The 72,089-nt window shown below is 40.5% G+C and overlaps 1 protein-coding gene and 5 long non-coding RNA genes across 7 annotated transcripts; all 6 read right to left on the bottom strand.

Moving 5' to 3' along the window:
- Window positions 1-15,318: 15,318 nt before the first annotated feature.
- Window positions 15,319-15,671, bottom strand: LOC310738333. The gene is made up of 2 exons (XR_014537050.1): window positions 15,541-15,671; window positions 15,319-15,364 (listed from the first exon to the last, which is right to left on the bottom strand). It is a non-coding gene; the product is annotated as an uncharacterized lncRNA (long non-coding RNA).
- Window positions 15,672-19,440: 3,769 nt separating this feature from the next.
- LOC310738199 (uncharacterized protein) lies at window positions 19,441-20,691 on the bottom strand. Of its 2 annotated transcripts, XM_083563202.1 has the most exons (4): window positions 20,465-20,691; window positions 20,150-20,243; window positions 19,741-19,978; window positions 19,441-19,609 (listed from the first exon to the last, which is right to left on the bottom strand). In XM_083563202.1, the coding sequence occupies exons 2-4, from the start codon at window positions 20,201-20,203 to the stop codon at window positions 19,512-19,514; spliced, it is 390 nt and encodes a 129-aa protein (XP_083419328.1). In that variant the 5' UTR covers window positions 20,204-20,243; window positions 20,465-20,691; the 3' UTR covers window positions 19,441-19,511. The 2 variants fall into 2 exon arrangements, 1 of the variants encoding a protein (XP_083419328.1); XR_014536987.1 differs by lacking the exon at window positions 20,150-20,243 and having other exon boundaries at window positions 19,442-19,609.
- Window positions 20,692-24,740: 4,049 nt separating this feature from the next.
- LOC310738308 lies at window positions 24,741-25,557 on the bottom strand. Its single transcript, XR_014537026.1, has 3 exons — window positions 25,252-25,557; window positions 24,950-25,103; window positions 24,741-24,826 (listed from the first exon to the last, which is right to left on the bottom strand). It is a non-coding gene; the product is annotated as an uncharacterized lncRNA (long non-coding RNA).
- A 3,221-nt stretch (window positions 25,558-28,778) lies between these two features.
- LOC310738285 lies at window positions 28,779-29,488 on the bottom strand. The gene is made up of 3 exons (XR_014537002.1): window positions 29,414-29,488; window positions 29,221-29,319; window positions 28,779-29,109 (listed from the first exon to the last, which is right to left on the bottom strand). It is a non-coding gene; the product is annotated as an uncharacterized lncRNA (long non-coding RNA).
- A 237-nt stretch (window positions 29,489-29,725) lies between these two features.
- LOC310738326 lies at window positions 29,726-30,827 on the bottom strand. Its single transcript, XR_014537043.1, has 3 exons — window positions 30,687-30,827; window positions 30,245-30,435; window positions 29,726-29,901 (listed from the first exon to the last, which is right to left on the bottom strand). It is a non-coding gene; the product is annotated as an uncharacterized lncRNA (long non-coding RNA).
- Window positions 30,828-33,695: 2,868 nt separating this feature from the next.
- On the bottom strand, window positions 33,696-35,906 carry LOC310738329. Its single transcript, XR_014537046.1, has 4 exons — window positions 35,669-35,906; window positions 34,314-34,435; window positions 33,870-33,907; window positions 33,696-33,736 (listed from the first exon to the last, which is right to left on the bottom strand). It is a non-coding gene; the product is annotated as an uncharacterized lncRNA (long non-coding RNA).
- Between the last annotated feature and the right edge of the window lie 36,183 nt (window positions 35,907-72,089).

The following is a 72,089-nucleotide window of genomic DNA, read 5'->3' as shown; positions in this document are numbered from 1 at the left end:
GATGGTGAAAACTGAAAGAGAAAGAGTGTAGTGTGAGACAAGGTAAGGGGGAGGCAAGATTAAGATGGTTTGGACATGTACAGAGGAGGGACATGGGGTATATCAGTAGGAGAATGCTGAGGATGGAGACACCAGCAAGGAGGAAAAGAGGAAGGCCAAGGAGGAGGTTTATGGATGTTGTGAAGGAAAACATGCAGGTAGTTGGTATGAAAGAGGCAGATGTAGAGGACAGGGGGGATGGAGACGGATGATCCTCTGTGGCGCCCCCTAATGGGAGCAGCCGAAGGAAGAAGAAGAAAAAATAAATAACAAATATCAATACCAAACAAATAAGTACAAAACTAGAACACTGTGATCAAATTTTTATTTCATGTTGTGCATGTCTTGTTGAGCAAAAAATCCTCGTTATCCACAGTATATACCGACAGTGTCAGTAAACATCTACTCAGAATCACATCGGTTTTGAAAGGCTCTGTTTTCAGAATCAACTTTTCTCTTCGCCACTGTGAGGCGCTGTTTCACAATAACTGTACAATAGAGTTAAATACATCAACAGAAGCTCCACTTGATTGACGCTGGAATGTTCCCAGGTGGTCTAGCGTTCGGTAAGACAGCTGAAGCGCTGCATTATGGGATCTGTAGTTTGTGTTATCAGAGCTACATATCGCCAGGCCATTCATAATAATAATAATAGATCTTTATAAAATCATCTCGCGGGCCGTATATAATTGTACGTCGGCTTGGATTTGTCCCGCGGGCCTGAGTTTAACACCCCTGATCTATGTGAAGACACTGATAATCTAAATGATTTCTCACAATAATTATCAACAATGATTTAACAAAGTAGGAAACAGCTATTTTTAGAAAAGGCTCGCGGGCGGCTCATGTGGTACTTGCGGGTGACCTGGTGGCCGTGGGCACCATGTTGGTGACCCCTGCTTTATGGTGTTAATTTTGACCAACCTATAGCTCTGACAATAGTCATCTTTGTTTTCAATAACCCAAAAGATATTCCTATGATCCTCCCATGCAAATATCATTGGTTCAAACATACTTTAACTGTGACGTTATTTGACGTATCACTGAAACTTGAATTGTGAATACATAGGGTTGTTTTTACTCTGGACAGGCAACACAGAAGATGATGCGGGTTAACAGAATAATTCACAAGTCACTGTTATATGAACAATAAAACATTTAATTTAAATTACCGGAAAATCTACAAAAATGTCAAATAATAAAATATAATAGATGCAAACACACAAAAGGTACAAATAATATTTTAAAATGATGTATATATTAGTGAAAGAGGCACAGGGTTTATTTGTATTTTTGTTATTAATTTTAAATGATTGAACATTTAAGGAGATTATTTTCTTTATGTGGTTTGATCTGTAGGTGGTGGTGAGGGTTTCTGTGTGTGTGTGTGTGTGTGTGTGTGTGTGTGTGTGTGTGTGTGTGTGTGTGTGTGTGTGTGTGTGTGTGTGTGCGTGTGTGTCTGAGTTTTAGCCTGTGCATCTTCCGCGATCTGAAGTTCCAGGTGCCACCCAGTAAACTCCATGCAGTGGGTCCAGTAAAATGGGGAGTAATACAAACAGAGACACAGGGTTTATTTTATGTTTGTTGTTGTTATTGTTTTAAAATCTGATAAAAAAATGTGAGAGATTATTTTGTGTCATTTCATCTTTAGGCGATGGTGAAGGTTTGGAGGTGGTTGAACCATACACCTCATATAAATCTAAAAAACAACAAGAAATACGTCACACATTTTAACAGCAGGAACAAGAAGCACCAAGTGTTGTATATTTGTCGTCTTGGTGAGGTGCAGTTGTCGGCTGGAAGGACTCTCCTTTAGACACAGTATTTCGTGTAAATAATGATTTTTATTCAACACAGAAATATAGCATCTTTACAGGCCTTTTAGTCAAGCCTGGAGTCAGCACGCTCTGATTCAAAGTCTGACTCCAGATCCATGCTTACACACACATTAACTTACACACACATTAAATGTGCGCCCGTTTCCTGGGTCCACCTCTTAATGTAAATGAGATGCATATGAGCTTACTGTGCAATAATGTTGAACATAAAGAGAAGCCTGCTTTTGCCCTGACTGAAGTGTTCCAGATGTTTCCAGGGCTCACATTCCCAGATCATAAAACATAAAGCGCATCCTGTTCTCCTGTACCTCCTAGTATATGGCGAACGGGTCAGAGGTCGCCTCCCAAGAAGATATACATCCTAGACCAATCTTCCACCAGTCTTGAGATAACATTAAAGTCTACTCCTACACTTTTGCTTAAAAAGAACCATCTGTCCAGGCGGTTCAGTAATTAACTTTGGCCTCTCCAGGAATGTCACCATTGCAGAATAATATAAATTTAGGCCTTTTGATATTACACATTTAAGATACTATACATTTAAGATACTACACAAGTGTTCAGAATGCAGCCACATCATTATTCACATATCAGCTCACTGTATTTTTATGTGAAACAAACATGTAACATCTGTAACTTAGACAAAAGCAGCATTTCACACGAAAGAATCAAACGTACAAATTTACACGTGATGAAATGATACACGATTACATGTTCATTAGCTGAATGAGATCAAACACACTCGTTTACACACTGGTTCACAGTGAGGTTCTGTAACAGCATGTGCTTTTGAGGAGATACTTACAGTACATGTGTCTGGACTCTAAAGTCTGTTCCCTATGATCCTGACAGGAACAACAAAGTAAGATAAGGCACATACTGCGTGATCTCTAACACGTTCGTTCACACACTTGTTCACATACTCATTCACACACTTGTTTACACACTCATCACAAACTCGCTCACACACTCGCTCACACACTCGTTCACAGTGGTTCTGTAACAGCATCTGCTTTGAAGAGAAACTTACTTCGGTTTGGATTCTGCGGAGGTCCAATAATATTATTGTGACGGATGGCATCAACATCAATTCTGTTTATTCTGGAAGCATCTCCTATTTCATTTGTCCTTCTGGGTATCCTGTGAGAGAGAGAGAGAGAGAGAGAGAGAGAGAGAGAGAGAGAGAGAGAGAGAGAGAGAGAGAGAGATGGTAAGGAACTTAGATTTGCTAGATACACATGTATCCAACACACACTTACAAAGCTTTCGCTCAGCAGCTCTCAGTGTCTCTCTGTTTTCAGTGTCATCAATATGTCTGGTAATTGTGTAATCTGAGAGGAACTTTAGCTATTTCTTTAACTGCGTCAGGGTCGAGCATCTTGTTGATAGCGGCTTTGCAGGCGGGGGGCATTAATGTCTCTGCCACAGTGTGGGGCTTTTTTAAATTTTTTGAGCACTACGAGTTGCGCTACTGGGTAGGTCACTTTGAGATCTCTCTCAATCACCTTTGGGTTTTTAAGATATTGGTGTGTGTGTGTGTGTGTGGGGGGGGGTGTGTTGGAGAAGGCTATGGAGGAAAAAAGAAAGGCTAAGGAGAAGGTTTATGGATGTGGTGAGAGAAGACATGCAAGTGGTTGGTTTGAAAGATGATCCACTGTGGTGACCACTAATAGGAGCAGCTGAAAGTAGAAGAAGAGGAAGAAGAAGACAGACAGTCTTGCATATTGTTCTTTGTTAAAGAATGGCTTCCTTCTTGCCCCCTACCCCACAGCCCAGACTTGTACAGAATACAGTATACAGTAGTCACATGTAAGGTGTGAGCAGCACCTGCCAGAAATTCCTGTAGTTCCTTCAGTGTTGCTGTTGGCCTGTTGGTAGCTTCATAATTAGTTTCTCCTCATCCTCTTATCATATATATATATATATATATATATATATATATATATATATATATATATATATATATATATATATATATTAGTGGCGTGAAAAAGTGTTTGCATGATTTCTTATTTTTTTGCATGTTTGTCACACTTTAAAGTTTCAGATCATCAAACTAATTGAAATATTAGTAAACGATACACAAATAAACACAACATGCAGTTTTTAAATATTTTTACTTTTTATTTTTTTTATTATTGAGGGAAAACAAAACCCAAAACAACATGGCCCTGTGTGAAATACTTTAATTTCTCTCACCACACCCAGGCCTGATTACTGCCACACCTGTTAGCAATCAAGAAATCTCTTAAATAGGACCTGCCTGACAAAGTGAAGTCGACCAAAAGCTCCTCAAAAGCGAGACATCATGCCAAGATCCAAATAAATTCAGGAACAAATAAGAAAGTAATTAAGATTTATCAGTCTGGAAAAGGTTATAAAGTCATTTCTAAAGCTTTGGGACTCCAGCAAACCACAGTGAGAGAAATTATTCACACATGGCAAAAACATGGAACAGTGGAGAACCTTCCCAAGAGTGGCTAGCTGACCAAAATTACCCCAAGAGCACAGAGCCCACTCATCCAAGAGGTCACAAAAGACCCCACAACAACATCCAAAGAACTGCAGGCCTTACATGCCTCAGTTAAGGTCAGTGTTCATGATTCCACCATGAGAAAGAGACCTGGCAAAAATGTTTTTTTCCAAGACGAAACTGCTAAGCAAAATGACCGTAAAGGCTCGTCTCACTTTTTGCCAGAAAACATCTTGATGATCCCCAAGACTTTTGGGAAAAGGAAAGCTGAGTAGTTGAGCGCGAGCCGTTTGCATGTTGTTAGCGCGATGCTCGATGTTCACAATGCAAGTTATTGCTGGTAATGCATTCAATAAAAAAAAGTTTTTGCTCCTCCTGTAAAGTATTTATAAATCATGTTACTCACAATACAAGCTTCCCCTGTACGTAAAGTATCATGACACCGATCGGAACTTTTGCTGTTTCCTCACGGATGGTTTTAATTGGGGGATTCTGGTCCTTGATTTAAGACTTAACAAATCAATAAAACAAATGTTTAGTGATTTTTTATTTTTTTTTCATATCTGTTAGTATTAAGATGAGCCTCACACTGGTTCTCTAAACACATTCTTATGTTGTCTGTTCAGTGTCTATAGGATGTTTACGATGTGAGTATGTAAGGCACATGGAATGTCTTTGTGTGGGTTCACATATCTCTGGTTACTATGTCTTCTTACCCAATCAGGAACAGTTTTAGGTCAGGTTTTTTCCAGTGTGTGTATATATACTTGTCTGATATCTGCATTAAACTGAATAAGAACATATGCATCATTCTGTGTGCTGTGTGATTCTTCCCTGATCAGAAAAGACCCCACGGGAATCGTAGTTCGTATGGAAAACCTCTCCAAGATTTAAGTGTTTGTTGGGGCATGATAAAAATATAACTAATTTTAGTTATATACTATATATAATATAATACTATTTTAATAAAAATGAAGAAATGTGTGCTGCATTAATTGTGCATTAATAATATTAGTGCTGTTAAAATGAATTTGGGTTAACGTGTTTATTAACACGCTCATTTTGAAGGTTTTTTCAGTATAAAGGACATTATATAAAGGTCAACCCAAACAGATCACAACAGTTAAGTTTTTTCTTGAGCCATTTACACTTTTGCATTTTCTTTGTAGAATCTGTACAAAAACACACAATTTGACTTCATTTCAAAACAGCAGGAAAACTGTAATGCAGGGAAAATGCACAAGAATCTGTATGTGCTCTGTTATACTGCATGTATTATATGCTGTATAATAATGATGGTGTCTACAGCTGTGGCATCATATTGATGTTCTTAAGAGGATGATTGGGACTGAAGGCAGATGATTGGGTGTGAAACGCACGACCCGAAACTGTAAAGAGACAATCAATAACACTGTGCAGATCTATTATGTGTTTTATTTATTTATGTACAAAAAGAAAAAAAATTTAAAATCTATTAAACATTATTTAATGTAATAATTTTTCTTGACTTTAGGTGAGAACAGAGGAAGCTGATCTGCTTCAGGCACTTGGGGACGGCTGGAGGAACGGCTTTGTAAGGTCTTTCTTCCACGATTCTAAAGCGTTCAGAGGGACTTTGGGGCTGCTGGGTGCCAGATCATGAGTGGCATAAACCACTGCGAGCTGCACCTCCCACGGCAAATCTGCACACAAAATCCATCATAAAATTAGGACTTGCTGAAGCACTTTCCTGTTGATAGAGAACTAAAAATCAGAGAATAAAGATAAAGGTTGATTAAGGACTTGTTTAATTGATCCTTTAGTGATACCTTTTTGTCCCCTGAACTCAGTTATGCTTTTCATCAGATCCTCCACTGATGCTGCCACGTTCTCCTTAAGACCATTTTGGCCAAGTCGCCCTGATTGAGATAAAGAACATGAGTGAAAAACAGAAGAATCCAGAAATAATGTGAGATGATGCTTTAAAACAGGATTCACAGGAAACTTACCAAGTAGCCTTAAAATTGCTGCTACAGAGACGTTTCTGAACTTTGTTTCCTCTGTTTGTGTTTGTTTCAGCAAAGTATTCAAGATGAGCCACACACTTTTTCTGATGAATAAAAAATTGGACATATTAAGTGTTTTTGTGACAGTAATAGAATACCATCAATTGTAAGTTTATGCAACAAAAATGGAAAATTTGCAGTATTTGGGACACACACACTGGGACACACACACACACACTGTCTCATATGAGTCTCACATTTGCCGGTTTGCAATTTATCTAATGTTTAAAAATCTAGAAAGATGAGAATGAAACATGTTGAAGCAGTTTCACATTCAGTACCGTATAACATGGGAGACGCTCCAAATCCAGCCCAGTTGTGCACAGAGAAGGTCCAGGCTGAATACGTAGTCCCAGGCAGCAGGACGGAGATCATCACCATACCAACTGCTCTTCTGGAAAGTCAGACTTTTTTCTTTCAGAAGAGCCTTCAGTGTGCTGGTGATGGCTCTGTAGGGGTCTCCAGGAGGCTCCTAGCAAAAAATACATCATTTATTTAAAACCCAGATCAATGAAACAATGTTTATAATAATATGATCATAACTGTAAGGTCACAAGCAATCACAAGTGCAGATGATTGAAATACTGAGGCAGAGCTCTAACTGTGCATTCTGCTCTTTTTATAACCTCCATTTATTACTCTTATGTAAGGAGGAGTCCTAGAAAATGACCTCCAAATGACCCCAAGATTTTAAATACACATGCAAAATAGCACACAGCGTTACTGAAGGGTTTATGTATCAGACAGTAACAGGGGTAAATAATGATCTAGAATACTACATGAGTGTGTTATTTGAGGCACAAAGTTAGTTTGTTTATTCAGTAGTGAGCACAGTGTCACATGGTTCTATATCACTTCCTTTATTAGTATATTATGAAACAGATTTATTTGCTTGCATCTTTATTGCACTGATCTGATTATTTTTTATGTTTAATGACTGTTCTGATTCATTATCAGTTTTGGGGCTTCAGAAGAGTCTGCAAAGGAAACAAAACGATACCACAGATTTAAAATACACTGTATAGGAAGAAATACAAAACCAAAAACAGAACACAATTGCCTTCTTTATATCACTGTCCAGATCATTTTTAGTAAATATATAATGACATGTCAATATAATCTCACCTTCTTTAAGAAGTCTGTAGGCGAGGGCATGTGCTTTATGAGAGTCTCCTCTTTTTTAACACAATCCCACATAAACCCTACAGAGAGACTGCAGGAGTTCATGTCCCATAGACTCTTTCTCCACCTTGATCTTCTCCAAAACCACTTTCAGAAACGTCTCTGCTAACGACTAAATGAGACGGAAGAAAAAGATCAACCAACATCCAACTAAATCAAACATGTATTCAAGTCATGCATGAAAAATAAATATTAGGGAGTTAAGACTTGACTGTAGATTGGGTTTAGAAAAACTACTAGAATTTGCATAAACCAAAACCTGGAGTAAAGTTTTTACATGACAAATCAAATCTACTGTTCAATTTCAGAACATCAGGAACAGTGAATTATGGATTGACTACTGAAAAAGAGAAAACTCAAATCCACAGATAAAGAATTGCATGTACACTAAATAAAATGCATGCGTGTGAATTGAATGCACACTAAATAAAACAGAAGATAATCACTGACCTCGTTTACACTAAACTTGGAAATGAGAGATTTTTCTTGATCTGTCAGAGAAGGAAGTTCACATTTCCCTTTAAGTAGTGCATCAATCCAATTTGGAGATAAAACATCATCACAGGAATGCTGCAGTGTTTTTAATGCACTAGTGATGAGGGATTGTTTTGTGTGTTTGTGAGCTGCAGCATCAAGTCGAGGCTTTTTAGCAGCACTGGGTGGGGGCATGTTCTGATGCAGATCTCTTTGCTCTCAGGATGGTCTGGGTTTGATTTCCTGGGAGAGGAGATTTGACAACTGACACACAAGCACACAGTTTTTCCAGACTCAAACTCCTGACTGTTATCACACATGTACCTACCTGACACATGTAGGTTGATTAGAATGTTTACATTGGTGATTTATGCTGAGATCAAATTGATTTGACAGAATTGTATCATGCAGTAATAATGTGCTTTTACTCTCTTACACACTGAAGGCAGAAGCTGGTTTTTAATACATAAAGCATTTAAAGCATTTCTGTGGAAAAGAAAGGAAAAGATTGAGATAGAACACTAGATTTTCCTGTGCAGTTTATCACATGTTGATTTTGTTTACAGAGATTTACATGGATCAAATGTGATCAAATCACATGACAGACAATTCTACAGTATAGATAATACATTGGGAATGTTATATTACAGGGAAATAATCAGCATAAATAAAGTAAAATCAGAAATAGAAACGTACTTGTTTTTTGTATATAAAGTGTGTTTTTATTAAATATTTCGAAAAAGATCCACAAGCAGTCTTGATGTCGGTCACCAGAAAAAGAGATTTTGCTGCACCAATCAGGGATGCGGACGCAACCAGAGAGGCGGAGCTTCTAGTATCAACACGCCTTTGCTGTAAAAGTGATGGGAAGATCGGATCATTTTAGTGACTCGGTTCTTTGAATCTCATTAATGAAAATGAAATTAGAAAATAAAGAATCACTCTTAGAGACGAATCGTTCTTCTGAGTCACATTAAAGACTCGTTCAGAATCAAGGAATCGTTCATAACCGACTCATCACTACTCTGAATCATCAGTAATGAGCTCCGGGAGAAACTCCGTGTTCCAGGTGGAGGATGAAGACCCTCTGCCGGGATGGAGCGACTGTAAGACCCCTGTAACGGTGACTTTCTAGTCTTTATGGGGTTTATTCTCTTTGCAACACCGAGTCTCACACTTTGAGATCCATGAGCTAGGCTAACTAGCCGGCTAACTAATCTTAGCTTCAATAGGTTTCATCCGCAGGTTAAATATTCTACATTTAGTGAGTTATAAATAAATATAAATATATTCTGTAGAGTAATGAAATTATCTTTGCATAAATTAAAAATACAAACATTGAAAACAAGCATTTGAAGGTAGTAAAGTGGCAGTAAATCACGTTTGAAAACAGATGAGAGAATGAAATAGAGAAACACAGCAAAATAACAGACTTAATGAAAAAGAAAGGAAAAATATGCGTTGGTGTATAAATGCTGTTATTTGCTGCTTTTAGATTTAGTGTTTGTTCTCAGCGTTTTAATTAAATCATCACGATGTCCAGTGCGACTCCCGAAGTTACAAACAAACAGTTTACACAATAACACTTCATTAAACTGCACCATTTTCACATGATGAATAACAGCATTCACTAACAACCAATTTCATTATCCATTATTATCCATTCCATTAGTTATTGCAGAATAAAAACCCATAAAGTTTGGAAACTCACTGTTCCAGCAGTCGTACAGTCGCTCTATTAAACATTTTTCTACTATTGAACATCAGGTAGCTGCTGAGTGTGTAAGTAGTAGTAGAATATAGTAGACCCTTCAGACCAGGGGGGTCCAAACGTTTATTTACTAAAGTCCTGTATTAGATCTGTTACATATGAATTGTGTGTGGACACGACGTCTCTCCTGAAGGTTGTCGGTTACAAGACGGAGACAAAAAGTTATGGACGGCAAACTTTTTTTAATGACCATAAAGTGTAATCTATTAATATAAAGTGTGGGTTTGGTCATATGAGGGGATTTCAGTCAGCATCAGGGGGTAATTTTGCTGGTGTCGGCATAAAGACTAACAGCAGTGTGTAAGAGCAGTGTCTCTGTTGTGTTACAGCTCCATCAACACTTTAATCTCGTAAGAACTGCGAGACTGAGAGGAACCACCACATCCAGAGTCCACCCACATCCAGCTCAAGTTCCAGCTGTGGAGGAGAAACCAGCTGCAGCTCAAGTTCCAGCTGTGGAGGAGAAACCAGCACAAGTTTAATATTCAGTCAAAGCTTCTTCAGCATCTGTGAGTGACGTCCAGATCTACACACACACACACACACACACACACACACACACACACACACACACACACACACACACAACAATACCTATATTTAGTACTGTATTTTTCGGACGCACAGAGAGCGGACGGCCGAGGTGTTTTAACTGTGCAGATCCGACTGAAAATGAAAATTATCGCCACCGCAATGAAGCTTGAGGATTTTGGAGGTGGACCATCGTGGAGTTTATTAATGAGACGTAAAGACCTGTCCATAAGGTCACGGACGACTCTGTGTCAGCAGCTCCCTCCCGACTACGAGGAAAAAGTTTCAAACTTCCGCAAATTCACTCGTGCAAAGATAGCGGAGCGTTCCATCGTCCCGCACGGCATCATTCATATGGATGAGGTTCCGCTGACATTTGATCTGCCGCTTAACTCAGACTGTGAACAGAAAAGGTGAATCATTCATCGTGCTAAAATCAACTGGCCACGAAAAAACACACTTTACCTGCGTACTGAGCTGTACGGCGTCGGGAGAAAAACTTTCACCGATGGTCCTCTTTAAACGGATTACGATGCTAAAAGAAAAACTCCTGGAAGAAATTGCTGTCAAAGTAAACAAGAAAGGATGGATAACGAAAAGACTAATGAAAGAACAGCTGACGCAGTGATACGGCAAGAGGAGGATTTTTTCACACGAACAAGGCATCGCTCGTTCTGGACAGCATGAGGGCTCACGTAACAGATTCTGTGAAAGAAGCCATCAAGAGGACAAACTCCATTCCAGCTGTGATTCCCGGGGGCATAACAAAGTATTCAGTGGGAGGTTTGGATGACAAGGGGGGAGAAATCCTTCACTAAAACGGGCCGAATGAGAAGAGCAACTTATGGACGAGTCTGCAAGTGGATCCTGACAGCGTGGAGCACGGTCAAAAAATCCACTATAATCAACGGGTTTCTAAAGTCTGCACTACTGTGTGTTGAAGAGGGCAGCACGAGCTCAGCGGGGAATTTGCCTTCAGATGAACATGAACAGAGCGACAATGAAAACGATTCTGAGGGAACATCAGATGAAGCAATTCTGAGGCTGTTCAACTCCGACCCTGAAGGAGATGACTTTACTGGTTTCAGTTCACAGGAGGACCATTGACTTTACTGGTAGGCTCCTGTTTTGTTACAAGCCGTGTTACAGGCACTGTCTTTCGTTAAAGCCTGTGTTAAGTTGTTTAGTTTCAGTGTAGGCTTATAGACAGGTGCGGCTTATTTATGTTAAAAATATATATTTTTTTTAAAATTCAGTGGGTGTGGCTTATACATGGGTGCGCTTTATAGTCCAGAAATTACGGTAGTTGATGCTTTTGTTACTTCTAGATTAGATTACTGTAACGCTTTACTGTCTGGGTGTGTGTGTAAGTGCAGAAATAAGCTTCAGTTAGTTCAGAATCCAGCAGCAAGAGTCCTCACTAGATCTAGGAAATATGACCACATCACTCGTGTTTTTATCATCTACACTGCTCTCAATTACATCTCACACTGATTATAAAATATTACTACTGACGTATAAAGCACTTAACGGTATCATTCTCCACGCCTACTTAGATCAAAAGGTGCTGGTTATCTGTTGGTTCCTCAAATAATGAAGACTACAGCAGGGGGCAGATCTTTTTCTTATAAAGCCCCACAGTTATGGAACAACCTTCCAATCAGTGTTCAGGACTCAGACACAGTCTCAGTGTTCAAGTCGAGGTTGAAAACACATTTATTCAGTCGAGTCTTTAATCAGTAGATTTTTCTTAGGTAAAGGCTCAGATCTGGAGGGAACATGCATATAGAGTGTTTGGTGAACTGGGATATTTGTATGCTGTCGTCCCCTCACATTCACACGTTCACTCGGGTTTGTTGACGGTGGTGTGGTGGGCCGTCTCTTATCCCAGAGATCCCTCATGTCTGTGTTTCCTTCTGCTTCTCCCTTGTAGTTATGCTGCCATAGCGAGTCTTGCCGGAGTCCAAACTGCACAGTGACAAAAACTTTCATACAACAAAATAAAGACACTTAATAATCCATATCCTTCTCTTCCCGTCACCCTCTCTCTCTCTCTCTCTCTCTCTCTCTCTCTCTCTCTCTCTCTCTCTCTCTCTCTCTCTCTCTCACTTTCTCTCACTTCTCTCTCTCTCTCTCTCTCTCTCTCTCTCTCTCTCTCTCTCTCTCTCTCTCTCTCTCTCACTTTCTCTCTCTCTCTCTCTCTCTCTCTCTCTCTCTCTCTCTTTCTCTCTCTCTCTCTCTTTAATAACAGAAACAAAACACACACTATATTTAAACATGTAATTTGTATTAACTATTACAATAAAGATAGATCTATTTTTGTACTTTATTATATGTATAACATGTGCTCACATGCTGAATCTAAACCTGCCCAGAGCTTTGCAGATATTTTGCTCTCCACTGCTGCTATTTCCTGTTCTTAATGAATTATTGAGGAAGTTGTGTATTAAGTGATTGATCTGTCGTTTGGCCTTTAGTTTTTCCTTCCATTTATTTCTCTCAGATTCCAAAGTTTCCTCCAGCAGAGCAACACGTTCCTCCAGTCGCTCTCTGTCTCTCATCAAATGATCTCTCTCATCCTTTGCAGTCTTCTTCTCTTCTTCACAGTAAATCAGGGAATCCTGGAGATCCCTGGTGGTTTGGAGCTGTGAGGTGATCATCTCCTCAATGTCTAGTTTGGTCTTCTTTTTTTCTTGCCTGAATTTATATTGCTCAAATTTTAAAGTTTCCTCCAGCTGAGCAACATGTTCCTCCAGTCGCTCTCGGTCTCCCATTAAATTATTTCTCTCATGCTTTGCAATCTTCTTCTCTTCTTCACAGTAAATCAGGGAGTTCTGGAGATCTCTGGTGGTTTGGAGTTGTGAGGTGATCATCTCCTCCATGTCTAGTTTGGCCTTCTCTTTTTCTTTCTCAAATTTATTTTGTACAAATTCCAAAGTCTCCTCCAGCTGGGCAACACGTTCCTCCAGTCGCTCTCGGTCTCTCATAAAATTTTCTCTTTCATGCTTTGCAATCTTCTTCTCTTCTTCACAGTGGTTCAGGGAATCCTGCAGCTCTCTGGTGGTTTGGCGCTGTAAGGTGATCATCTCCTCCATGTTTAGTTTGGCCTTCTCTTTTTCTTTCTCAAATTTATTTTGGACAAATTCCAAAGTCTCCTCCAGCTGAGCAACATGTTTCTCCAGTCGCTCTCGGCCTCTCATTAAATTAATTTTCTCTTCCTCACAATGATTTAGGGAATCCTGCAGATCCCTGGTGGTTTGGACCTGTCTAATGATCATCTCCTCCATGTCTAGTTTGGCCTTCTCTTTTTCTTTCTCAAATTTATTTTGTACAAATTCCAAAGTGGCCTCCAGCTGAGCAACACATTCCTCCAGTCGCTCTCGGTCTCTCATTAAATCTTTTTTCTCTTCCTCACAATGATTCAGGGAATCCTGCAGCTCTCTGATGGTTTGAAAGTGTATGGTGGTCATCTCCTCCATGTCTAGTTTGATCATCTCTTTTTCCTTTTCAAATGTATTTTGTTCAAAATTCAAAGTGGCCTCCAGCTGAGCAACACGTTGCTCCAGTCGCTCTCTGTCTCTCCTCAAATGATCTCTCTCATGATCTGCACACTTCTTTTCCTCAGAGTGATTCAGGGAATCCTGGAGCGCCCTGGTGGTCTTGAGCTGTAAGTTATTACTCGTCTTCATGACTCGCTTTTCCTTTTTTCTTTTCTTCTCCCAATAATTTCTCTCATATTTAAGAACGGCCTCCAGCTGAGCGACTTGTTCAGCCAGTTGTCTTCGTTCTCTAATCAAAATCTCTCTCTCATTCTTTGCAGTTTTCCGCTCTTCTTTACAGTAATTCAGGGAATCCTGAAGCTCCGTGATGGTCTGGAGCTGTAACTTGTTCCTCTCCTCCATGTCAAGTTTTGCCTTCTTTCCTTTCTCTCTTTTTAATGTGGCCTCCAACTGAGCAACACGTTCCTGCAGTTGTTTTTGTTCTCTTGCCCAGCTTTCTCTCTCACTTTCTACAATTTTCTCTTGTTCCTCATGGAGTTTCAGTGACGACGTCACATCTGTGCTCTCCTGCGCATGTGCTGAATGTTGCAGAATCATAAATGACCAGTAGGTGGCAGTGAGTTGTGTATTAGAGCTCACTGTCACAGCAGGTCATTAGAAGTAGTGGCGCTCTAATGACGTCATTAATAGCGAGGACAAGACACACAGCAGTTTGGGATTCTTTTATTGACTTTATTGATTAATTGATTTGGAGTATGATTGTGTTTCTGATCAAAGTAAGTTCATGTGTATGGAGTAAAAACAACCTGTACATTTCTCACTTCCAGACAGTATTATGAGATGTTCATCTGCTGGAAGTTCATGTTTAATGCTGCATGTTTTATAGGATTTATGAGCTGGAAGAAATGTCCAAACATCTCAATTCAACACTGAGTGATTTTTTTGGTAGATATTAGATCTTCTTAGATATTATTCTTTTTTTTAAATATCTGTGATTCAAATACACATTTATAAATATAAAGGCTTTTAGTGTATATTAGAGATTAGAACATAAACCGACACTAAAATTAAATACAATAAAAAAGTTATTAACTGAAATTAATCTGAAATTAAACATAAAAAAAAAATCTATCAGTACATTTAAAATTATAACAATATATAATAATAATAATAATAATAATAATAATAATAATAATAATAATAATAATAATGATATTATATGTTAAATACAGTGCAGTATTACAGCCTAAATATTTGAATTGATTTCAGATCAATTTTATTCATCCATTAAATAAATGGTGTCAGCGTCAGAGTCGTGTATTCACATGATCTGTTTCCAGGGTTTTCACAAACACAATTCTGTTATTAATGTTCTCTTTTCACAGCGCCGTCTCTTTTAGTTCTAATGAAAGTTCTCATGTATTAAGAGGGAATTTTATGAATGATCAATAATGAAACACCTTCATTACTGTTAGTTATTTACATATTTATTTACAGTAATAAAACTATTTCTGTAAAAAAGAGAAAGAAATAACAATAATTAAAAGCAAAATAAATAAAATGACAGCACGATGACCTGAAAGAGAAAAAAAGAGATGTGTTACTTTACATAATGTGTGTGTTTGACCGGTACACAGTGTGTGTTTAGTAAAGTTTTGTAGGACATTATGAGGACAGTATGACTTACGCTGTAGATGGAACCACTGCATGTTCCTGGATGGATGGAGGTAGGGCTTGGTGGGGCGGCTGCTCCCTGTCCACTGCTCAGCCATAGTGATACACAGTGACCTCCTGCTCACCAGCTTTCCATTCAACTCTCTGATGGCATTAGTGTCTTCATCCAGAGAGGAATATCAGACAAATCCAAAGCCTTTGCACCGTCCATTGTGCAGTACCACCTGTAGGAGTGAGTGAGGAGATACAGCAAGCAAAAACATGAGCATTACATCACTCTCATGTAGAAAACCATGAGAAATAACAAGCACTGTCTGTATCCCATTATATAAACAGAACAGCTGTGTTCTTTTATTATTAATGTTCTGGTCTCACTGGTGAATGAACAATGAAGCACTTTTATTTGAAAGGTAATTTTCTGAGAGCAGAAACTTGCTGCAAGTGTACACTGGTTCTGGTATAATAAAGGATCTGATCCTGAGTAAATACTTTATTGGGAAAGGAATAAAATATAGGGATTAGTGATTGTAAGTGACAGTTGCACTGGTGATGTTTCCATGAGGCAAGAACAAATCACGCAGGAGATTTTGATCCACACCGTAGTCGAGGTTCTTCACAAACAGTTCCACTTCCTACAGAAAACAGAACAAATTCAGCAACCAATGTTTGAGTGCATGTGTGTGTTTGTATTGCTGACTTCAATAATACACACTGATCAATCACTCAGTCTTCTTCTTCTTCTTCTTTCGGCTGCTCCCATTAGGGGTCGCCACAGCGGATCATCCGTCTCCATACCACCCTGTCCTCTATATCTGCCTCTTTTACACCAACTACCTGCATGTCTTCCCTCACCACATCCATGAACCTCCTCCTTGGCCTTCCTCTTTTCCTCCTACCTGGTGGCTCCATCTTCAGCATTTTTCTACCAATATAATTCATGTCCCTCCTCTGCACATGTCCAAACCATCTCAATCTCGCCTCCCTCACCTTGTCACCAAAACATCCTACATGTGCTGTCCCTTTAATAAACTCATTTCTAATCTTGTCCATCCTCATCACTCCCAACGAAAACCTCAACATCTTCAGCTCTGCTACCTCCAGCTCCACCTCCTGTTTTTTACTCAATGCCACTGTCTCTAATCCATACAACATCGCAGGTCTCACCACAGTCCTATAAACTTTCCCTTTCATTCTTGCAGATACTCTTCTATCACAAATCACTCCTGTCACTCTTCTCCACCCACTCCACCCTGCCTGCACTCTTTTCTTTACTTCCCTAACACACTCTCCATTACTTTGCACTGTTGACCCCAGGTACCTGAACTCCTCCACCTTCTCCACCTCTTCTCCCTGCAACCGCATCACTCCACTGCCCTCCCTCTCATTCACACACATGTACTCTGTCTTACTCCTACTGACTTTCATTCCCCTTCTCTCCAGCGCATATCTCCACCTCTCCAGGCTCTTCTCAACCTGCTCTCTACTCTCACCACAAATCACAATATCATCTGCAAACATCATAGTCCAGGGAGACTCCTGTCTGACCTCGTCCGTCAACCTGTCCATCACCACTGCAAACAGGAAAGGGCTCAGGGCCGATCCTTGATGCAGTCCAACCTTCACCCTGAACCAGTCTGTCGTACCTACTGCACACTTTACTGCCGTCACACTGTCCTCATACATGTCCTGCACCACCCTCACATACTTCTCTGACACACCTGACTTCCTCATACAATACCACAACTCCTCTCTCGGCACCCTGTCGTACGCTTTCTCTAAATCCACAAATACACAATGCAGCTCCTTCTGTCCTTCTCTATACTTCTCCATCAACATCCTCAAAGCAAATAAGGCATCTGTGGTGCTCTTCCTCGGCATGAAACCATACTGTTGCTCACAGATGGTCACCTCTTCTCTCAGCCTGGCTTCCACTACTCTTTCCCATAACTTCATGGTGTGACTGATCAACTTAATTCCCCTGTAGTTACTGCAGGTCTGCACATCTCCCTTATGCTTAAAGATCGGTACCAGCACACTCCTTCTCCATTCCTCAGGCATCCTCTCCCCTTCCAGAATCCTGTTAAACAATCTGGTTAAAAACTCCACTGCCATCTCTCCTAAACATCTCCACGCTTCTACCGGTATGTCATCTGGTCCAACCGACTTTCCATTCTTCATCCTCTTAATCGCTGCTCTCACTTCCTCCTTACTAATCCTATCTACATCCTGCTTCACCAACTCCACATCCTCCAACCTTCTCTCTCTCTGATTTTCCTCATTCATCAGCTGCTCAAAATACTCCCTCCATCTTCTCAACACACTCTCTTCACTAGTCAACACATTTCCCTCTCCATCCTTTATTGCTCTAACTTGCAGTACATCCTTCCCAGCTCGGTCCCTCTGCCTGACCAATCGGTATAAATCCTTTTCTCCTTCCTTAGTGTCCAACCTCTTATACAGCTCCTCATATGCCTTTTCCTTGGCTTTCGCCACATCCCTTTTAACCTGCTGCCGCATCTCCTTGTACTCCTGCCTACTCTTCTCATCACTCTGTCGATCCCACTTCTGTTTTGCCAATCTCTTTCCCCTAATGCTCTCCTGCACTTCCTCATTCCACCACCACGTCTCCTTGTCTTGCTTTCTATTTCCAGATGTCACACCAAGTACTTTTCTAGCTGCCTCCCTCATCACTCCTGCAGTAGTTGCCCAATCATCCGGCACCTCTTCACCACCACCAAGCCCCTGTCTGACCTCTTCCCTGAACCTCACACTACACTCTTCCTCCTTCAGTTTCCACCATCTTATTCTTCTTTCAAACCTTACTTTCCTCCTCTTCTTCTTCGCCTCCAAAACCATCCTACAGACCACCATCCGATGCTGTCTAGCTACACTGTCCCCCGCCAACACCTTACAGTCTCCAATCTCCTTCAGGTTGCATCTCCTACACAGAACATAATCCACCTGTGTGCACCTTCCTCCACTCTTATACGTCACCCTATGATCCTCCTTCTTCTTAAAATACGTGTTCACCACTGCCATTTCCATCCTTTTAGCAAAATCTACCACCATCTGCCCTTCCACATTCCTCTCCTTAAAACCATACCTACCCATCACCTCCTCATCACCTCTGTTCCCTTCACCTACTTGCCCATTAAAGTCTGCCCCAATCACCAATCGTTCTTTCCTAGGTACACCATCTACCACTTCATCTAATTCACTCCAGAATCTTTCTTTCTCCTCCATCTCACAGCCAACTTGTGGAGCATAGGCACTGATGACATTTATCATCATCCCTTCAACTTCCACCTTCACGATCATCACCCTATCAGAAACTCTCTTCACCTCAACTACACTCTTACTGTATGCTTCTTTCAGAATCACCCCTACACCATTTCTCTTCCCATCCACACCATGGTAAAACAGTTTAAACCCACCTCCAATGTTCCTGGCCTTACTCCCTTTCCACTTGGTCTCCTGAACACACAACACATCTACCTTTCTCCTCTCCATCATATCAGCTATCTCTCTCCCTTTACCCGTCATAGTACCAACATTTAAAGTACCAACCCGAACCTCTACTCTCCTACACTGCTCCTTTTCCTGCCGTCTCTGTAGACGCCTTCCTCCTCTCCTTCTCCTCCTTCGGCCAACAGTAGCCCAATTTCCACCGGTACCCTGTCGGCTAACGATACCTGTGGCGGTCGTTGTTAACCCGGGCCTCGACCGATCCGGTATGAAATTCTCATTTGTGATCCGCATATTTGATTTGGCACATGTTTTACGCTGGATGCCCTTCCTAACGCAACCCTCCCCATTTACCCGGGCTTGGGACCGGCACTAAGAGTACACTGGCTTGTGCCCCCCTAATGGCTGGGTTTGATCAATCACTCAGTATTAACCAATTATTACATGTGACCAAACACAGCTGTGACCAAAACCTGCTCCAGATCATGAAAGTCTCTATAAAACACACTGGAAATAGAATCAGAACAGTACCTGTGTGTCCAGTCTGAGAGGCTGCGGTGTGAATCGCCTGTTCCACTGCTGCTGGTTTTCTTTTCCAGGATCTGCAACTGGAACATCTGTAGATGCAGACAATCATCTCATGTAAGCATCCATTCAGAAGGTAAATTTTGCTAACATTAATAGTTCTCTTCTGTTTTAAATCTTTAACTGCACTTAACACAAAACTAATCGGACGGCTTTGACTCACTCTGTGGATGGATGTTCTTGTTGGCGTTGGGTCTTGGGTCTGGGCAGGGTTTTGAAGGTGAGATGGTTTCTACCTTCATGCCGTGACTTCGTCCCTGGGTGGTCTGAGAGGGACTTAAGTACACAGTCCTGCTGCCCAGCACCCTGCCGTTTATCTCCATGATGTCTGCTCGAGCCTCATCAGGAGATGAAAACGTCACATACCCGATGCCTTTTGAGCGTCCGTTCTCCATCATGACCTGTACGGGACAGCGAGCAGAAACACAAAGCAAAGAACGCACATCAAACGTGTTAAAGGTTCACAATATCAGAGCTCTCCACATTCAGAAAATACTCCAGCTGAGTACGGGGAGGAAACCCCAAGTTACTGGGAAAGAAGGAAAATGTAAGGATCAGTAGTTATAAATGACGTGTGCAGTGAGGACAGTCCCAAATCTCAGGAACGCTTCATACACGTCCGTCATCCACAGTACAGTCCAGATTTCTCAGCAGCAGTGTGACTGTCTACAGAACAACAACATGCAGTGTGTTCATCACTTCATTTACATTTCTTTAGGTAAAAAAAAGAAAAAACAGGAAACATTTAGCATTGGACTTTTGAGTAAGTTGTGCTGTGTGATTCATGATAATCAGATTTATGGTGAGACATAAACACCTTCAACAAAGTCAGACTCATAAATAATAATTTACCTGATTATCTACACACAGTTTCTACATTTTCTCACATTCTCTAAAGTCTCCAAAAGTCCGAAGGACTTCAGTCTGTTCTTTTTTGATTCTCCATCATCTGCTTCTCCACCTTCTGCTTCTCCACCTTCTGCCTCTCCACCTCTAAAGAAGTGTCAGATAGAGATGGGTTATATATAACATTCAACATGCGCCCAATATTACAAGAAGAGTATCTGTTCTTGATGAAGCCTGTCTGGTCAGGTGAAATAACACAAGGCAGAACTTTCTCCAGATTTACCAGATGGCAGACTTGCTATGGCTGTTTCTGTATCAGATATAAACTCACTTATAGTAGGAATACATACATTTTTGAAAAAGGTCAAGTCAAGTTTATTTGTATAGCGCTTTTCACAACAGACATTGTCTCAAAGCAGCTTTACAGAAAACAACAGTGAAGGTGAATGGTGTGCGTTTGTCCCTGATGAGCAGCCGTGGCGACAGTGGCAAGGAAAAACTCCCTTAGATGATATGAGGAAGAAACCTTAAGAGGAACCAGACTCAAAGGGGAACCCATCCTCATATGGGTGACATCAAAAGTTTGGTCATAAATCTTTCAACAATACAGAACAATTTGTGATCATCATAGATCCAGCATCAGCTTCTCCATGCCAGGGCCTTTAAACACTCGGCATCTACTTCTCCATGATCATCCATAGGTCCATAATCTTCACGAGGTGGGACGTGACTGGAGCTGGCCAAACCTCAGGATGCCTCGGGATGGGGAGAGAAAGAGAAGCAGTGGAGAGGAATTAGCGTAGCTGCTGTTCATGATATTAACAGCACAAGTTGATAATGTGCATGTGATCAGATGTTCTGGAGCACAAGGTTATGATGTGATGTGTGTGATGTGTGTTATGTGTAGGCTTTGCTAAAAAGATATGTTTTTAATCTACACTTAAACTGGGAGAGTGTATCTGAGCCCCGAACACTGTCAGGAAGACTATTCCAGAGTTTAGGAGCTAAATGTGAAAATGCTCTACCGCCTTTAGTGGACTTTGCTATTCTAGGAACTACTAGAAGCCCAGAGTTTTGAGATCTCAGGGAGCGTGACGGATTGTAGCGTGTTAAGAGACTGGATAGATACATGGGAGCCAAACCATTTAGTGCTTTATAAGTGAGTAGCAGTAGTTTGTAGTCTATTCGAAACTTAATAGGAAGCCAATGTAGGGACGATAAGATTGGGGTTATATGATCGTATTTTCTTGACCTAGTAAGAACTCTTGCTGCGGCATTCTGAACTAACTGAAGCTTGTTTATTAATGATGCAGGACATCCACCTAGTAATGCATTACAGTAGTCTATTCTAGAGGTCATAAACGCATGGACGAGCTTCTCTGCATCAGATATAGATAACATATTTCTTAGCTTAGAAATATTTCTAAGGTGAAAGAAGGCTGTTTTTGTAACTTGATTGATGTGATTTTTAAAAGATAAGTTGCTGTCTAAAATAACTCCCAGGTCTTTTACCGTTGAACTAGTAGTTACAGAACAACCGTCTAAATGCAGGCTGAGATGCTGGAGCTTCTGTGTACTATTTTTTGGGCCGATGAGCAAAATCTCCGTTTTATCAGAATTTAATAGCAGAAAGTTATGGGTCATCCAATCTCTTATTTCTTCAACACACTCAGTTATGCGAGCTAATTGAGCTGTATCGCCTGGTTTGGATGAAATATATAGCTGGGTATCATCAGCATAACAATGGAAGCTAATTCCATGCCTTCTAATAATATTTGCTAATGGAAGCATGTATATTGTAAAAAGCAGGGGTCCCAGAACTGACCCTTGTGGCACGCCATAATTTAGAAAGGCCTCTAATGTTGAAGTGTCAGCAGATAAAGGAGCAGTATATAGTGATTTATAACACTGGAAGAAACAGCCATTGATTGTTTAATTATCAGTACACTTTGTATCATGATCATTTAAATTTCTGGTATACAGAATCTATCCTACTGCAAGTGTGTGCTACTTACACTTTTATGAGGACGTTTTTGGAGCTCATTTTCATATACTGTATTCTGTACGTCTACACTAACGTACTTTACAAAGGCTTTAACGAAAGACACATTACACACGGTGTAACGGGTGAAATATGTTGCGCTTCCTTTAGGAGCAGAGCGGTATTTTGGAAAAAAAGACCGGCACTGCACACTTCTGGTATTACTGCATGTGTGGAGACTGAGGATGATGTCCTTTTTTTTTTCTGATGCTCATTTCTAAGTTTCTTTGACTAACCCGTAACGCTGTTGCAAACAAAAATAAAAAGCATGAGTTTTGGAAACCTGTCTGTGCTTATATGATCTCTGTTGTAACTGGAGTTAGCGAGCTCTCCCTTCACCCAGACTCAACGTGTTACAACGGCTTGTATCTAAACAGTAGCCGACCAAGAAAGTCATTGTTCACTGTCTTCCTCCTTTCTTTCACAACTACAGTGGTACCTTGACCTACGAGTGCATTAATGTACGAGTTTTCCGAGGTACGAGCGGTCACTCGGTCGATTTTTTTGCTTTGTTACGCCAGCAAAAAATTGAGGTAGGAGCTCGAGACGCCGCTGCTAGATGACGAAGCGAAGCCAGAAAGCGAAGATTGTGACGAAAATTAAGATAAGCAAAGAAGAAAAAGTACAAATTTTAAAGTTTAGGGATACGTAGTGTACAGGAGTGATAGTAAAAAAACGAGTTTTCCCTCCGCCTCTGCTTATCGCCTTTACCCCCCTCCACACACACACACACACACACACACACACACACACACACACACACACACAGGAGATGTGGCGTTTTCTGTGGCGTGCCATTTTAAGTATTTTTAATATGGAAAACTGATTTGATGTGCGAGCAAATTGAGATACGAGCTTGTCCACGGAATGAATTAAACTCGTAGGTCAAGGTACCACTGTATTTCTCTGGGTTGTTTATCTTTTGGCATCGTCGTGCGATGTTTTTCTCCCGATGCTGTGCAGCTCAGAACACAGGTGAGGTGCGTTTTTTTCGTTTGCGTTTGGAAATTTCATTGGTCTAATGTTATGGGGTTCAGTTTTTTGGCTTAAAGTTTGTAAAAAGAAAAGTAGCGGCTTATAGTCCGAAAAATACGGTATAAGCAAGTGCTCTCTTAACATGTGCTCAGTTAAAGATTACAGGCTTTAACTTGAAACTTTTCCAAAGCCGAGTATTACATAAGCAGCAGCAAAAGCTTACTAAACCACACACACAAACTTTAATATCACTACTGCAAAATCCCAGTGAATACGCTGCCAATGACACAGCACAACACTGCTCTATTAAAAAAATGTAATAAAAAAATCTAAATAATTTTGGTATCCTATGTTTTTTAGCGTAATTTAAAATTGCACACAGTCCAGAAACACAGCAGATTCGTTATTGATACTGGAAATGCAAAACATGGGAATATGTGATCATTTTTTCCCATGTATACAATCTAAAATTCTTTTCAAGCTGGCATTGGAAATGTACAATGATCAGAAAGATGAATGATTAATTGATTTACTGCGAGGCCTAAATCAAAAGGTAGAGACTTAATGCATATTCAATATGCTACATTAAAGGTATAATAGTGTACAACTTTGCAGGATGGTAATTAGAACAATCCCGAACAATGAAAATGCTCTACAATGGCGTCTTTGGTTGTTTACCTTGGCCTTCTTAAAGTCCATCTCTTTGCCGGCGGTCGTGAGGAGAATAGAGAGGCACTCGAGACTTTCCTCGTCATTTTGTGTCAGCAGTTTCACCACGCAGTTATAAATGATGGACTCGGTCAACATCCGCAACTTAAACAGCTCCCCGATGAACTTGACGTTTCCCTTGGTTTTTCTGCGAGCTTTGTTTTTTGCCTTCTCCAGCTCATCCTGAAGCCCCACACGATTACTGGCCTGGAAAAGACAATCGTTATCGTCATAAAAACAAAAAATCTGTGCAATTAAAAAAATACAAATATTACACATGAAGATACCATAGAAATTTTACAGAAGGACGGGTTCAAGCCTGATAACAGATGATCCACTTTGGATAATTTACATTGCTTTTGGGTTTTTTGGCCATGGGCACGTTTAACTAAAAAGAGAAATAAGAAGAAAATTCCAGTTAGAATCACAAATAGGCTTAAATGAACTAAAACATAAAGAAGGATATGTAATGTTTTACCTACCGCAGCCAGAGACTTACACATGATCCCGTACCCCACGGAGAAGTTGGGCTTATCAATAGCTTTCTCAAAAATCAGGTCGACGACACCCTTAACTCGCTCCCCTGTGTCGATGTGGAGCTCTTTCACCTGCTTCATCAGCTGATTGAACATCTCTGCCGTCAGTTTGTTAAGGATACCGGCACCGTCCGGAAAAGCTCCTGCACAACACACAACATCAGCACGACTGTATTTTAAATTCATATCTGCATCCAACAGACCAATTTATTGCAATGTAGATCTTTCTGCAACGACAGTGTGCAACTGCAGAGTCATGTGCTAACCTCAGTTTTCTGGGTTTCGGGGTCCTCTGTGGAATTCCTTCTTTTCATGGAAGGCTTCCAGGCATCCTCAGCCTTCTTCAACTCCACCTCTTCATTCATAGCACATTCAAAAGGAACTTGCAGGGTGGAGGCCCCTCCAAATTGCATTCGGTTGCTAAAAGGGCAAACGTTATAAAGCAAAAAAAGAAGGCAAAATATTTAAGCTATTACTGATATAATTTATATATTACTAATGATCTGTGAAACAATATTCCTTATTTGGTTTTAAAGTTAAAATAAAGCCCACATGTCAGGAGGCTTACCTTGTGTAGCACCACATCAGGTATGGATGGAAGCCCCTCTGGCTTCTGCATACAATCAGGCATGAACTGGATGCTCAAAAGAAAGTTTCTACTATATTGTATCCTCTTATTCTCCTTCTCAGGCTCTGAGGAAGGAACGAGTGGGTTCGTTCTTCGGCGGCTCGGCTTCCTGCGCTTCGATCTCATCTGCTGGTGTTTCTGCTGAAGCCAGATGCTCCACAATCACAGGAGACACACTGGAATTCTCGACTGTGGTTAAGACTGGCTCAAGGTCAAAGTCAGACTGCTGGAAAGCGAGCTCTGGCTTATCCTAACACACAAACACACCCAATTAATAATAAAACACCAGGATTACTGTGAATTTGTAGTGTAAATGTAGGTTTCACACATTCACCGAAGTGAACGACAGCATTTCTATCTTTATATATAGTTATTTAAAGAAATACTCCAGTGTTGGCACCTGGCTTTGGTGTGACGGCTTGTGCAGGACCGGGCTCACATGAGTAAAAAATAGTGGAAAAGGGAAGTGGTAATACAGGCAAATATAAGGAGGAAGGCTGGTGAGCTATTCGCCAGAAGAATCTGCTTCCTCTATGAATGCGTGTGTGACTGTTACCTGCAGAGGCATAGGGACGGAAAAGACATTTCCTACTGGCAGAGTGGGCTTCCGACTCCTGCCAGCTTCTGATATGATCTCCTCTGTGATGTCCTTGTTGTCCTGGTTAGCATCTCGGACAACGATCTTAATGAGAAATAAATAGCACATGATCAGAGATAAATAGGTTCATTACTCAGTAAATGAACCAGTACTGAAACAAAGAGTAAGCACACGCACCGTTTTCCTCTTCCTTTCCTCTTTTGGTGCACCAGTGCTGGAGTGAACGATACCTGGGCGGGCCGTGTTGTAGGTGCGCTGGACCTGGGCAGAGAAACACGCAGAGTTGAGGTGCTGGGAGCGTTAGATTCAACCCAGGAATTTATCTGGGACGAGTGAGCGTCCGTCCGGGATGTTTCCAGCGCCGCTTTCCGCTCTCACAGCTGGGCATGCTTTGCTTGTTTGTCTAAAACCTCCATCTTCAACTCCACCGTTTGCAACTCGAACGAGTCCTCAACTGTGCTCAAAGACAGACACACAGCCGGCATAGTGCTTATAATAGCAGATAGAGTTAAGATACAGAGATGTGATAAAGTGAGAGGGAATGAATATAATCAACACTAGTGATAGTCGAGTTAACTAACTACAGGCACAAGACAGAAAGACAAAAACAATTTAGGATTATTAAAAGAGGAAAAAAGGAGAGATAAATAGTAAAGTTTGTTTAAAAACGCAGAGAGAAATACAAGTCAAACACAGGAAGCTACGTCACAGGAAGCCTGCAAGCAGAGAGTCTCCTTTCCATGTCATGACCTGCCCCCATCCTGCTGCCACCTAAAAAGAGAAATAACTAACAACAATCTGCACTTACTTTATCTTTAATACAAATTTACAATAAATACATTTACAAATAAATACATAAATACAATATAAAAATAATAAATTGGCAATTCACACCACAAACAAATTAAATACATTTTTCACTACAAAGTCATTTTCCTAAAAACAGACCTTTCTTGCTTTGTTTAATGCAAAGTCATCAATTACATCATCGTTGCAAATCTGACCAGCACTTGTATGGTTGATGTTTATGACAGCGAGGCTGCTGAGGTGCTCTTGTGACATGGTGGATCTCAGGTATGATTTCATTAGTTTCAGTTTTAAAAAGCTTCTTTCTGCTTCAGCTACAGTAACTGGAAGTGTAAGACAAAGTCTCTCTGTGTGTGTGTGTGTGTGTGTGTGTGTGTGTGTGTGTGTGTGTGTGTGTGTGTGTGTGTGTGCGTGCGCGTGCATGGTCATGGTATGAGGTGTTGATATTTAGTGCTGTGTAGAGGAAGATGAAGGTTGTTATCCGTCTCACCAAATCAGTTTAGCACACCTGCTGCTGTGGACTTTAATTGAAGTTAATTCTTCAAGAAAAAAGCTTGTTCACGTGAAAGAAAAGTGTCAATGATTTTCTTTAGTTTTAAAGTAGAAAAAGTTTAGTAAAAACCTACCGTAATTTCCAGACTATTAAGCACACCCAAATATATATATATAATAAATAATAAGCCGCACACACTGAATGTTTATTTTGAACATAAATAAGCTGCACCTGTCTATAAGCCGTAAATGAACTTTACACAGGCTTTAATGAAAGACAGTGTTTGTTACACGGCTTGTATCTAAACAGAAGCCTTATTTTAAATTGTTTCCAGTGAAACTATAAAATATAGGTGCTGTCTGGGTCACATTATAAATGAAACACAAACAGTAAGAATAATTACATCTGGTCTTCCTGCACATAAATGTCTTTATTTAAACACTTCTTTATCATACAGTACTGTTTAATCTTCCACTTCATTTAAAAAAGTGTTCGATGTCCAGTAGATGGCAGTAATGTTCTTCTAAACTTTAGCTCCTTCTAGTGGTATCACGATGAATTACACTGTACTACACTTTTAAAGGGAATTTTACATCAAATGTTGCTTTTTTTTTAAATAAACCAAGTTATAAACAAACATTACCAAATTAACAACTTCGAATTACAAATAACACAAATACCCACATTTTACACAACTATATAGTCAAATATTGTTAAAACGTATCATGTGACTCAAAAATGAGATGTTACAAAATCTCGGATCTCTGGAAACCCAGACATTATTACACTATTAAAAACTTTTAGAATAGACTTTAAATCAGAATATTAAAGAATAAAAGAATATTTTCCTCATCTGTGCTTCATGCAATCTTAAATAAAACAATTTTTTTACTGTCCACTTTTTCTTTTCTTTTTTATTTCTTGTAAACAGAGCTTAGTTATCACGAGCTGAAAAGAGCTGCATTCCACTTCCTGCCAGGTGTCACAGTGCACGTCACATCATGAGGTTGTTCGTCATTCATGGTGAGATGTTCAGATCTGCATAGATCACTTTCTAAATGTGTGAGAGATCAGTGGAAAGATTTTGGGCCCTGGATAAAAGAATGTAAGGAAACAACATGCTGGGAACCGAATCTCAGACCCCACTGTAATGTAGAACACAAACACACTGTATGACATTAAATCAGTTCACATTTATTAACAACATCACGACTTCCCAAGCCATGGCATAATGACACCAGACTCTTTCTCCAAATAATTATAGAGGATCCTCACATACACAAAGCTTCTGTGTCTAAACTGCAATTTGTACAACAGGTAAAATTCTTGGGGCATCTGATATCAGAACAATGTAAAACTTTAAAGAAAAAAAAAAGAGGCAGGCGGTGATTGAGGGGCAGTAATTGAATGCTCTCTGTGATGAAGAGACATTAGACGACATGACTGAAATTTAAAATCTTTATTTCTTTAAATAAAACTTTAAATTAGAATTTATTATAAATTTAAGATGGTGAAACAACATGCACACTAAAATACATGAAACGTTCGAATTTCACCATCTTCCTCTATTCATGAATCATTTTCCATCTCTTCAAGTTGCTTAAACAGATCCTCGAAGCTGTCGATGTCAAAGACTGGTACCGAATCCAGGATCTCTGTGCTGTTGTGGGGGTCTTCAGAATGTACAAAGTTTTAGAGATAAATCACCATTATGATCTTTGTGACTCGGTCTGACGACAAAGGAAGCTGATTTGCATAATGCATTTGATGACGGCTGGGGGGACGCGCTGTGTGCTGTTTTTCCTCCATGATTCCAAAGTCTTCAGAGCTGCTTCAGGGTTGCTGGGTGCCAGATCATGAATGGCATAGATGACTGAGAGCTGCACTTCCCATGGCATACCTGCACACAACATCCAACACAAAATTAGGACTTGCTGAAGCACAAAACAAAAAATCAGAGAATAAAGATAAAGATAGATAAAAACATCTTTAATTGATGCTTTAGAAATACCTTTTGAGAGTTGTTGTGTTACAAACTGATTAATGCTTTTTGCCAGAATTTGAAATGACATTGGCAGGTTCTCCTTAAGTCCTAGTTGACCAAGTCGCCCTGTTTGAGAAGGACAAAGACCACAAGTAAAAAGCTGAAGAATCCAGAAATAATGTGAGATGTTGCTCTGAAACAGGATTTACAGTAAACTTACCAAGTAGCCTGAAAACTGCTGCTACACAGACGTCTCGGAACGGTGTTTGCTCTGTTCTTGCTTGCCTCAGCCAAGTGGTCAGGATCAGCCAAAGATCCTTTCTAGTAAATAAAAAAGAGGAGAAATGGATATGTTGAGGGCCTTTGTGGTGGTTATGGAGCAGCCATTGTGGTTTTACGATCAATTATGATTTTATACAAGAATGGGAACTTGCAATGTTTCAAACAACCACTAGAACTTTGACCCTTAATAGAAAAAGTCAGAAATAAGAACTAGGTCTTAAAGGTAATGATGCTTTATAATGTACTTTACATCACTGAGAAAGCCGGGGGCAGAGCACTGGGTCAGCCATGACTACAGCACCCCTGGAGCACAGAGAGTTATGGGTCTTGCTCAAGGGCCTAAAAGTGGAACTTGGTGATCCTGGGGCTTGAACCCCCGACCTTCCGATCAGTAATCCAAAGCCTTCACCACTGAGCTACCACTTCCTAAAAAAATACCCTCTCATGGTAAAATACTTACAGCTAAAGTTACAGATTTCTCTCTGACTGTGTGAGCACTGATCCTGGAAACTTTATTTATAAATGCAAAATAGAAATTTCCTCACAGAAACATCACTATATCAACAATTACCCAATTTTTCCCTCTGAGATCTTATTGTGTTAAAGATAAGATATAAAAATGGCGCCTAAATATCAACTTTGCGACCGAAATCCTCTCAGCGCTGATGTTATAGAAAACAAATCGGTCATTTCTGATCATTTGGATTCAAAAGTTCAAGTATTAAAAAGCTGAGAATGAAATATGTTGAAGATGTTTTGCATTCAGTACCGTATAATATTGGTAATGGTCCAAGTCCAGCCCAGTTGTGCACACAGAAGATCCAGACTAAAGATGTAGTTCCAGGTAGCAGGGCAGAGATCATAACCATACCAGCTGTTCTTCAGGAACCTCAGACTGCTGTCTTCCAGAAAAGACTTCATGGTGCTGGTGATCATATTGTAGATGTTTCTCGGAGGCTCCTGGCAAAAAAATGCATTATTATTTAATACCCAGTGCAATAAAACACTGTTTGAGTGACAGCATAGTTCAACATAAATGTACAAAGAATTTGTGCCACTAGAGTACACTGATACTTGAAAATCAAAAGTAGATTAAGAAGGCAGTAAAATACATGAAAAGTCCAGTTAAAAAAAAAGATGCTTGATGACAGTTCTGGCCTGCCAGTAATAAACATTGACACTGAGAGGAACACTAAAGATCAACAACTTACCTCATCCCAGCGCAGATAGTTGCTGAGCAAGTAAAATATCTTTCCCTTTGCTTTCAGGTTGCTCACTACGTGAATTGATCGGCATAAAGAACTTTCATGGGACAAAATACTCGGCCATGCTGTGATCATGACCATAATCACTTTGGGGGCTTTAAGAAAGTCTGCAAAGCAACAAAACAATAGGATGTAAATACAGTGTATAAAAATAAATACATTGAATAGATAAAGTCAACACACTCGTATGAAATTGCAGGTTTTTTTAAAATATAAGATGGAAATAACAACATAAATAATATAAATATGCAAGCCAGTGATTCAGTCAGTAACCAAAACCATGTGGGAAAACACCATACTGACAGTGAAGCATAGTGAGTTTAACATAATGCTTTGGGGCTGCTGGTCAAAACGCTGAAAGAAAGCTGAGGAATTTCAATATCAACATGACAATGACCCAAAGCACACGTCAAATTAAACAAAGACATGGCTTCAGGAAAGGAGAATCAAAGTTCTGGAATGTTCCAGCCAGAGCCCAGACCTCAATTCGAGCTGTGCACAGGAGAGCACCTTACAATTTGAAGGAACTTTTTTTTGCAAAGAAGAGTGGGATCCCAAGTGTTAGTTTTTTGTTTGTTGTTAGATCACATTAAAGATTAGTTAGATCACACAATTGACTTCTCTGCATAAGCGTCTAGATCATTTTTAGTAGATAAGTAATGAAATATCAGTATAATCTCACCTTCTTTAAGGAGTCTGTAGGCGAGACCATGTGCTTTGTGAGAGTCTCCTCTCTGTTGACACACGCCTACATAAACCCTACAGAGAGACTGCAGGAGATCATGTCCCATAAACCCTCTCTCCACCTTGATCTTCTCCAAAATCACAGACAGAAACGTCTCTGCTAATGACTAAATAAGACGGAAGAAAATCATTATTTAATATATACAACTAGACCGGGTTTAGGAAAACTACTAGATATTGTATAAACCAAAACCGAGTCAAAATTTGCCAGGACCAGTGAATTATGGATCGACTTTATAACATTCAAAACTCAAATCCACAGCTAAAGAATAAAGTATTTAAATCACATGCACACTAAATAAAACAGAAGATAAGAACTGACCTCATTTACACAAAACTCAGAAATGACGTGTTTCTCTTCATCTCTCAGAACAGGAAGTTCACTTGTTCCTGTGAGAAGTGCATGAATCCTGTCTGTAGGTAAAACATCAGAACAGGACTTTTGTAGTGTTTCTAATGCACTGGAGACGAGAGATTGTGTTGTGTGTGTTGTGTTTGTAGGATCAGCTGAAGCAGCATCAAGTCGAGGCTTTTGAGCTTTCCTGGGTGGTGACATGTCTGATCCAGTTCTCTTTGCTGTGGGCTTTGGGTCTGTATGAATATAAAATAAAACATGTACAATAAAATAAACAATAAAACAAAGCTGCGTGTTTGATTTCTGCATAATGAATATAACTTTCAATCTGATCATCTGATCATTTGAGGGAAATGTACAAATAGGTTTAGCACATGGGTACAGTGGAACCCACTTATCTCGACCTCGGTTAACTCACCAACCCTATTAAGTCGACCTTTTTGAAGTAGAACCGACAAATTCTCGCTTTGTCTTAGCATTTTTTAATCGGTTACGCTGATTCATTTTATGTCGCTAAACCCTAATATCTCGAGCACAAGGGGGGCAAATTTGCCACTGAACGTCAGTTATCTCGATCGGCGCTGTTCAGCCGCAGAAGAACTCGCAGAAGTGGCGGAAAAATCAAGTCTTACAGCTGCTACAGGAGTGTAGGATACTTTTCAGAGCTGTGTGTCAGAGTGAAATGACTCGAGAATTTAATGTTGACACTGGTTAGCTTTTTGTAAAAACGAACTACACCCCGCACATTTTTGTGATTTTGTGAGCGATCTTTGTGTTTACAATGTTGGAGAATATAATAAAGGTTTGTATCGAGAATCGACGGTGGTTTGTATTGTATACTGGTGAATCTCTGCTGTTAGTTGATGCACATATGCCTTTTGTTGTTAAATGTTATGCGATGAACGGGAGGCGAAAACCGAAGTGAAAGCAAAACAGTTTATTGCAACACAGGGCAAAGCCAAACACAAACACTCGCCTTGAAAGTGAATATTCCGGTGGTGGGCTCTGGGAGCGCGGTCCACTAAGTGCCAAACTGAAAAGAGGCAGTCTGGTGAGAGAGTGCGGAGTCTGAGTGGGAAGGCACGTACCTGGATACGCATGAGCGATAACAACGACCGCTGTGAACCAACATATACCAACAATAACGGACGGTGAGAGTGTGGAACTGAGGGGTGATGATGATGCTGGTGATGATGCTAAATGTGAGCGATTGAAGCTGGGAGCTTCAGAGAAAGCGGAGGTTTGACAGCCCCCGAAGGGGGCGTGGCAGGTGGTTTCCTGACAGTTAACAAATGTATTTAAATTTTTATAGCATGCCTTCATCAAACAAATGCTGTTGTGTAAAAAAACCTCCAAAAACATGTGCATGCACATTCTCATTTATTAACGCACATTGCCGCCATATTGGTTTCCGTTTATCTCGATCATCTTTTATCTCGACGCTTTTTGGCGTCCCCTAGGCCCTCGACATAACCGGGTTCCACTGTAGTATGAATCTGTATCTCCTCTAGAAAATAGTTTATAACATGTCACATCTAAATACCTTTGTCAGCTTCCTGCTCATTCTCAGTCTGCGTGGAGGAGCACTTTTTTTCTGTAATGACAAACTATTTATTACAGTCAATGCAAATACCTTCTCCATCAACATCTACAGAAACTCAGCGAGATTTCAGTGTTACCTTTGTTCAACTCATTTCCCTGTTTGAAGAGTTTTTCCTGTTGAGGTTTAAAAACAAACATAACATTTAGTTTTATTTAGTCACAATTCTCACTTCAGTTCAATGACGTCTGGGTTTGTAATCAAAAGAAAGTACCTCGATTAAGCAAATGCTTTTCTCGAAGCTACTGATTGTGTACTTCAGGCCTCGGATTTCCAGATTTTGTCTGGTGTTCACTTCTGTAAAAGAATTTACAAAATGAAATGAAAAGGTGCTCAGATCACATCATCACATCATATGCTCATTAAATAGAACTGAATCATGCAGTACTTTCTTACACAATGAAGGCAGAAATATCAAAACTTTACACACCTTGAAGTGCCAGAAGCTGTTTTTCAACACTGACATTTCTGTGGAAAATAAACATTCAGATAAAACATTATATATTATATGATTATATGACATGTTACATAATAAAACTGCAATTTAAAATATATATATTAGTATATATATTATATATATTATATATATATATAATCCCTTATCCAGAGCGACGAATATCTCATTTATACAACATTGATACAACTGAGCAGTTGCAGGCCCTTGATGGCAGCTTAGTGGAGATGAGATTTAAACTCATGAACTTTTGATCATAATTCCAACATCTTAACCACTGTGCTACTTCTTCCATCATGCAAGTGTACATTGTTACTATGAAAATGAAATGATGTGTTTTCAAATAAATGTTTCGAGACAATCAGAATAGAGAATTCAACTAAGCTTTGGGGTCAAATTTAAACAGCAAAAAAAAAGTACTTGTGAGTTTTGGTATTCTGCATCTTCAGAGTCTTCGTGGCCTGAAGCTTCGACTGGCTTATGCTTGCGTTCCCATTTCTGTAGGTCTTTTCTAGTCTTTACTTCTAGAGAGTTTGCTGAATCTGGAGAAATAGAAAACAGCTTTAATTACAAATCCTTCAATAAAGTATTTTCATTTTCTCATAACAATATTTGAACGATCAGTGTTTCTACAGCGTATTTTCTCCTTTTTTTTGCAGATTATCCAAAAAGTAACTATCAGAAAAATAAAGACGGTTTGTGTACACATTTTCATGAGCAGGGGTCGAGGTGTTATGGAGGGGGTGTGGTTTGTGGGTCGAGGTGTTATGGAGGGGGCGTGGTTTGGGGCGAGGTGTTATGGATGGGGTGTGGTTTGGGGGCATGGCCCACGCAGCTCAGCTCCTGAGCGATGTTGGGTATTTGCCGGGTTGGTCTTTATGAATGCTGATGGTACGCGTTTACCCACTGGAGGATCCTTCTGCTTCTAGATCCTTCTATGCTAGCTAGAGCGTGCTTCCCGGAAGTTCTGTGTGAACACGTGACTAACACGTGACTAGCGATGAACCCGCGATCATTAATGAAAGGAGTGAAACTAAAGATCAGGTTTGTGAACATGACCTTGTAGAGTAACTTACACTTGTAGAGTAACACTAGTGTGTTTCTTCTGGAATGGATCGCGGTTGGTTGCGTAATAGAGAAATGTACTGCTCTATAGGTTGTGTTTATTCTGCGGGCTGCTGCTGGGTGTTCCGGCTTTTAAGCACGTGGCCGAGAGCGGCGCACTGTGACGTCACAAGGACGTCAACATTTGTTATTGCGTCACGTGCTCATTGCATAGTATACAGTGATGAGGGAACACGGTTGTGTGCAGTATTTAATTAGAGTAGGAAGGATAAAAGGAAGGTCCAGATGTGCTCCACCATTCACAGAGGCACTGAAGGAAGCATTGTGTAGAGGAAGGTGAAAGGTTAATATGGACAGTGGAGAAACTTGGATGTACCTGTTCCAGACTGTGTTCTAGACTACAACAGGTTCATACAAATGATTCAGTCATGTAAATTCAGCTTGATTATATTTCATATATAATGAAACTCAAATATATTTCTGCCTTTTATATTCTAAAATCTAATCACTTTGATTCAATTTCAGGTGCATGACTGGAGTAGATATCAGACAGCTATTATATAGTCTCACACAAGACAAGAAAGTGGTACCAGAGCTTCTTCTACACCATCGTAAACACCTTCATCCTACATCGGGAAAATCGCCTGAGCAAAGAATCAGACGCAAATGACACAGAAGCAGTTCAGAGTAAAACTCAGTGAGGAACTTACTGTTTTTGTGCTTCCTGAATTTCCTCCATCCCCTCCTGAGGACATTCACCACTTACCAGGGTACCTGCTTCAGACAGGAGACAATGCAGGGTTTGTGGACAGAAACACTTGTATATTGCATGACTTGTTTAGTGGCGCTGTGATTTCAGTCAAAGTATAACTGCTTCTCTGTTTGGCATCAGCAGCACTGACCACTACTTTCATTTTCATTACTTTCTTCTTCTACTGTTTTTCTAATGTTCAAATACCAGTCTTATGCTTATTGTGTTATTTAATTATTCCACTTAATTATTATTCTTTTGGTATTTTTAGTGCTCAAATAAATCACTTGTATGATGTCTAAGATTCTGTTTATTATTTGATCATTGATAAGCAAGAAGTTGTTTTTATAATGACGACAATAGTTTGTAAAACCCTTCGGTACATTTGTTTATCAGGCTGCTTTTCCTCAAACAGACGGAGGGAGAAAAGGACTACACACAGTCTCAGAATAATGTTTATAGGAATCTCGTTTTTAATATTTTCATCTACTTTCTGAAACCGAACAGGGTTGAAGAAACCGGGTTTATTTTCATATAAGTAACAGTATTTAGTTCAGTAAACTGAAGTTGATTTAAAGGAGAATTCAGTGCTGTTTAGTTCAGTAAAGTCTTCATTTAATCCAAAACTATTCCATTCATTAAGTTCAATTATCCTCAAATTAATATTTTTACATTCAATAAAAACAAATCATCCAGTTTTATTGATGTTTATTTAGTGAATAATGCATTTAATAAACAATTGGTTTCACTCAGAATGACGTTTTATTTTTTATAAGTAAAAATGTTTTTTTCTAAAACTCATCTGAAGCATAAAGTTTTACAATAAATACAATAAACAGCATTTTTCCTAAAATACTCACATACAGGTTTTATAATAAACCCAAATTAAACTTAAAAAAAAATGTTTTCCAACTTCTGCCTCCTTTCAGTTGAGGGGAAAAAGAAGCTAAAAATGCACCAGTCGTTTAAAACAAAACCAATATAGAAACATTTCTTCCAGCTCATAAATCCTATAAAACATGCAGCATTAAACATGAACTTCCAGCAGATGAACATCTCATAATACTGTCTGGAAGTGAGAAATGTACAGGTTGTTTTTACTCCATACACATGAACTTACTTTGATCAGAAACACAATCATACTCCAAATCAATTAATCAATAAAGTCAATAAAAGAATCCCAAACTGCTGTGTGTCTTGTCCTCGCTATTAATGACGTCATTAGAGCGCCACTACTTCTAATGACCTGCTGTGACAGTGTGCTCTAATACACATCACACTGCCACCTACTGGTCATTTATGATTCTGCAACATTCATCGAGTCTGATGATGGAGAAGATAACAGAAGAGAAAGAAGAGAAAGCCATTCTGCTACAGACAGTTTCAAAAGCTGGAGGCTACTTTGGCTTCTGAGCAAAAGCAGCAGAAACAGTATATAACTGAGAGAAGCCAGAGCTGGGCGAGAGAACAAAAACAACTAGAGAAACGTGTTGCTTAGCTTGAGTTTATTTTGGATCAAACCACCATGGAGCTCCAGTCTTCCCTGAAAATCCATGAGGAACTGGAGCAAACTGTATAATGTGAGAGAAAAAGCTGGACAAGAGAACAAAAAAAAGTGGAGGAACATGTTGCTCAGATTGAGGTCACTTTGGAACAGACCACCACGGAGCTCCAGTCTTCCCTGAAAATCCATGAGGAACTGAAGCAGACTGTAGAATGTGAGAGAGAGAGCTGGAAGAGAGAACAAAAACAACTGGAGGAACATGTTAATCAGCTTAAGGTCACTTTGGAACATACGACCAAGAAGCTCCAGGATACTCAGAATCACTGTAAGAAAGTAAAAAATAGTGCAGAGCAGGAGAGAGATCATTTGATCAGAGACAGAGAGCGATTGGAGGAACGTGTAGGAACCCACGTTGGATTTTAAAGTAAAACAAGAGGACGAAAAAGAGAAAACTAAACTTGACATAGAGGAGAGGAACAACTTACAGCTTCAGACCAACAGGGGGCTCCAGGATACCCAGAATCTCTGTGAGGAAGAAAAGAAGTCTTCAGAGAATAAAACAGATCATTATATGAGAGTCCGAGAGCGATGGGAGGAAATTGTTGCTCAGCTGAGACAAGAAAACATTAAAAAAAAAACGAGAAATAGAAAAAAAAAAAAAGAAGACAAGAGAAACAGAGAGTCTGAACATGCCTTTTTCCTCTTTCTGTTTCTCTTATGGCTATTTATGATAGTTTTACACTTATAGTCAATAGTAGAAGGTGAGTGTAAAGATATTGTATCTTGTAGATCGTCTAATCTTTTGATAATTTTTTATTTCTGTCTTGTCAAATCTTTTTTTAATCTTTTTTCAAATCTTGATTTTAATCTTTTACTACAATGAGACACAATAAACACTATTAACAACCATGATTTTTGTCTTCCTTACAAACGCTGTATGACCTCCTCATGGATTCTTCCACCTTGTTGATATTCCTCTTGTGGGGCAGGGGGCTGTGGCTCGGGGTCAATGTTGAGGGGGAGGGAGATCAGGAGGGAGAGGGAAACTGGTCCTCAGTGCCACATTGTACAAAACACCACACACCCTGATAATCTAACACACTTTTTCTGGGTGGTATAGAAGTCTTCCACCTGAGACATACAGAGCTCCACATCTGCATTTCAGGAGGTGAGGAGCATCTGAGGGGTGAAGCCTCTGTCACCTGTCATATTATAGACTACATCAGGACAATGTTTACAATTTCTACATGTTGGTAAAGTCACCAAGAAGCCAGTCATTACGTCCTGCAGCTGCCTGTAGTCTGTTCCGTACACTGCTATGTGTCAGGATAAAGGAATCATGTGCTGAAGCAGGTCAGTGTGCCACAGTGAAGGGAAACCTGATGTATCGACTACCCACCTTAATAATAACATCCAAAATGACAGGCATTATGACACTCAGGGGCAGATACCAGCCCTATAGCATGAGATTTAAATAAATTATATTATATCTAAAGAAGATCTTTGTGGAAAAAGTTGATTATATATAATATTTATATAAAGTATTTCCCTGTCTGCCATTTCCCACTAGAAACAACCTGTTGTCATTAACCCCAGAGTGGCATGGTTCTGGTGTGTTGCCCTCTGTAGTACTGGACCCAATTCAGCACATAGATCCAGAAGCACAGCTGTAGGAATCTAAATCAGCTTATTAGCCAGTCATCATCATGGACCAAGAAATCATCATGGTCCCTGGAGACTCTTTTTCTCCTTAATCTTCCATTGGCGTAATCCTCCAGCATGATATTTGGTCCTGTGCCATGAACATAAAAGCAATAATAGCTACAGAAAAGCTGATGCTACCCTCTGTACCAGGTATTTAAATCTCATTTCAAAATGCTTTCAGTGATTCTATATTCTGTTTCTATGAAGTGTTTCAACAGTTTGAATGTTAATTGGCTGTATGGTGCATTTTATGTGAATTTATGAACCACATCTGGTTTGAAAAGACACGTGTCCAAATACGTTTGACCACACAGTGTGTATCAGCTGAAAAGCAGCAGCTTCAGATCAGTCGCCACTGGAATTCAACTCTGAAATATTACTTTTGATTTGAAATTATATGAAATTATTGATATTTATTATATGAAATATTTCATATTATATATTTGATATTTGTTTGGACTTTTCTTTCCTCAGCATCGCTTGGATTTTCCTCCTGTAGCTTCGAGAGACGCCGTGTTCCAGGTGGAGGATGAAGACCCTGGAGATGAAGTGAACTGTACGACCCATGGAACAGTAAGTTTCTGAGCTTTATGGATTTTATTCTCTTTAAAACACAAAGTTTATAATTAATTATAATTATTATTATTATTAAGAAACAAATCACCCCAAACAGGCAGAAAGGTGATCAGAACAATCGGTACCGGAGTGAAGATGGGAAAAGCGATGTTCCTCATTTTGTGTTTACTCCTGATCATTAGCATAAAGATCACAGACTTGCAGGAAAAAGTGGATAAATTTGACTAAAATAAATGAAGAATGATAATTGAGTGATATTTCCATAAATGTTGCAGTGAGCAGAAATGGATCATTCGGCTAATAGTGTAGGAGACATCATCATTAGCCTCATGCTAGCCAGGTTTGTTAGTGCTGTTTTTGTGTTTGTTAGTTTATTAGAAACGTCTACTGTTTGACTAAAAGTCGAATAAAACTATATTTAAGTTAATAAGATAACATAAGTTGCATTAGTACATAAGGTTACTTATAGTTTACTACAAATCTGATATTTAGACTGTGAAAGAAAACTATTAAAAGCTAAGAATAGCTAGCTGGCTAGTTAGCCTAGCTAATGTTGCTTAATAATTGTATTTCCCTTTTCATATCCTTTCTGTAATTTTATCTACATTTATACAGTGAATGGACACTCTAGGAAATAAAGATGTAAAAACAGGTATAAATGTTGTAGTGAAATGTGTCCTAGTGTATGACTGAGTTGTTCCTATGTGTGCTTCAGTAACTGCTGTTAAACTGAGAGGAAAGAAAAATGGGTTCAGTTCAGCAGAAATGAACTGAAACAGTGTTAGGAAAAGACAAAGTGTTCAAATATTTACTCAAATATAAATTGTGATAACTTGTTAAAATGTTTTTAATGGTTTAATAGAGGATTTATTCAGGTTTAAACACACAAGCTGGTGGTGAAGGTAATATTGATTATAGATTCCTTTTACGAGACGCGTCTCACTGTGTGTTTGTCTCTTCAGACACAGGAAGACGGAGACAGGACACGGCATCAGTCTCCTCCAAGCAGCTCGTCCCCTGTGAGGACTTGGTCTCCTCTAAGCAGCTCGTCCCCTGTGAGGACTCGGTCTCCTCCAAGCAGCTCGTCCCCTGTGAGGACTCGGTCTCCTCCAAGCAGCTCGTCCCCTGTGAGGACTCTGTCTCCTCCAAAAAAAAAAGTCTTATCTCACTCGTTCCTGTTCAGAATCTCACCTCAGGCCTCGGGATATCAAAGATTCCTGTAGATGATGTGTTGTGTATACAGTAGAACATCAGCTGTAGGAGAACCAGGGAATAAATGACAAAATAAGGATTCAAAAATCAAGATTTAGCAGAAAGGAGGAAGTTGTTTTTGCTGATAACTGATCCAATGTCACACTAGGGCACTTTGTATTTGTGGAAGTGGTGTTACGAATCTCACATGTAATCATTTAAATTGTTTTTATGCCTCATTAGTCTTAAAACTAACATTTATAGAACTGACAAATAGAAAGTGTGTTTTTTTCATGAATCACCTCAAATCAGTGTTACATTCATTGTGTGTGTATGATGATGGCATGTCAGCTATAAGTGCGATAGAGGAAAAGTCAAATCCAAATGAAGTTTGTCATTTTTTTGTTTGTCATTATTTGTTGTCCTCCCCATGTGCTGCTGTACACAGGTGAACAGAGACGTCCATTCCACACCAAGCTTTTTACAATAATCACCAAATCTTGATTTTAATACTGCTGAGATGATTTTATAGGAGTTTAGTTTCTTATTTTAATACCAATATAAAAATCCCATACATATTATGGTGTAGTGCTTGTAAAAAGACTGGCGGCAGATCAAAATCGATCACATCTTTCGAACCAACCCCAGCCACTCTCAGTGCCGGTCCCAAGCCCGGATAAATGGGGAGGGTTGCGTTAGGAAGGGCATCCAGCGTAAAACATGTGCCAAATCAAACGTGCGGAGGATCCGCTGTGGCGACCCCTAACGGGAGAAGCCGAAAGAAAGAAAGAAAGAAATTTTATTCTTATGATAATTGTTTGCTTACAAATGTCTTAATAAGTAGATAATTATAATTGAAGGATTATAAGAGACTATAAATTCTACCATGTGTTTAAGTAAAAAATCTGTTTGTGTTCAGAGTTCAGAGAAGGTAAGTATAATGAATAATCTAAGGAAAATGAAATAAAGTCTTTGTTTAAAGTGCAGTGTTGTCAGGAAACAGAAGGACGCGAGGCCAGGTAGCATGAATGAATGATTTATTTTTTAATAGCTCATAACATCTAACATGCGCTAATCACGTGTTCTCTATTTTCAATTCACTTCTACTCCCCCTAATGGTTAATTTAAGTATAACACAACAAAGGGTCACCACATGCAGTACAAACTAACTACACCCCAAATTAAACCCCACAATTATATCAGAATCACATTCCAAGCTGCACACATGTGATTTCTATTAAATAATATAATTCTAAATATTTTAATACTCTACTGTGTCCAAACAGGTGAGTGCTATGAGGCACTAATGAAGGGTTTACAATCACACACCACTTCCTTGTCTTAACGCCACCTGTTTCCCGCTTCCGCGTTTGAATTGTTGAAGCCCTGCCTCTTTTGTGACGTTGGCATCCCTGATTGGTCATATTTCTCGGTAAACGCACCAATGAAACGCGCTTTTATTGTCATGACAACTTTGTTGTGCTGCAGTTCAACACAAACATTTACTGACCACAGCAATGAAGCGCAAACAAACAGCTGAAATGTTTTTAATTGTTTTTAGTGATAAGCGTCAAGGTTTTGAACAATCCGCTCTCCAAGACGCCAAAAAAGATTTTTCAGCCAGAAAAAAGCGACTTTCAGAAGAAAGAAGGAGAAATAATGACAGATAATAAGACGGGTAACAGCTACAGCTGCTTCTCCTGCTGTCAACTTTATTCATCTTTATTGTCATTGTACAGAGAACAAGTACAGAGACAATGAAATATAGTTATCATTTAGTTCCTAAAACCACATTAAATATAAATCTGTCATGCAGGAAATATAAAATGATTTTGTACAGGAAGAGCTGTATAATGTTATTGCCAAAGCTAAATCGACAACATGTCAGTTAGATTTAATTCCTACTAAATTACTGAAGGAAGTGTTATATAGAACTGGTGAACCTCTTCTGAATATTATTAACTCTTCACTATCATTAGGACATGTCCCTAAATCCCTCAACTTAGCAGTTATTAAGCCCCTCATTAAAAAACCTAATCTGGATCCCAACACGCTATCGAATTACAGACCAATTTCAAATCTTCCATTTATGTCTAAGATTTTGGAAAAGATTGTCACTGCCCAGTTATGTTCCTACCTGCAAGAGAACAATATCTTTGAAGAATTTCAGTCAGGTTTTAGGCCCCATCATAGCACAGAAACTGCTCTAGTTAAAATCACTAATGACCTGTTTTTAGCTTCAGACCAAGGCTTCATCTCGTTGTTGGTCGTTGTCGCTTACAAAATTACATCGGCATTCAGGGACAGGCATTAAGCTGGTTTAAATCCTACCTGTCCGATCGTTACCATTTCGTAGATTTAAATGGAGAGCTATCCATGCTAATGCAAGTAAATTATGGCGTGCCACAAGGTTCAGTTCTAGGACCCCTGCTCTTCACAATATACATGCTTCCGTTAGGAAATATTATTAGAAGGCATGAAATTAGCTTCCATTGTTATGCTGATGATACTCAGCTATATATCTCATCTAAACCAGGCGATACAGCTCAATAAACTCGGATAACTGAGTGTGTTAAGGAAATAAGAGATTGGATGACCCATAACTTTCTACTTTTAAATTCTGATAAGACTGAGATTTTGCTCATCGGCCCAAAAACTAGTATACAGAAGCTCCAGCATCTCAACCTGCATTTAGACGGATGTTCTGTAACCACTAGTTCAACGGTAAAAGACCTGGGAGTTATTTTAGACAGCAACTTGTCTTTCAAATATCATATCAACCAAGTTGCAAAAACAGCCTTCTTTCACCTTAGAAATATTTCTAAGTTAAGAAACATGTTGTCTATATCTGATGCAGAGAAGCTCGTCCATGCGTTTATAACCTCCAGAATAGACTACTGTAATGCATTACTAGGTGGCTGTCCTGCATCATTAATAAACAAGCTTCAGTTAGTCCAGAATGCAGCAGCCAGAGTTCTCACAAGGTCAAGAAAATATGATCACATAACTCCAATCCTATCGTCCCTACATTGGCTTCCTGTTAAGTTTCGAATAGACTACAAACTATTACTTCTCACTTATAAAGCACTAAATGGTTTGGCTCCTATGTATCTATCCAGTCTTTTAACATGCTACAATCCGCCATGCTCCCTGAGATCTCAAAACTCTGGGCTTCTAGTAGTTCCTAGAATAGCAAAGTCCACTAAAGGTGGTAGAGCATTTTCACATTTAGCTCCTAAACTCTGGAATAGTCTTCCTGACAGTGTTCGGGGCTCAGACACACTCTTCCAGTTTAAGTGCAGATTAAAAACATATCTTTTTAGCAAAGCCTACACATAACACACATCACATATCATAACTTTGTGCTCCAGAACATCTGATCACATGCACATTATCAACTTGTGCTGTTAATATCATGAACAGCAGCTACGCTAATTCCTCTCCACTGCTTCTCTTTCTCTCCCCATCCCGAGAAACCCTGAGGTTTGGCCAGCTCCAGTCACCTCCCACCTCGTGATGATTACGGACCTTTGAAGAAGTAGATGCCGAACTCGCAAACATCCCGAACCATCTAGAGACGTACCAGTGCCATTTGGATCCCGCTACATGTGTGGAGTTTGACATTGGACCTCCTGGAGTGTTTAAAGGCTCTGGCATGGAGAAGCTGATGCTGGATCTGTGATGATCACAAATGCTGAGCTTATAAAACTAGGAGCTACTAACCATATAGACTGTATAAGACTGCAGAAAGAACATCACTTATAATCTTATACTCCAGTAATCATGTTAGTTCTCACTCTCCAGTGTTCTGTATTGTTGAAAGATTTATGATCAAACTCTTGATGTCACCCAAATGAGGATGGGTTCCCCTTTTGAGTTCGGTTCCTCCCAGGGTTTCTTCCTCATAACATCTAAGGGAGTTTTTCCTTGCCACAGTCGCCACGGCTGCTCATCAGGGACAAATTCACACCATTCACCTTAACTGTTGATTTGTGTAAAGCTGCTTTGAGACAATGTCTGTTGTAAAAAGCGCTATACAAATAAACTTGACTTGACTTGACTTGACTTCACACACTGAGTGAACTGGATGTTCGCCATAGTAGAGAAATTATGTACCCTTAATGTGTTTACTGTAGTGTGTGCTCGTAGTTTTGGTGAATGTCCTCTACTCACTGCTTTCAAACCCTCAAACAGGGAAAAGAGCGCTCTTCCGAAAGCAAAAAAGTCCTTGGTCTTCCCCGGGGTCTCCTCCCAGTGGGACACGCCCAGAACACCTTCCCAGGAAGGCGTCCAGGAGGCATCCGGAACAGATGCCCGAGCCACCTATGAGCTCCTCTCGAGTGACGGAGCTTCTCACCCTATCTCTAAGGGATCGCCCAACCACCCTGCGGAGAAAGCTCATTTCGGCCGCCTGTATCCGGGATCTTGTCCTTTCGGTCATGACCCAGAGCTCATGACCATAGGTGAGAGTAGATTGACCGGTAAATCAAGAGTTTCGCCTTGCGGCTCAGCTCTTTCTTCACCACGACAGACCGGTACATCGACCGCATTACTGCAGAATCCGTCTGTCAAACTCCCGTTCCATCCTTCCCTCACTCGTGAACAAAACCCCAAGATACTTAAACTCCTCCACTTGAGGCAAGAACTCTCCACCAACTTGAAGTGGGCAAACCACCCTTTTCCGACTAAGGACCATGGCCTTGGATTTGGAGGTGCTGATTCTCATCCCAGCCGCTTCACACTCGGCTGCAAACCGTCCCAGTGATTGCCGAAGGTCTTGGTTTGATGAAGCCAACACGACAACATCATCTGCAAAGAGCAGAGACGAAATCACGTTGTCACCAAACCGGACACCCTCCGGCCCCTGGCTGCGCCTAGAAATTCTGTCCATAAAAATTATGAACAGAACCGGTGACAAAGGGCAGCCCTGCTGGAGTCCAACATGCACCGGGAACAAGTCTGACTTACTGCCGGCAATGCGAACCAAGCTGCTGCTTCGGTCGTACAGGGACCGGACAGCCCTCAGTAAAGGACCCCGGACCCCATACTCCCGGAGCACCCTCCAAAGGCCGCCGCAAGGGACACAGTCGAACGCCTTCTCCAAATCCACAAAACACATGTGGACTGGTTGGGCAAACTCCCAGCAGCACCCTGTAGAGGGTATAGAGCTGGTCAAGTGTTCCACGGCCTGGACGAAAACCACACTGTTCCTCCTGAATCCGAGGTTCTACTATCAGCCGTATTCTTCTCTCCAGTACCCTGGCATAGACTTTCTCAGGGAGGCTGAGAAGTGTGATCCCCCTATAGTTGGAACACACCCTCCGGTCCCCCTTCCTCAAAAGAGGGACCACCACCCCGGTCTGCCATCCCAGAGGCACTGTCCCCGACCGCCACGCAATGCTGCAGAGGCGTGTCAGCCAAGACAGCCCCACAACATCCAGAGACTTGAGGTACTCAGGGCTGATCTCATCCACCCCCGTTGCCCTGCCACCGAGGAGTTTCTTTACTACCTCGGTGACTTCAGCTTGGGTGATGGACGAGTCCACCTCTGAGCCCTCAGCATCTGCTTCCTCAATGGAAGACGTGACAGCGGGATTAAGGAGATCCTCGATGTATTCCTTTCACCGTCCAACGACCAGGTGAGGTCAACAGCCCCCCACCTCTACTGTAAACAGCGTTGGTAGGGCACTGCTCCCTTCTCCTGAGGCGCCGGACGGTTTGCCAGAATCTCTTCGAGGCCAGCCGATAGTCCTTCTCCATGGCCTCACCAAACTCCTCCCAGGCCCGAGTTTTTGCCTCCACAACCACCCGGGCTGCAGTTCGCTTGGCCTGCCGGTACCCGTCGGCTGCCTCAGGAGTCCCACAAGCCAACCAGGCCCGATAGGACTCCTTTTTCAGCTTGACGGCATCCCTTACTTCCGGCGTCCACCACGGGGTTCGGGGATTGCCGCCTCGACAGGCACCGGAGACCTTACAGCCACAGCTCCGAGCGGCCGCTTCGACAATGGAGGTGGAGAACATGGTCCACTCGGACTCAATATCTCCAGCCTCCCTCGGGATCCGGTCGAAGCTCCGCCGGAGGTGGGAGTTGAAGATCTCTCTGACAGGAGACTCGGCCAAACGTTCCCAGCAGACCCTCACAGTACGCTTGGGTCTGCCAAGTCTGTCCAGCTTCCTCCCCCGCCATCGGATCCAACTCACCACCAGGTGGTGATCAGTTGACAGCTCCGCCCCTCTCTTTACCTGAGTGTCCAAGACATACGGCCGCAGGTCAGATGAAACGACCACAAAGTCGATCATTGACCTATGGCCTAGGGTGTCCTGGTGCCACGTGTACTGATGGACACCCTTATGCTTGAACATGGTGTTTGTTATGGACAAACTGTAACTAGCACAGAAGTCCAAAAACTGAACACCATTTGGGTTCAGATCAGGGGGGCCGTTTCTCCCAATTACGCCCCTCCAGGTGTCACTGTTGCTGCCCACATGGGCATTGAAGTCTCCCAGTAGAACGACGGAGTCCCCAGTCGGAGCCCTTTCCAGCACCTCTCCCAGAGACCCCAAGAAGGCCGGGTACTCTACACTGCCGTTTGGCCCGTAGGCACACACGACAGTGAGAGACCTATTCCCGACCTGTAGGCGCAGGGAAATGACCCTCTCATTCACCGGGGTAAACTCCAACACATGGCGGCTGAGCTGGGGGGCTATAAGCAAACCCACACCAGCCCGGCGCCTCTCGCCATGGGCATCTCCAGAGTGGTAAAGAGTCCATCCTCTCTCGAGGAGTGTGGTTCCAGACCCCAAGCCGTGCGTAGAGGTGATCCCGACTATCTCTAGTCGGAACCTTTCAACCTCACGCACAATCTCAGGCTCCTTCCCCGCCAGCGAGTTGACATTCCACGTCACTAGAGCTAGCTTCCGTGTCCAGGGATCGGGTTGTCGAGGCCCCTGCCTTCGACTGCCGCCCAATCCTCTTTGCACCGGACCCCGTGGGGGAAGGCCCGGCCACCAGGCGCTCGCATACGAGCCCCAACCCCAGGCCTGGCTCCAAGGTGAGGCCCCGGCTGCGCCATACCGGGCGACGTCACGGTCCTTGATTTATTCTGTCTCATAAGGGGTTTTTTAAACCGCTCTTAGTCTGACCCGTTGCCTAGGACCTGTTTGCCTTGGGAGACCCTACCAGGGGCATATAGCCACGGACAACATAGCTCCTAGGGTCATTCGAGTACTCAAACCCCTCCACCACGTTAAGGTGGCAGTTCAAGGAGGGGAGTGTCTGGTGTGAGAGACAAAGTCCAAATCCGTGATGGCGTGGCAGAACCAGGGCGTTGGCTTGCACCGTTCCAGGCCATCAGATGGCTTTTTGCAGGCGTTCTGGAGGTTCAACTTTTTAGGTTCTTAATTGACGTGTCGTCGGGATATTGGGGGACGGTAGCGATCGAAGGGGGGCAAGCACTCGAAATGCCTATGTGCGTCTGGAGGTTTGAGCCAGAGAAAGGAAGCTGATTCATGGGCTTTTCTTTCTCTTTCCCTGCACCCTCCCCCCTCTGGTTCTGTTGCCTTGTTGGGGAATTTCAAACTCCTATGGAGATTCCCCTGGAGCTCATAGCAGCCACGGTGCTCTCTTCTGGGCATGGGATGTTGGATATTGTGGGAGGGGATCCCATGCACCTAAATGAACACCGTGGCTGCTCTGCGCTCCAGAGGATGAGTCTTTGTAATGTTTTATCAGGCTGCAGAGATGAAGGCCAAATCCTTTACAAGGTGACAGAACCAGGGCGTTTGTGTGCACTAAGACACGTCAGATTATGGTTCTATGGGGAGTCAGTGCTCATGGTTCAGGGTCCAGAGACATGTCTTGTGTCACTGTGGTGAAATCAGAACCGCTAGGTAAATTTCATTTGGTTTGACATGATGTTTCTGCTTCCTTAACTTTCATTTAACCAATGTATTATTCTTTGTGCTAGTGGTGGCATAGAGTCCTGCTGAAATCATGACTCTCCATCTTCACAGTCCATTAGAGTTAAGTTTCAACTGAAGTATCAGATCTCTGTACACTTATATACAGCTCTGCTCTCTGCCTGCTCTCACATTTATTCTTTTTTTTTCTGAATGTGAAGGATGAGAATTCACTGGAATAACAAAAGAAAATGGCACCATAAGGATCGGAAAGCATGATCTTTCACCTACCGATATCAGAACCTATGCTTCAACCAAAACTTCTTGAAAGGGTGTTTCACAGGGATATATATCGATAGATTAGTATAAGACATGTGCCGGTAAATGTAGAAGTTTAGAACGTGTCTTAGCTGCTTTTTCATGCTAGTACACTGCGTGTATGCTATGCAAAAGAGACATGCGCACTCTGATGTAAACAGTCTCCACGTGGAGGAGAAGCATGGCGTGAGGTGGAACACTGACGATAATTTATGCCCCTTCTAAAAGGGTAAAGTCAAAGGTTTGGAAATATTTTGGGTAGCGGAAAATGCTGAGGGACTGCTGGTGGAAGACGATTTCCCTTTGTGTGAAACATGTGGAGGGAAAGTAGCAGCCAAACACCGGAACACGTCCAACATGTTCGCTCATCTTCCACACAACCATCCAGTGCGATTCAGGAAGATAAATGTCATTTTACTTCTTATTTCTGTGTCGTACACCATATAAAAGTATTTTTCCACAGAATTGAATACCGTGATAAAACCTTACGGTATTATGCACTTGCCGGCTCGTGCTGTGGCTGTAGTGCAGCAGATCCAGGACATCACCATCCGACGGCGCACGTGCCAAACAATGTGCCACGGCTTGTCTGAGCTTCAGAGTCCCTGAAATTTGTATAATGTTCCTTAGATGAAATCCCCCTGAAAAACAGAAGAACCAGAGGCTCACCATGCAACATCTCAGGACCAAAAGAGCACAGAGGCTCTGCTGAGCTCCAGAGCATGAGTAACTTAAACTTTTTTTTTCATGCTCCAGAGATCCAATACACTTTCCCCTACCAGGTGGTAGAACCAGGACATTCTCTTACACTAAGGCATTTTTTGCAATGTCTTTGGCAGCGCAGTTTGCAGGCGCTCTGGAGGTCCCGCTTTTGAATCGTTTCGCAGTGATATTTATGTAGCACAAGCAATGAAAATGTTGACGAGCATCACGTGGTTCTCCTTCTTTCTCCTCTTTTCTTTCTCTTTCCATGCACACTCTCACACCAATAGATTACAACGCAACACACACTTAGATTAGATGAGAATAAAAGGCCAAGTTTTTATAGTTTTTTATTTTTGTATAGCACCAGCACACCTACAAACCATGCTGAACCTGCTGAAATCATGACTCTCCATCTTCACCGTCCATTACAGTTAAATTTCTACTGAAGTATAAGATCTCTGTACACTTATATACAGCTCTGCTCTCTGCCTGCACTCACATTTATTATTTTCTTTTCTGAATGTGGCAGATGTGTATTCTGCTGAAATCCCATGAGAAAAGAGAAGCAATAAGGCTTGGAGGAATTGATCCTTTGAACAAATAAAGCAGGACCTATGCTCCAAACCAAAACTTCTTGCAAAGGAGGTACAGTATCGCACCAGAGCCCATAAATAGAAACTGAATGAAGTTGCTGTCAAACCGAATGTAAATGACATGATTTCACCACAGTGACACAAGACATGTCTGACTCACGGATCATGTTGATAGACTGTAGGAAGAACCAGCCCCAGAATCCCCATTATACTGTGTGACTCCGCTTTTGACTTTCCATTGTGTAATCCCATACTTCAGCTTCTGCTAATAATAATATTAATAATAATAATAATAATAATAAACAATAATTATTGATATATCAGTTATACCATGGGTCAGAGTAAAGTAATAGCAGTTATACCAGAGCCCATTGAAAATTAATAACAGTTATACCAGAGATCAGAGAAAATTATTAATAGCAGTTATACCAGAGATCAGAGAAAATTAATAATAGTTATACCAGAGATCAGAGAAAATTATTAATAGCAGTTATACCAGAGATCAGAGTAAATTAATAATAGCAGTTATACCAGAGGTCAGTGTAAATTATTAATAGCAGTTATACCAGATGTCAGAGTAAATTAATAATAGCAGTTATACCAGAGATCAGAGTAAATTAATAATAGCAGTTATACCAGAGCTCAGTGTAAATTAAAAACAGTTATACCAGAGGTCAGAGTAAATTAATAACAGTTATACCAGAGCTCAGTGTAAATTAATAACAGTTATACCAGAGGTCAGAGTACATTAATAGCAGTTATACCAGAGATCAGAGTAAATTAATAGCAGAGTAAATTAAAAGCAGTTGCACCAGAGGTCAGATTAAATTAATAATAGCAGTTATACCAGAGGTCAGAGTAAATTAATAACAGATATACCAGAGGTCAGAGTAAATTAATAGCAGTTATACCAGAGGTCAGAGTAAATTAATAATAGCAGTTATACTAGAGGTCTGAGTAAATTAATAGCAGTTATACCAGAGGTCAGAGTAAATTAATAATAGCAGTTATACGAGAGGTCAGAGAAAATTAATAGCAGTTATACCAGAGGTCAGAGTAAATTATTAATAGCAGTTATACCAGAGATCAGAGTAAATTAATAATAGCAGTTATACCAGAGATCAGTGTAAATTAATAATAGCAGTTATACCGGACGTCAGAGTAAATAATAGCAGTTATACCAGAGGTCAAAGTAAATTAATAATAGCAGTTATACCAGAGGTCAGAGTAAATGAATGATAGCAGTTATACCAGAGGTCAGTGTAAATTATTAATAGCAGTTATACCAGAGGTCAGAGTAAATTAATAGCAGTTATACCAGAGATCAGAGTAAATTAATAATAGCAGTTATACCAGAGGACAGAGTAAATTAATAGCAGTTATACCAGAGGTCAGAGTAAATTATTAAGAACAGTTATACCAGAGATCAGAGTTAATTATTAATAGCAGTTATACCAGAGGTCAGAGTAAATTATTAATAGCAGTTATACCAGAAATCAGAGTAAATTAATAATAGCAGTTATACCAGAGATCAGAGTAAATTAATAATAGCAGTTATACCGGACGTCAGAGTAAATTAATAGCAGGTATACCAGAGGTCAGAGTAAATAATAGCAGTTATACCAGAGGTCAAAGTAAATTAATAGCAATTATACCAGAGACCAGAGTAAATTAATAACAGTTATACCAGAGGACAGAGTAAATTAATAGCAGTTATACCAGAGGTCAGAGTAAATTAATAACAGTTGTACCAGAGGTCAGAGTAAATAGCAGTTATACCAGAGGTCAGAGTAAATTAATAACAGTTATACTGGACGTCAGAGTAAATTAATAGCAGTTATACCAGAGATCAGAGTAAATTAATAGCAGTTATACCAGAGATCAGAGTAAATTAATAATAGCAGTTATACCAGAGATCAGAGTAAATTAATAGCAGTTATACCAGAGGTCAGAGTAAATTAATAATAGCAGTTATACCAGAGGTCAGAGTAAATTAATAGCAGTTATACCAGAGGTCAGAGTAAATTAATAATAGCAGTTATACCAGAGGTCAGAGTAAATTAATAATAGCAGTTATACCAGAGGTCAGTGTAAATTATTAATAGCAGTTATACCAGAGGTCAGAGCAAATTAATAGCAGTTATACCAGAGATCAGAGTAAATTAATAATAGCAGTTATACCAGAGATCAAACTAAATTAATAATAGCAGTTATACCAGAGGTCAGAGTAAATTAATAATAGCAGTTATACCAGAGATCAGAGTAAATTAATAACAGTTATACCAGAGATCAGAGTAAATTAATAATAGCAGTTATACCAGAGGTCAGAGTAAATTAATAACAGTTATACCAGAGATCAGAGTAAATTAATAATAGCAGTTATACCAGAGGTCAGAGTAAATTAATAGCTGTTATACCAGAGGTCAGAGTAAATAGCAGTTATACCAGAGGTCAGAGTAAATTAATAATAGCAGTTATACCAGAGTTCAGAGTAAATTAATAATAGCAGTTATACCAGAGATCAGAGTAAATTAATAATAGCAGTTATACCAGAGGTCAGAGTAAATAATTAACAGTTATACCAGAGGTCAGAGTAAATTAATAGCAGTTATACCAGAGGTCAGAGTAAATTAATAATAGCAGTTATACCAGAGTTCAGAGTAAATTAATAGCAGTTATACCAGTGGTCAGGGTAAAGTTAAAGTTATGGCAGTTATACCAGAGGTCAGAGTAAATTAATAGCAGTTATACCAGAGGTCAGAGTAAAGTATTAGCAGTTATACCAGAGATCAGAGCAAAGACAGACAGGGGGCGGGGCATGTGATGACACAAGGCGTAATCACATGACCCAGCGTCCAACTCGCCTCGCCGTGCCGAGTGTTAAGTCGTGTCACACACCCGTGTCTCCGGAGTTTTGTCGTTTTGTGTTTTTTTGTGCGTTCACGTTCACCTGACGTCATGTGACGTCACGCGGCGTAGATATGGCACTCCGCCGGATATTACCCAGACCGTGCCGAGCGGTTTGATTTGTCACACGTCCGGGTCCAAACGATTTTAGGGACACGGTAAGCTAACAGGTTTGCTCGGTGGGCGTGGCCTGTGACATCACGTGACGTCTTCGATTCAGCCGGGGTTCAACTCCCCCCACTGTGCCGAGTACTTAGACATATCACACGCCCATTTCTGAGCATGTTTTTTTTCGTGCTTATTTGGACTAATGGTGGGGGCGTGGCTTGACGTGACGTCACGTGATGTCATTATATTACCCACAGTCCAACTCCCTATGCTACGCTGAGTCCGTCGATATGTCACATGTCCCCCTTCATGTATTTTGATGACCGCGCCCATTTTGATACCCATAATGCCCTTCTGCACAAGAAGGGTAATGCCATCTCCCATGATGCAATTCACCCCAAAGGGCTGTTTGCTTTGATATATGACAAAGTGTCTGGCGTGAGAGACAAAGTCCAAATCCGTGACGGCGTGGCAGAACCAGGGCGTTGGCTTGCACCGTTCCAGTCCGTCTGATGGCTTTTTGCAGGCGTTCTGGAGGTTCAACTTTTTAGTTTCTTGATTGATGTGTCGTCGGGATATTGGGGGACGGTAGCGATCGAAGGGGGCCAAGCACTCGAAACGCCTATGTGCGTCTGGAGGTTTGAGCCAGAGAAAGGAAGCTGATTCATGGGCTTTTCTTTCTCTTTCCCTGCACCCTCCCCCCTCTGGTTCTGTTGCCTTGTTGGGGAATTTCAAACTTCTATGGAGATTCCCCTGGAGCTCATAGCAGCCACAGTGCTCTCTTCTGGGCATGGGATGTTGGATATTGTGGGATTGGATCCCATGCACCTAAATGAACACCGTGGCTGCTCTGAGCTCCAGAGGATGAGTCTTTGTAATGTTTTATCAGGCTGCAGAGATGAAGGCCAAATCCTTTACAAGGTGACAGAACCAGGGCGTTTGTGTGCACTAAGCCACGTCAGATTATGGTTCTATGGGGAGTCAGTGCTCATGGTTCAGGGTCCAGAGACATGTCTTGTGTCACTGTGGTGAAATCAGAACCGCTAGGTAAATTTCATTTGGTTTCACATGATGTTTCTGCTTCCTTAACTTTCATTCTAACCAATGTATTATTCTTTGTGCTAGTGGTGGCACGGAGTCCTGCTGAAATCATGACTTTCCATCTTCACCGTCCATTAGAGTTAAGTTTCTACTGACGTATCAGATCTCTGTACACTTATATACAGCTCTGCTCTCTGCCTGCTGTCACATTTATTCTTTTCTTTTCTGAATGTGAAGGATGAGAATTCACTGGAATAACAGAAAATGGCACCATAAGGATCGGAAAGCATGATCTTTCACCTACCGATATCAGAACCTATGCTTCAACCAAAACTTCTTGAAAGGGTGTTTCACAGGGATATATATCGATAGATTAGTAAAAGACATGTGCCGGTAATTCTGTAATGCAGTAAATTGCGGTAATGAATATGCACAGTATTTTTAGCGCAGACATTTCAAAATAGCGTGAATAATTGTAGCTCCAAATGTAGAAGTTTAGAACGTGTCTTAGCTGCTTTTTCATGCTAGTACACTGCGTGTATGCGGTGTAAAAGAGACATGCGCACTCTGATGTAAACAGTCTCCACGTGGAGGAGAAGCATGGCGTGAGGTGGAACACTGACGATAATTTATGCCCCTTCTAAAAGGGTAAAGTCAAAGGTTTGGAAATATTTTGGGTAGCGGAAAATGCTGAGGGACTGCTGGTGGAAGACGATTTCCCTTTGTGTGAAACATGTGGAGGGAAAGTAGCAGCCAAACACCGGAACACGTCCAACATGTTCGCTCATCTTCCACACAACCATCCAGTGCGATTCAGGAAGATAAATGTCATTTTACTTCTTATTTCTGTGTCGTACACCATATAAAAACATTTGTCCACAGAATTGAATACCGTGATAAAACCTTACGGTATTATGCACTTGCCGGCTCGTGCTGTGGCTGTAGTGCAGCAGATCCAGGACATCACCATCCGACGTCGCACGTGCCGAACAATGTGCCACGGCTTGTCTGAGCTTCAGAGTCCCTGAAATTTGTATAATGTTCCTTAGATGAAATCCCCCTGAAAAACAGAACAACCAGAGGCTCACCATGCAACATCTCAAGACCAAAAGAGCACAGAGGCTCTGCTGAGCTCCAGAGCATGAGTAACTTAAACTTTTTTTTTCATGCTCCAGAGATCCAATCCACTTTCCCCTACCAGGTGGTAGAACCAGGACATTCTCTTACACTAAGGCATTTTGGCAATGTCTTTGGCAGCGCAGTTTGCAGGCGCTCTGGAGGTCCCGCTTTTGAATCGTTTCGCAGTGATATTTATGTAGCACAAGTAATGAAAATGTTGACGAGCATCACGTGGTTCTCCTTCTTTCTCCTCTTTTCTTTCTCTTTCCATGCACACTCTCACACCAATAGATTAGAACGCAACACACACTTAGATTAGATAAGAATAAAAGGCCAAGTTTTTGGAGTTTTTTATATTTGTATAGCACCAGCACACCTACAAACCATGCTGGACCTGCTGAAATCATGACTCTCCATCTTCACCGTCCATTACAGTTAAGTTTCTACTGAAGTATCAGATCTATGTACACTTATATACAGCTCTGCTCTCACATTTATTCTTTTCTTTTCTGAATGTGGCAGATGTGTATTCTGCTGAAATCCCATGAGAAAAGAGAAGCAATAAGGCTTGGAGGAATTGATCCTTTGAACAAATAAAGCAGGACCTATGCTCCAAACCAAAACTTCTTGCAAAGGAGGTACAGTATCGCACCAGAGCCCATAAATAGAAACTGAATGAAGTTGCTGTCAAACCGAATGTAAATGACATGATTTCACCACAGTGACACAATACATGTCTGACTCACGGATCATGTTGATAGACTGTAGGAAGAACCAGCCCCAGAATCCCCATTATACTGTGTGACTCCGCTTTTGACTTTCCATTGTGTAATCCCATACTTCAGCTTCTGCTAATAATAATAATAATAATCATAATAATAAACAATAATTTTTTATATATATTAGTTATACCATGGGTCAGAGTAAATTAATAGCAGTTATACCAGAGCCCATTGAAAATTAATAACAGTTATACCAGAGATCAGAGAAAATTATTAATAGCAGTTATACCAGAGATCAGACTAAATTAATAATAGCAGTTATACCAGAGGTCAGAGTAAATTAATAATAGCAGTTATACCAGAGATCAGAGTAAATTAATAATAGCAGTTATACCAGAGATCAGACTAAATTAATAAAAGCAGTTATACCAGAGGTCAAAGTAAATTAATAACAGTTGTACCAGAGGTCAGAGTAAATAGCAGTTATACCAGAGGACAGAGTAAATTAATAGCAGTTATACCAGAGGTCAGAGTAAATTATTAATAGCAGTTATACCAGAGGTCAGAGTAAATTAATAACAGTTATACCAGAGATCAGAGTAAATTAATAATAGCAGTTATACCAGAGGTCAGAGTAAATTAATAACAGTTATACCAGAGATCAGAGTAAATTAATAATAGCAGTTATACCAGAGATCAGAGTAAATTAATAATAGCTGTTATACCAGAGGTCAGAGTAAATTAATAACAGTTATAACAGAGATTAGAGTAAATTAATAATAGCAGTTATACCAGAGATCAGAGTAAATAAATAATAGCTGTTATACCAGAGGTCAGAGTAAATTAATAACAGTTATACCAGAGGTCAGAGTAAATTATTAATAGCAGTTATACCAGAGATCAGAGTAAATTAATAATAGCAGTTATACCAGAGATCAGTGTAAATTAATAATAGCAGTTATACCGGACGTCAGAGTAAATAATAGCAGTTATACCAGAGGTCAAAGTAAATTAATAATAGCAGTTATACCAGAGGTCAGAGTAAATGAATGATAGCAGTTATACCAGAGGTCAGTGTAAATTATTAATAGCAGTTATACCAGAGGTCAGAGTAAATTAATAGCAGTTATACCAGAGATCAGAGTAAATTAATAATAGCAGTTATACCAGAGGACAGAGTAAATTAATAGCAGTTATACCAGAGGTCAGAGTAAATTATTAAGAACAGTTATACCAGAGATCAGAGTTAATTATTAATAGCAGTTATACCAGAGGTCAGAGTAAATTATTAATAGCAGTTATACCAGAAATCAGAGTAAATTAATAATAGCAGTTATACCAGAGATCAGAGTAAATTAATAATAGCAGTTATACCGGACGTCAGAGTAAATTAATAGCAGGTATACCAGAGGTCAGAGTAAATAATAGCAGTTATACCAGAGGTCAAAGTAAATTAATAGCAATTATACCAGAGACCAGAGTAAATTAATAACAGTTATACCAGAGGACAGAGTAAATTAATAGCAGTTATACCAGAGGTCAGAGTAAATTAATAACAGTTGTACCAGAGGTCAGAGTAAATAGCAGTTATACCAGAGGTCAGAGTAAATTAATAACAGTTATACTGGACGTCAGAGTAAATTAATAGCAGTTATACCAGAGATCAGAGTAAATTAATAGCAGTTATACCAGAGATCAGAGTAAATTAATAATAGCAGTTATACCAGAGATCAGAGTAAATTAATAGCAGTTATACCAGAGGTCAGAGTAAATTAATAATAGCAGTTATACCAGAGGTCAGAGTAAATTAATAGCAGTTATACCAGAGGTCAGAGTAAATTAATAATAGCAGTTATACCAGAGGTCAGAGTAAATTAATAATAGCAGTTATACCAGAGGTCAGTGTAAATTATTAATAGCAGTTATACCAGAGGTCAGAGCAAATTAATAGCAGTTATACCAGAGATCAGAGTAAATTAATAATAGCAGTTATACCAGAGATCAAACTAAATTAATAATAGCAGTTATACCAGAGGTCAGAGTAAATTAATAATAGCAGTTATACCAGAGATCAGAGTAAATTAATAACAGTTATACCAGAGATCAGAGTAAATTAATAATAGCAGTTATACCAGAGGTCAGAGTAAATTAATAACAGTTATACCAGAGATCAGAGTAAATTAATAATAGCAGTTATACCAGAGGTCAGAGTAAATTAATAGCTGTTATACCAGAGGTCAGAGTAAATAGCAGTTATACCAGAGGTCAGAGTAAATTAATAATAGCAGTTATACCAGAGTTCAGAGTAAATTAATAATAGCAGTTATACCAGAGATCAGAGTAAATTAATAATAGCAGTTATACCAGAGGTCAGAGTAAATAATTAACAGTTATACCAGAGGTCAGAGTAAATTAATAGCAGTTATACCAGAGGTCAGAGTAAATTAATAATAGCAGTTATACCAGAGTTCAGAGTAAATTAATAGCAGTTATACCAGTGGTCAGGGTAAAGTTAAAGTTATGGCAGTTATACCAGAGGTCAGAGTAAATTAATAGCAGTTATACCAGAGGTCAGAGTAAAGTATTAGCAGTTATACCAGAGATCAGAGCAAAGACAGACAGGGGGCGGGGCATGTGATGACACAAGGCGTAATCACATGACCCAGCGTCCAACTCGCCTCGCCGTGCCGAGTGTTAAGTCGTGTCACACACCCGTGTCTCCGGAGTTTTGTCGTTTTGTGTTTTTTTGTGCGTTCACGTTCACCTGACGTCATGTGACGTCACGCGGCGTAGATATGGCACTCCGCCGGATATTACCCAGACCGTGCCGAGCGGTTTGATTTGTCACACGTCCGGGTCCAAACGATTTTAGGGACACGGTAAGCTAACAGGTTTGCTCGGTGGGCGTGGCCTGTGACATCACGTGACGTCTTCGATTCAGCCGGGGTTCAACTCCCCCCACTGTGCCGAGTACTTAGACATATCACACGCCCATTTCTGAGCATGTTTTTTTTCGTGCTTATTTGGACTAATGGTGGGGGCGTGGCTTGACGTGACGTCACGTGATGTCATTATATTACCCACAGTCCAACTCCCTATGCTACGCTGAGTCCGTCGATATGTCACATGTCCCCCTTCATGTATTTTGATGACCGCGCCCATTTTGATACCCATAATGCCCTTCTGCACAAGAAGGGTAATGCCATCTCCCATGATGCAATTCACCCCAAAGGGCTGTTTGCTTTGATATATGACAAAGTGTCTGGCGTGAGAGACAAAGTCCAAATCCGTGACGGCGTGGCAGAACCAGGGCGTTGGCTTGCACCGTTCCAGTCCGTCTGATGGCTTTTTGCAGGCGTTCTGGAGGTTCAACTTTTTAGTTTCTTGATTGATGTGTCGTCGGGATATTGGGGGACGGTAGCGATCGAAGGGGGCCAAGCACTCGAAACGCCTATGTGCGTCTGGAGGTTTGAGCCAGAGAAAGGAAGCTGATTCATGGGCTTTTCTTTCTCTTTCCCTGCACCCTCCCCCCTCTGGTTCTGTTGCCTTGTTGGGGAATTTCAAACTTCTATGGAGATTCCCCTGGAGCTCATAGCAGCCACAGTGCTCTCTTCTGGGCATGGGATGTTGGATATTGTGGGATTGGATCCCATGCACCTAAATGAACACCGTGGCTGCTCTGAGCTCCAGAGGATGAGTCTTTGTAATGTTTTATCAGGCTGCAGAGATGAAGGCCAAATCCTTTACAAGGTGACAGAACCAGGGCGTTTGTGTGCACTAAGCCACGTCAGATTATGGTTCTATGGGGAGTCAGTGCTCATGGTTCAGGGTCCAGAGACATGTCTTGTGTCACTGTGGTGAAATCAGAACCGCTAGGTAAATTTCATTTGGTTTCACATGATGTTTCTGCTTCCTTAACTTTCATTCTAACCAATGTATTATTCTTTGTGCTAGTGGTGGCACGGAGTCCTGCTGAAATCATGACTTTCCATCTTCACCGTCCATTAGAGTTAAGTTTCTACTGACGTATCAGATCTCTGTACACTTATATACAGCTCTGCTCTCTGCCTGCTGTCACATTTATTCTTTTCTTTTCTGAATGTGAAGGATGAGAATTCACTGGAATAACAGAAAATGGCACCATAAGGATCGGAAAGCATGATCTTTCACCTACCGATATCAGAACCTATGCTTCAACCAAAACTTCTTGAAAGGGTGTTTCACAGGGATATATATCGATAGATTAGTAAAAGACATGTGCCGGTAATTCTGTAATGCAGTAAATTGCGGTAATGAATATGCACAGTATTTTTAGCGCAGACATTTCAAAATAGCGTGAATAATTGTAGCTCCAAATGTAGAAGTTTAGAACGTGTCTTAGCTGCTTTTTCATGCTAGTACACTGCGTGTATGCGGTGTAAAAGAGACATGCGCACTCTGATGTAAACAGTCTCCACGTGGAGGAGAAGCATGGCGTGAGGTGGAACACTGACGATAATTTATGCCCCTTCTAAAAGGGTAAAGTCAAAGGTTTGGAAATATTTTGGGTAGCGGAAAATGCTGAGGGACTGCTGGTGGAAGACGATTTCCCTTTGTGTGAAACATGTGGAGGGAAAGTAGCAGCCAAACACCGGAACACGTCCAACATGTTCGCTCATCTTCCACACAACCATCCAGTGCGATTCAGGAAGATAAATGTCATTTTACTTCTTATTTCTGTGTCGTACACCATATAAAAACATTTGTCCACAGAATTGAATACCGTGATAAAACCTTACGGTATTATGCACTTGCCGGCTCGTGCTGTGGCTGTAGTGCAGCAGATCCAGGACATCACCATCCGACGTCGCACGTGCCGAACAATGTGCCACGGCTTGTCTGAGCTTCAGAGTCCCTGAAATTTGTATAATGTTCCTTAGATGAAATCCCCCTGAAAAACAGAACAACCAGAGGCTCACCATGCAACATCTCAAGACCAAAAGAGCACAGAGGCTCTGCTGAGCTCCAGAGCATGAGTAACTTAAACTTTTTTTTTCATGCTCCAGAGATCCAATCCACTTTCCCCTACCAGGTGGTAGAACCAGGACATTCTCTTACACTAAGGCATTTTGGCAATGTCTTTGGCAGCGCAGTTTGCAGGCGCTCTGGAGGTCCCGCTTTTGAATCGTTTCGCAGTGATATTTATGTAGCACAAGTAATGAAAATGTTGACGAGCATCACGTGGTTCTCCTTCTTTCTCCTCTTTTCTTTCTCTTTCCATGCACACTCTCACACCAATAGATTAGAACGCAACACACACTTAGATTAGATAAGAATAAAAGGCCAAGTTTTTGGAGTTTTTTATATTTGTATAGCACCAGCACACCTACAAACCATGCTGGACCTGCTGAAATCATGACTCTCCATCTTCACCGTCCATTACAGTTAAGTTTCTACTGAAGTATCAGATCTATGTACACTTATATACAGCTCTGCTCTCACATTTATTCTTTTCTTTTCTGAATGTGGCAGATGTGTATTCTGCTGAAATCCCATGAGAAAAGAGAAGCAATAAGGCTTGGAGGAATTGATCCTTTGAACAAATAAAGCAGGACCTATGCTCCAAACCAAAACTTCTTGCAAAGGAGGTACAGTATCGCACCAGAGCCCATAAATAGAAACTGAATGAAGTTGCTGTCAAACCGAATGTAAATGACATGATTTCACCACAGTGACACAATACATGTCTGACTCACGGATCATGTTGATAGACTGTAGGAAGAACCAGCCCCAGAATCCCCATTATACTGTGTGACTCCGCTTTTGACTTTCCATTGTGTAATCCCATACTTCAGCTTCTGCTAATAATAATAATAATAATCATAATAATAAACAATAATTTTTTATATATATTAGTTATACCATGGGTCAGAGTAAATTAATAGCAGTTATACCAGAGCCCATTGAAAATTAATAACAGTTATACCAGAGATCAGAGAAAATTATTAATAGCAGTTATACCAGAGATCAGACTAAATTAATAATAGCAGTTATACCAGAGGTCAGAGTAAATTAATAATAGCAGTTATACCAGAGATCAGAGTAAATTAATAATAGCAGTTATACCAGAGATCAGACTAAATTAATAAAAGCAGTTATACCAGAGGTCAAAGTAAATTAATAACAGTTGTACCAGAGGTCAGAGTAAATAGCAGTTATACCAGAGGACAGAGTAAATTAATAGCAGTTATACCAGAGGTCAGAGTAAATTATTAATAGCAGTTATACCAGAGATCAGAGTAAATTAATAATAGCAGTTATACCAGAGATCAGAGTAAATTAATAGCAGTTATACCAGAGGTCAGAGTAAATTAATAATAGCAGTTATACCAGAGGTCAGAGTAAATTAATAGCAGTTATACCAGAGGTCAGAGTAAATTAATAATAGCAGTTATACCAGAGGTCAGTGTAAATTATTAATAGCAGTTATACCAGAGGTCAGAGCAAATTAATAGCAGTTATACCAGAGATCAGAGTAAATTAATAATAGCAGTTATACCAGAGATCAAACTAAATTAATAATAGCAGTTATACCAGAGGTCAGAGTAAATTAATAATAGCAGTTATACCAGAGATCAGAGTAAATTAATAACAGTTATACCAGAGATCAGAGTAAATTAATAATAGCAGTTATACCAGAGGTCAGAGTAAATTAATAACAGTTATACCAGAGATCAGAGTAAATTAATAATAGCAGTTATACCAGAGGTCAGAGTAAATTAATAGCTGTTATACCAGAGGTCAGAGTAAATAGCAGTTATACCAGAGGTCAGAGTAAATTAATAATAGCAGTTATACCAGAGTTCAGAGTAAATTAATAATAGCAGTTATACCAGAGATCAGAGTAAATTAATAATAGCAGTTATACCAGAGGTCAGAGTAAATAATTAACAGTTATACCAGAGGTCAGAGTAAATTAATAGCAGTTATACCAGAGGTCAGAGTAAATTAATAATAGCAGTTATACCAGAGTTCAGAGTAAATTAATAGCAGTTATACCAGTGGTCAGGGTAAAGTTAAAGTTATGGCAGTTATACCAGAGGTCAGAGTAAATTAATAGCAGTTATACCAGAGGTCAGAGTAAAGTATTAGCAGTTATACCAGAGATCAGAGCAAAGACAGACAGGGGGCGGGGCATGTGATGACACAAGGCGTAATCACATGACCCAGCGTCCAACTCGCCTCGCCGTGCCGAGTGTTAAGTCGTGTCACACACCCGTGTCTCCGGAGTTTTGTCGTTTTGTGTTTTTTTGTGCGTTCACGTTCACCTGACGTCATGTGACGTCACGCGGCGTAGATATGGCACTCCGCCGGATATTACCCAGACCGTGCCGAGCGGTTTGATTTGTCACACGTCCGGGTCCAAACGATTTTAGGGACACGGTAAGCTAACAGGTTTGCTCGGTGGGCGTGGCCTGTGACATCACGTGACGTCTTCGATTCAGCCGGGGTTCAACTCCCCCCACTGTGCCGAGTACTTAGACATATCACACGCCCATTTCTGAGCATGTTTTTTTTCGTGCTTATTTGGACTAATGGTGGGGGCGTGGCTTGACGTGACGTCACGTGATGTCATTATATTACCCACAGTCCAACTCCCTATGCTACGCTGAGTCCGTCGATATGTCACATGTCCCCCTTCATGTATTTTGATGACCGCGCCCATTTTGATACCCATAATGCCCTTCTGCACAAGAAGGGTAATGCCATCTCCCATGATGCAATTCACCCCAAAGGGCTGTTTGCTTTGATATATGACAAAGTGTCTGGCGTGAGAGACAAAGTCCAAATCCGTGACGGCGTGGCAGAACCAGGGCGTTGGCTTGCACCGTTCCAGTCCGTCTGATGGCTTTTTGCAGGCGTTCTGGAGGTTCAACTTTTTAGTTTCTTGATTGATGTGTCGTCGGGATATTGGGGGACGGTAGCGATCGAAGGGGGCCAAGCACTCGAAACGCCTATGTGCGTCTGGAGGTTTGAGCCAGAGAAAGGAAGCTGATTCATGGGCTTTTCTTTCTCTTTCCCTGCACCCTCCCCCCTCTGGTTCTGTTGCCTTGTTGGGGAATTTCAAACTTCTATGGAGATTCCCCTGGAGCTCATAGCAGCCACAGTGCTCTCTTCTGGGCATGGGATGTTGGATATTGTGGGATTGGATCCCATGCACCTAAATGAACACCGTGGCTGCTCTGAGCTCCAGAGGATGAGTCTTTGTAATGTTTTATCAGGCTGCAGAGATGAAGGCCAAATCCTTTACAAGGTGACAGAACCAGGGCGTTTGTGTGCACTAAGCCACGTCAGATTATGGTTCTATGGGGAGTCAGTGCTCATGGTTCAGGGTCCAGAGACATGTCTTGTGTCACTGTGGTGAAATCAGAACCGCTAGGTAAATTTCATTTGGTTTCACATGATGTTTCTGCTTCCTTAACTTTCATTCTAACCAATGTATTATTCTTTGTGCTAGTGGTGGCACGGAGTCCTGCTGAAATCATGACTTTCCATCTTCACCGTCCATTAGAGTTAAGTTTCTACTGACGTATCAGATCTCTGTACACTTATATACAGCTCTGCTCTCTGCCTGCTGTCACATTTATTCTTTTCTTTTCTGAATGTGAAGGATGAGAATTCACTGGAATAACAGAAAATGGCACCATAAGGATCGGAAAGCATGATCTTTCACCTACCGATATCAGAACCTATGCTTCAACCAAAACTTCTTGAAAGGGTGTTTCACAGGGATATATATCGATAGATTAGTAAAAGACATGTGCCGGTAATTCTGTAATGCAGTAAATTGCGGTAATGAATATGCACAGTATTTTTAGCGCAGACATTTCAAAATAGCGTGAATAATTGTAGCTCCAAATGTAGAAGTTTAGAACGTGTCTTAGCTGCTTTTTCATGCTAGTACACTGCGTGTATGCGGTGTAAAAGAGACATGCGCACTCTGATGTAAACAGTCTCCACGTGGAGGAGAAGCATGGCGTGAGGTGGAACACTGACGATAATTTATGCCCCTTCTAAAAGGGTAAAGTCAAAGGTTTGGAAATATTTTGGGTAGCGGAAAATGCTGAGGGACTGCTGGTGGAAGACGATTTCCCTTTGTGTGAAACATGTGGAGGGAAAGTAGCAGCCAAACACCGGAACACGTCCAACATGTTCGCTCATCTTCCACACAACCATCCAGTGCGATTCAGGAAGATAAATGTCATTTTACTTCTTATTTCTGTGTCGTACACCATATAAAAACATTTGTCCACAGAATTGAATACCGTGATAAAACCTTACGGTATTATGCACTTGCCGGCTCGTGCTGTGGCTGTAGTGCAGCAGATCCAGGACATCACCATCCGACGTCGCACGTGCCGAACAATGTGCCACGGCTTGTCTGAGCTTCAGAGTCCCTGAAATTTGTATAATGTTCCTTAGATGAAATCCCCCTGAAAAACAGAACAACCAGAGGCTCACCATGCAACATCTCAAGACCAAAAGAGCACAGAGGCTCTGCTGAGCTCCAGAGCATGAGTAACTTAAACTTTTTTTTTCATGCTCCAGAGATCCAATCCACTTTCCCCTACCAGGTGGTAGAACCAGGACATTCTCTTACACTAAGGCATTTTGGCAATGTCTTTGGCAGCGCAGTTTGCAGGCGCTCTGGAGGTCCCGCTTTTGAATCGTTTCGCAGTGATATTTATGTAGCACAAGTAATGAAAATGTTGACGAGCATCACGTGGTTCTCCTTCTTTCTCCTCTTTTCTTTCTCTTTCCATGCACACTCTCACACCAATAGATTAGAACGCAACACACACTTAGATTAGATAAGAATAAAAGGCCAAGTTTTTGGAGTTTTTTATATTTGTATAGCACCAGCACACCTACAAACCATGCTGGACCTGCTGAAATCATGACTCTCCATCTTCACCGTCCATTACAGTTAAGTTTCTACTGAAGTATCAGATCTATGTACACTTATATACAGCTCTGCTCTCACATTTATTCTTTTCTTTTCTGAATGTGGCAGATGTGTATTCTGCTGAAATCCCATGAGAAAAGAGAAGCAATAAGGCTTGGAGGAATTGATCCTTTGAACAAATAAAGCAGGACCTATGCTCCAAACCAAAACTTCTTGCAAAGGAGGTACAGTATCGCACCAGAGCCCATAAATAGAAACTGAATGAAGTTGCTGTCAAACCGAATGTAAATGACATGATTTCACCACAGTGACACAATACATGTCTGACTCACGGATCATGTTGATAGACTGTAGGAAGAACCAGCCCCAGAATCCCCATTATACTGTGTGACTCCGCTTTTGACTTTCCATTGTGTAATCCCATACTTCAGCTTCTGCTAATAATAATAATAATAATCATAATAATAAACAATAATTTTTTATATATATTAGTTATACCATGGGTCAGAGTAAATTAATAGCAGTTATACCAGAGCCCATTGAAAATTAATAACAGTTATACCAGAGATCAGAGAAAATTATTAATAGCAGTTATACCAGAGATCAGACTAAATTAATAATAGCAGTTATACCAGAGGTCAGAGTAAATTAATAATAGCAGTTATACCAGAGATCAGAGTAAATTAATAATAGCAGTTATACCAGAGATCAGACTAAATTAATAAAAGCAGTTATACCAGAGGTCAAAGTAAATTAATAACAGTTGTACCAGAGGTCAGAGTAAATAGCAGTTATACCAGAGGACAGAGTAAATTAATAGCAGTTATACCAGAGGTCAGAGTAAATTATTAATAGCAGTTATACCAGAGGTCAGAGTAAATTAATAACAGTTATACCAGAGATCAGAGTAAATTAATAATAGCAGTTATACCAGAGGTCAGAGTAAATTAATAACAGTTATACCAGAGATCAGAGTAAATTAATAATAGCAGTTATACCAGAGATCAGAGTAAATTAATAATAGCTGTTATACCAGAGGTCAGAGTAAATTAATAACAGTTATAACAGAGATTAGAGTAAATTAATAATAGCAGTTATACCAGAGATCAGAGTAAATAAATAATAGCTGTTATACCAGAGGTCAGAGTAAATTAATAACAGTTATACCAGAGGTCAGAGTAAATTATTAATAGCAGTTATACCAGAGATCAGAGTAAATTAATAATAGCAGTTATACCAGAGATCAGTGTAAATTAATAATAGCAGTTATACCGGACGTCAGAGTAAATAATAGCAGTTATACCAGAGGTCAAAGTAAATTAATAATAGCAGTTATACCAGAGGTCAGAGTAAATGAATGATAGCAGTTATACCAGAGGTCAGTGTAAATTATTAATAGCAGTTATACCAGAGGTCAGAGTAAATTAATAGCAGTTATACCAGAGATCAGAGTAAATTAATAATAGCAGTTATACCAGAGGACAGAGTAAATTAATAGCAGTTATACCAGAGGTCAGAGTAAATTATTAAGAACAGTTATACCAGAGATCAGAGTTAATTATTAATAGCAGTTATACCAGAGGTCAGAGTAAATTATTAATAGCAGTTATACCAGAAATCAGAGTAAATTAATAATAGCAGTTATACCAGAGATCAGAGTAAATTAATAATAGCAGTTATACCGGACGTCAGAGTAAATTAATAGCAGGTATACCAGAGGTCAGAGTAAATAATAGCAGTTATACCAGAGGTCAAAGTAAATTAATAGCAATTATACCAGAGACCAGAGTAAATTAATAACAGTTATACCAGAGGACAGAGTAAATTAATAGCAGTTATACCAGAGGTCAGAGTAAATTAATAACAGTTGTACCAGAGGTCAGAGTAAATAGCAGTTATACCAGAGGTCAGAGTAAATTAATAACAGTTATACTGGACGTCAGAGTAAATTAATAGCAGTTATACCAGAGATCAGAGTAAATTAATAGCAGTTATACCAGAGATCAGAGTAAATTAATAATAGCAGTTATACCAGAGATCAGAGTAAATTAATAGCAGTTATACCAGAGGTCAGAGTAAATTAATAATAGCAGTTATACCAGAGGTCAGAGTAAATTAATAGCAGTTATACCAGAGGTCAGAGTAAATTAATAATAGCAGTTATACCAGAGGTCAGAGTAAATTAATAATAGCAGTTATACCAGAGGTCAGTGTAAATTATTAATAGCATTTATACCAGAGGTCAGAGCAAATTAATAGCAGTTATACCAGAGATCAGAGTAAATTAATAATAGCAGTTATACCAGAGATCAAACTAAATTAATAATAGCAGTTATACCAGAGGTCAGAGTAAATTAATAATAGCAGTTATACCAGAGATCAGAGTAAATTAATAACAGTTATACCAGAGATCAGAGTAAATTAATAATAGCAGTTATACCAGAGGTCAGAGTAAATTAATAACAGTTATACCAGAGATCAGAGTAAATTAATAATAGCAGTTATACCAGAGGTCAGAGTAAATTAATAGCTGTTATACCAGAGGTCAGAGTAAATAGCAGTTATACCAGAGGTCAGAGTAAATTAATAATAGCAGTTATACCAGAGTTCAGAGTAAATTAATAATAGCAGTTATACCAGAGATCAGAGTAAATTAATAATAGCAGTTATACCAGAGGTCAGAGTAAATAATTAACAGTTATACCAGAGGTCAGAGTAAATTAATAGCAGTTATACCAGAGGTCAGAGTAAATTAATAATAGCAGTTATACCAGAGTTCAGAGTAAATTAATAGCAGTTATACCAGTGGTCAGGGTAAAGTTAAAGTTATGGCAGTTATACCAGAGGTCAGAGTAAATTAATAGCAGTTATACCAGAGGTCAGAGTAAAGTATTAGCAGTTATACCAGAGATCAGAGCAAAGACAGACAGGGGGCGGGGCATGTGATGACACAAGGCGTAATCACATGACCAAGCGTCCAACTCGCCTCGCCGTGCCGAGTGTTAAGTCGTGTCACACACCCGTGTCTCCGGAGTTTTGTCGTTTTGTGTTTTTTTGTGCGTTCACGTTCACCTGACGTCATGTGACGTCACGCGGCGTAGATATGGCACTCCGCCGGATATTACCCAGACCGTGCCGAGCGGTTTGATTTGTCACACGTCCGGGTCCAAACGATTTTAGGGACACGGTAAGCTAACAGGTTTGCTCGGTGGGCGTGGCCTGTGACATCACGTGACGTCTTCGATTCAGCCGGGGTTCAACTCCCCCCACTGTGCCGAGTACTTAGACATATCACACGCCCATTTCTGAGCATGTTTTTTTTCGTGCTTATTTGGACTAATGGTGGGGGCGTGGCTTGACGTGACGTCACGTGATGTCATTATATTACCCACAGTCCAACTCCCTATGCTACGCTGAGTCCGTCGATATGTCACATGTCCCCCTTCATGTATTTTGATGACCGCGCCCATTTTGATACCCATAATGCCCTTCTGCACAAGAAGGGTAATGCCATCTCCCATGATGCAATTCACCCCAAAGGGCTGTTTGCTTTGATATATGACAAAGTGTCTGGCGTGAGAGACAAAGTCCAAATCCGTGACGGCGTGGCAGAACCAGGGCGTTGGCTTGCACCGTTCCAGTCCGTCTGATGGCTTTTTGCAGGCGTTCTGGAGGTTCAACTTTTTAGTTTCTTGATTGATGTGTCGTCGGGATATTGGGGGACGGTAGCGATCGAAGGGGGCCAAGCACTCGAAACGCCTATGTGCGTCTGGAGGTTTGAGCCAGAGAAAGGAAGCTGATTCATGGGCTTTTCTTTCTCTTTCCCTGCACCCTCCCCCCTCTGGTTCTGTTGCCTTGTTGGGGAATTTCAAACTTCTATGGAGATTCCCCTGGAGCTCATAGCAGCCACAGTGCTCTCTTCTGGGCATGGGATGTTGGATATTGTGGGATTGGATCCCATGCACCTAAATGAACACCGTGGCTGCTCTGAGCTCCAGAGGATGAGTCTTTGTAATGTTTTATCAGGCTGCAGAGATGAAGGCCAAATCCTTTACAAGGTGACAGAACCAGGGCGTTTGTGTGCACTAAGCCACGTCAGATTATGGTTCTATGGGGAGTCAGTGCTCATGGTTCAGGGTCCAGAGACATGTCTTGTGTCACTGTGGTGAAATCAGAACCGCTAGGTAAATTTCATTTGGTTTCACATGATGTTTCTGCTTCCTTAACTTTCATTCTAACCAATGTATTATTCTTTGTGCTAGTGGTGGCACGGAGTCCTGCTGAAATCATGACTTTCCATCTTCACCGTCCATTAGAGTTAAGTTTCTACTGACGTATCAGATCTCTGTACACTTATATACAGCTCTGCTCTCTGCCTGCTGTCACATTTATTCTTTTCTTTTCTGAATGTGAAGGATGAGAATTCACTGGAATAACAGAAAATGGCACCATAAGGATCGGAAAGCATGATCTTTCACCTACCGATATCAGAACCTATGCTTCAACCAAAACTTCTTGAAAGGGTGTTTCACAGGGATATATATCGATAGATTAGTAAAAGACATGTGCCGGTAATTCTGTAATGCAGTAAATTGCGGTAATGAATATGCACAGTATTTTTAGCGCAGACATTTCAAAATAGCGTGAATAATTGTAGCTCCAAATGTAGAAGTTTAGAACGTGTCTTAGCTGCTTTTTCATGCTAGTACACTGCGTGTATGCGGTGTAAAAGAGACATGCGCACTCTGATGTAAACAGTCTCCACGTGGAGGAGAAGCATGGCGTGAGGTGGAACACTGACGATAATTTATGCCCCTTCTAAAAGGGTAAAGTCAAAGGTTTGGAAATATTTTGGGTAGCGGAAAATGCTGAGGGACTGCTGGTGGAAGACGATTTCCCTTTGTGTGAAACATGTGGAGGGAAAGTAGCAGCCAAACACCGGAACACGTCCAACATGTTCGCTCATCTTCCACACAACCATCCAGTGCGATTCAGGAAGATAAATGTCATTTTACTTCTTATTTCTGTGTCGTACACCATATAAAAACATTTGTCCACAGAATTGAATACCGTGATAAAACCTTACGGTATTATGCACTTGCCGGCTCGTGCTGTGGCTGTAGTGCAGCAGATCCAGGACATCACCATCCGACGTCGCACGTGCCGAACAATGTGCCACGGCTTGTCTGAGCTTCAGAGTCCCTGAAATTTGTATAATGTTCCTTAGATGAAATCCCCCTGAAAAACAGAACAACCAGAGGCTCACCATGCAACATCTCAAGACCAAAAGAGCACAGAGGCTCTGCTGAGCTCCAGAGCATGAGTAACTTAAACTTTTTTTTTCATGCTCCAGAGATCCAATCCACTTTCCCCTACCAGGTGGTAGAACCAGGACATTCTCTTACACTAAGGCATTTTGGCAATGTCTTTGGCAGCGCAGTTTGCAGGCGCTCTGGAGGTCCCGCTTTTGAATCGTTTCGCAGTGATATTTATGTAGCACAAGTAATGAAAATGTTGACGAGCATCACGTGGTTCTCCTTCTTTCTCCTCTTTTCTTTCTCTTTCCATGCACACTCTCACACCAATAGATTAGAACGCAACACACACTTAGATTAGATAAGAATAAAAGGCCAAGTTTTTGGAGTTTTTTATATTTGTATAGCACCAGCACACCTACAAACCATGCTGGACCTGCTGAAATCATGACTCTCCATCTTCACCGTCCATTACAGTTAAGTTTCTACTGAAGTATCAGATCTATGTACACTTATATACAGCTCTGCTCTCACATTTATTCTTTTCTTTTCTGAATGTGGCAGATGTGTATTCTGCTGAAATCCCATGAGAAAAGAGAAGCAATAAGGCTTGGAGGAATTGATCCTTTGAACAAATAAAGCAGGACCTATGCTCCAAACCAAAACTTCTTGCAAAGGAGGTACAGTATCGCACCAGAGCCCATAAATAGAAACTGAATGAAGTTGCTGTCAAACCGAATGTAAATGACATGATTTCACCACAGTGACACAATACATGTCTGACTCACGGAT

This window comes from Silurus aristotelis, assembly GCF_946808225.1.
Source record: "Silurus aristotelis genome assembly, chromosome: 15".
NCBI classification, from domain to species: Eukaryota; Metazoa; Chordata; class Actinopteri; order Siluriformes; family Siluridae; genus Silurus; species Silurus aristotelis.
This window is presented reverse-complemented; position numbering and strand designations above follow the sequence as displayed.

Excerpts from the sequence above, each read along its gene's own strand:
- LOC310738199 (XM_083563202.1), bottom strand. The coding sequence starts at position 20,203 with ATGACGGACGTGTATGAAGCGTTCCTGAGATTTGGGACTGTCCTCACT. Across the intron at positions 19,979-20,149 it reads GGACTGTCCTCACTGCACAC|GTCATGATGGAGAACGGACG; the intron begins GTCATTTATAAC and ends TGTCCCGTACAG. Across the intron at positions 19,610-19,740 it reads CAAGAACATCCATCCACAGA|ATGTTCCAGTTGCAGATCCT; the intron begins GTGAGTCAAAGC and ends CTGCATCTACAG.